The 72,089-nt window shown below is 42.6% G+C and overlaps 2 protein-coding genes across 2 annotated transcripts; one reads left to right on the top strand and one right to left on the bottom strand.

Annotated features, from left to right (window-relative positions):
• Positions 1-15,397: 15,397 nt before the first annotated feature.
• LOC135570671 (NLR family CARD domain-containing protein 3-like) lies at positions 15,398-41,927 on the top strand. Its single transcript, XM_065016630.1, has 9 exons — positions 15,398-16,840; positions 17,158-17,242; positions 17,371-17,599; positions 22,390-24,181; positions 24,466-24,639; positions 26,620-26,793; positions 40,140-40,313; positions 40,634-40,680; positions 41,040-41,927. Exons 1-9 carry the CDS (start codon positions 16,773-16,775, stop codon positions 41,564-41,566), a joined length of 3,270 nt encoding a protein of 1,089 aa, XP_064872702.1. The 5' UTR covers positions 15,398-16,772; the 3' UTR covers positions 41,567-41,927.
• A 13,529-nt stretch (positions 41,928-55,456) lies between these two features.
• LOC135570669 (E3 ubiquitin-protein ligase TRIM11-like) lies at positions 55,457-61,870 on the bottom strand. The gene is made up of 7 exons (XM_065016628.1): positions 61,777-61,870; positions 61,579-61,674; positions 60,559-60,919; positions 60,098-60,271; positions 58,566-58,739; positions 57,360-57,406; positions 55,457-56,909 (listed from the first exon to the last, which is right to left on the bottom strand). Exons 1-7 carry the CDS (start codon positions 61,868-61,870, stop codon positions 56,374-56,376), a joined length of 1,482 nt encoding a protein of 493 aa, XP_064872700.1. The 3' UTR covers positions 55,457-56,373.
• Positions 61,871-72,089: the final 10,219 nt, after the last annotated feature.

Here is a 72,089-nt window from a genome sequence, read left to right as displayed (position 1 = left end):
CAAACCTGATGGTCTCTGTGAACTGACCTGAACAGGTTTAGGCTGGTCATCTATGATATGTAGGTTATATGCTGAGTACATTCTCTGTCCTGCACTGGTCTACTAACATTATGTGAACTGACCTGAACAGGTTTAGACTGGTCATCTATGATACAGGTTATATACAGTACATTCTCTGTCCTGCTACTGGTTGGACTATAAATTATGTGAACTTGATGCAAAACAGGTTTAATGGATCAAAGATTTAGGTTATATCAGTACATTCTTCTGTCCTGCTACTGGTTTATAACATTATGTGAACTGACCTGAACAGGTTTAGGTTGGTCATCTTTTATGTAGGCTATAGCCGTGTTATAGACCTTGATCTGCATATCACTAACAAACTGCTATTATACATTATAACCTAGTCTATTTTACATAATATAACATCTACATATCACTAACAAACCACTACAATACATTATAACCTAGTCTACTTTACATAATATAACATCTACATATCACTAACAAACCACTACTATACATTATAACCTAGTCTACTTTACATTTAACATCTACATATCACTAACAACCCACTACTATACATTATAACCTAGTCTACTTTACATAATATAACATCTACATATTAACAACCCTCTACTATACATTATAACCTAGTCTACTTTACATAATATAACATATCACTAACAACCCACTACTATACATTATAACCTGTACTTTACATAATATAACATCTACACATTAATAACCCACTACTATACATTATTAGTCTACTCTACATAATATAAAAATATCTTACTTGATGCATAAAAACCTTTCTGAAAGGATCAATGATTTCCCCTCAGATCAATCATGTCGTTTTAGCCCTTCTGTCTACATTCTCAGATACATTTATAAAATAACAGATTGAAAGACAATAAATAGCCACTTTTAATGAATAAAAATAAGTATGAGACATGGCCTTGTGTTGTTGTACTGTCTATAACTACCTTAACAAACAGTGACTTATAATTATTATTATTGTTGCTGTACTGTCTATAACTACCTTAACAAACAGAGACTTATAATTATTATTATTGTTGCTGTACTGTCTATAACTACCTTAACAAACAGAGACTTATTATTATTATTATTATTATTATTATTATTATTATTATTATTATTGTTATTATTATTATTATTATTATTATTATTATTATTATTATTATTATTATTATTGTTGCTGTACTGTCTATAACTACCTTAACAAACAGTGACTTATTATTATTATTATTATTATTATTGTTGCTGTACTGTCTATAACTACCTTAACAAACAGAGACTTATAATTATTATTATTGTTGCTGTACTGTCTATAACTACCTTAACAAACAGAGACTTATTATTATTATTATTATTATTATTATTATTATTATTATTATTATTGTTATTATTATTATTATTATTATTATTATTATTGTTGCTGTACTGTCTATAACTACCTTAACAAACAGTGACTTATTGTTATTATTATTATTATTATTATTATTATTATTATTATTGTTGCTGTACTGTCTATAACTACCTTAACAAACAGTGACTTATTATTAGTGATAGTTACCATGGAGATGAAATGTCACAACTCCGTTTTCATGTGATTGCATTAAATCATCTGATTGTTTCTGTGTCTGTTAGTAAATGTTTTATAAGAGAAAATTATTAAATGATAACAATTGACATTAAATAATGACTGTGTTAACCACAAACAACATTTTGGATCTCTGTTTAGGGGTCAGTGCTCTAAAATGATGAGTCTCTCTGGGGAGAGAGGAGGGGGCCCTGTCTCTAAAATGAGTCTCTGGGGAGAGAGAGGAGGGGGCCCTGCCTCTAAAATGAGTCTCTCAGGGGAACATGACACCAGAGCTAAGAGGATGAGATATCATTATTATAAGTTTTTTCCAAAATGTTCACATTTGTTTTTTAATCAGAAATGGTTGTTATGGGTACCTTCAATATTACTGTTCTCAGATTTTTAACTAATAGATTTTAGATGGGTATTTATATATATATATATATACACGTAGCTATCTTAATTAAGATGAAAGCACTTACTGTAAATCACTCTGGATAAGAGCATCTGCTAAATCAGGGTTCTCAATCCGGGTCTGTGGAGGTACTGCAGGGGTTCTCAATCCGGGGTCTGTGGAGGTACTGCAGGGGTTCTCAATCCGGGGTCTGTGGAGGTACTGCAGGGTTCTCAATCCGGGGTCTGTGGAGGTACTGCAGGGTTCTCAATCCGGGTCTGTGGAGGTACTGCAGGGTTCTCAATCCGGGGTCTGTGGAGGTACTGCAGGGGTTCTCAATCCGGGGTCTGTGGAGGTACTGCAGGGGTTCTCAATCGGGGTCTGTGGAGGTACTGCAGGGTTCTCAATCGGGGTCTGTGGAGGTACTGCAGGGGTTCTCAATCCGGGGTCTGTGGATGTACTGCAGGGGTTCTCAATCTGGGGTCTGTGGAGGTACTGCAGGGGTTCTCAATCCGGGGTCTGTGGATGTACTGCAGGGGTTCTCAATCCGGGGTCTGTGGAGGTACTGCAGGGGTTCTCAATCCGGGGTCTCCGGGGTCTGGAGGTACTGCAGGGGTTCTCAATCCTGTGGGGTCTGCAGGGGAGGTACTGCAGGGGTTCTCAACGGGGTCTGGGGAGGGGTCTGTGGAGGTACTGCAGGGGTTCTCAATCCGGGGTCTGTGGAGGTACTGCAGGGGTTCTCAAACCGGGGTCTGTGGAGGTACTGCAGGGGTTCTCAATCCGGGGTCTGTGGAGATTCTGCAGGGGTTCCTCAGCACCCTGACTGTACTCGTTGCAATGTTAGACATTTGATAGAATTTCCACATGACACGACCACTTTGCCTGCTCTTAATTATTGACTAATATAATGAAATGCGTCTTTTAGACAATATAACCGTTATATCAACACTTCCGTTGATCAACACTCTTCACTTCCATTTAACAACTCTAAATAGCTTTGGCATAGTAGGTATCATGTCCATTGCCAATAATGTTGCCAATAATGTTGCATACAATGTTCATATTCATTGAACACATATTACACCCTAGATGCCTTCAAATGCCCAATTTAATTTATATCCATCAACATGATTTCAAAGGAGAACTTGATTATTATTTAACAACATGATGTTGTGCTCCAAAGGGAGAACTTGAAATAACATGATGTAGATAATTAAATAATCAAAAGAAAAACGTGTTTATTATTTTACACTCTCAGAAAATAAGGTTCCTTATAGAACCATAAAGGCTTCTATCACTTCCTTAATATATGGAACCACTAAAACATTATCTATATTGTTTGGTTCAGTGAAGAAGAACCTCTGGAGTTCTGATCAACGGAAGGTTAATGTTTAGAGGATGTGAATCACGCAGCCTTCCAGTCATCAGATCACTTCTGGTGGGTTTTTTCCCGGCCCGGGATTTGAACCAGCCACCTTTTGGCCACAACACCAACTCCTTATCCACTGGGAGAATGTGCCAAAATGTAGACACAATGCTGTGCAGACATAAATGGTATGACTTATTGTAATTATTATACATAAATCATTGCCAAAAGCACAAGACATACTGTTGCATGTTGGTCTATATTATTAATGGATTGATCATATAGAAATATAAAACATTATTTTTATCTGCTCCAAAACAATTACATGTTGAACAGGAACCACTGACTCACTGTATTATTCTATAGTATTATAGTAACTCTAACTACAAGGACACCTGCTGTTAACTCTTAACTACTTAGGACACCTGCTGTTAACTCTTAACTACTTAGGACAGCTCACGAGGTGTCCCAAATATCTGCTGACTAGGTGGGACTACAGACCTCATGCATAGCTTTAATTTAAATGGTGACCCACAGTGCTAAACCTTAAACATTTTCTGGTCATGGTTAAGCATATTTGTTTTCAGAAAAAGTTATAGAACCTAAACAAAATGTATGTCACTGTCCTCTTTTTCAAGATGTGGCCAATTTAAACAGCCAGAATACATTTTATAATTAAGAAATAACACTTTTTTTGACTACTTGTTGTTTAAATGGCTGCTGGGTAATTTGATAAGCATCGAAATGTTCGTTCGTAGACATCCGATTGAGTGAAAGCTGCGCAGTTTCACTGAGTTAGAAAACAAATGGACAGGTCTAGCTAGTTGATTTGTAGATCTGAAGCAGTTGCTACCTCAGATTATGAGCCTAGCAGGTGTCGTGAATGAGTTATGTAGTACCCACAGAAGGCCACAGGGAGGAGCAAGAGACCTATAAACCCATACTGTTTTTTACCTTAAAAACCCTGAACCTCACAATCAAATCAAATGTATTTATAAAGCCCTTTTTACATCAGCATCTATCCCTACGTATGACCTATTTTAGCATTAACCTTAACCCTAATTATTTTAGAAACTGTTTTAGTAATAATATTAAGTTAGTAAATACCACTATGGTATTAATTAGCACTGATTATTTTGTTAATCAAAACCTGTCTCAGCATTTTGCTGTTTTTGTTTTGTTATTTTATTATATTTATTATTGCAAGGCAGAACACTTGATCAACAAGCCACGTGTTTTATTTTTCAAATGTGGTTTGAACTGTGTGACCAAGTAACCTCTATGTGAAAGTCTAGCAATTGGCTTGGGTAGATGGGGCAGGTTTGAGACTGATCTAAGGAATTATTAACAAGAAAAATACTCTTTATTTCTCAGCTGCCCCACCAACGTCTGTAGGTGAATTAATAACTTTGAATTGCAAAATGTCCAATAGATGGCAGCATAAGACCACAAAGCATCAGTTATAGGCTACAAGCAGCAATATGATGGACCATGAAGCATCAGTTATAGGCTACAAGCAGCAATATGATGGACCATGAAGCATCAGTTATAGTCTACAAGTAGCAATATGATGGACCATGAAGCATCAGTTATAGTCTACAAGTAGCAATATGATGGACCATGAAGCATCAGTTATAGTCTACAAGCAGCAATATGATGGACATACAATAGCATGCAACCACAGACTATGTGGTTTTCTAAAATGGTTTTCTAAAATGGTCTCATTACTTTAGTTAGCTGTATATCTCCTATTAGGGCTGTGTTGCTTTTGGGTGAGAAAAAGTGACTATAGCAGGTATTGAATCCCAGGTAAATAATCACTAGTCAAAACCTCAACCTTAGTATACATTCATTATAAAAATCACCTTAATATCTGATATTGCTTATAAACAACCTCGGAATAGAAAAGACAGAGTGCGTCTTCCAGCCCGTCAATAAATGACATCATGCAGCCCAGCAGTTAGCAAATAGCACATTTTCAACTTTAGGGCACAAGTCCAGGTCTCCTCCTCCTTAGCCACTGGGTGAAAACATGAGTTAATCTGCCAAAATGAAGACAAAATGCTATACATGGTATCACTAGTTATACATAATTATAATACATAAATCATTGCCAAAAGCACAAGACATACTGTTGCATGTAGGTCTATATTATTAATGGATTGATCATATAGAAATATAAAACATTCTTTTAACTACTACAATGCAATTACATGTGGAGCAGGAACCACTGACTCACTGCATTATTCTATAGTATTATCAAGACACCTGCTGTTAACTCTTAACTACTTAGAACAGCTGCTGTTAACTCTTAACTACTTAGGACACCTGCTGTTAACTCTTAACTACTTAGGACACCTGCTGTTAACTCTTAACTACTTAGGACACCTGCTGTTAACTCTTAACTACTTAGGACACCTGCTGTTAACTCTTAACTACTTAGGACACCTGCTGTTAACTCTTAACTACTTAGGACAGCTGCTGTTAACTCTTAACTACTTAGGACAGCTGCTGTTAACTCTTAACTACTTAGGACACCTGCTGTTAACTCTTAACTACTTAGGACAGCTGCTGTTAACTCTTAACTACTCAGGACACCTGCTGTTAACTCTTAACTACTTAGGACAGCTGCTGTTAACTCTTAACTACTTAGGACACCTGCTGTTAACTCTTAACTACTTAGGACACCTGCTGTTAACTCTTAACTACTTAGGACAGCTGCTGTTAACTCTTAACTACTTAGGACACCTGCTGTTAACTCTTAACTACTTAGGACAGCTGCTGTTAACTCTTAACTACTTAGGACAGCTGCTGTTAGGACACTCTTAACTACTTAGGACACCTGCTGTTAACTCTTAACTTACTTAGTTAACTCTTAACTACAGGACAGCTGCTGTTAACTCTTAACTACTTAGGACACCTGCTGTTAACTCTTAACTACTTAGGACACCTGCTGTTAACTCTTAACTACTAAGGACAGCTGCTGTTAACTCTTAACTACTAAGGACACCTGCTGTTAACTCTTAACTACTTAGGACACCTGCTGTTAACTCTTAACTACTAAGGACACCTGCTGTTAACTCTTAACTACTAAGGACAGCTGCTGTTAACTCTTAACTACTAAGGACACCTGCTGTTAACTCTTAACTACTTAGGACACCTGCTGTTAACTCTTAACTACTTAGGACACCTGCTGTTAACTCTTAACTACTAAGGACACCTGCTGTTAACTCTTAACTACTAAGGACAGCTGCTGTTAACTCTTAACTACTTAGGACACCCGCTGTTAACTCTTAACTACTTAGGACAGCTGCTGTTAACTCTTAACTACTTAGGACACCTGCTGTTAACTCTTAACTACTTAGGACACCTGCTGTTAACTCTTAACTACTTAGGACACCTGCTGTTAACTCTTAACTACTTAGGACAGCTCACGAGGTGTCCTAAATATCTGCCGACTAGGTGGGATTAGAGACTTCATGCATAGTTACCCACCCACTTATACCCATAAGTGTAAGATGTCTTTATTCTCAGCACTTATACGACCAATGTTCTACTCTGAGACACTGTGTGAACATGGTCCCAGATCTCAACATAATGTTATAAAACAACGTAGAATGTTTGTTTTACATAATAATAAAAAATGAATATTACTAATGTAACCCACTGTAAAGACTGGGTTTAGTTGATTGTGTTGCACATCTCATGTCCGCGTTCTGGAACTGTCCGTGTCCCCGTACAGAACTGTCCGCGTCCCTTAACCCCTAACCCTAGGTATGTCCGCATCCCAGTACTCCTTATAGTCTCATTATTCCCTCAACTACCTGGTACCCTGCACATTGACTCAGTACTGGTTCTCCTTATAGTCTCATTATTACCTCAACTACCTGGTACCCTGCACATTGACTCAGTACTGGTTCTCCTTATAGTCTCATTATTACCTCAACTACCTGGTACCCTGCACATTGACTCAGTACTGGTTCTCCTTATAGTCTCATTATTACCTCAACTACCTGGTACCCTGCACATTGACTCAGTACTGGTTCTCCTTATAGTCTCATTATTACCTCAACTACCTGGTACCCTGCACATTGACTCAGTACTGGTACTCCTTATAGTCTCATTATTACCTCAACTACCTGGTACCCTGCACATTGACTCAGTACTGGTACTCCTTATATCCTCATTATTGCCTCAACTACCTGGTACCCTGCACATTGACTCAGTACTGGTACTCCTTATAGCCTAATTATTACCTCAACTACCTGGTACCCCTGTACATTGCCTCAGTACTGGTACTCCTTATAGTCTGATTATTACCTCAACTACCTGGTACCCTGCACATTGACTCAGTACTGGTTCTCCTTATAGTCTCATTATTACCTCAACTACCTGGTACCCTGCACATTGACTCAGTACTGGTACTCCTTATAGTCTCATTATTACCTCAACTACATTTACATTTAAGTCATTTAGCAGACGCTCTTATCCAGAGCCTGGTACCCTGCACCTCAACTACATGCACATTGACTCAGTACTGAACATACATACATCCCCGTACAGAACTGTCGTCGTCCCCGTACAGAACTGTCCTCGTCCCCGTACAGAACTGTCCGCGTCCCCGTACAGAACTGTCCTCATCCCCGTACAGAACTGTCCTCGTCCCTGTACAGAACTGTCCGCGTCCCCGAAAAGAACTGTCCTCATCCCCATACAGAACTGTCCTCGTCCCCGTACAGAACTGTCCTCGTCCCCGTACAGAACTGTCCTCGTCCCCGTACAGAACTGTCCTCGTCCCCGTACAGAACTGTCCTCATCCCCGTACAGAACTGTCCGCGTACAGAACTGTCCTCATCCCCGTACAGAACGGTCCTCATCCCCGTACAGAACTGTCCTCATCCCCGTACAGAACTGTCCTCGTCCCCGTACAGAACTGTCCTCATCCCCGTACAGAACTGTCCTCATCCCCGTACAGAACTGTTCTCATCCCCGTACAGAACTGTTCTCATCCCCGTACAGAACTGTCCTCATCCCCGTACAGAACTGTGTTCATCCCCGTACAGAACTGTCCTCATCCCCGTACAGAACTGTTCGCGTACCCGTACAGAACTGTCCCCGTACAAAACTGTCCCCGTACAGAACAGTCCGCGTCCCCGTACAGAACTGTCCGCGTCCCCGTACAGAACTGTCCACGTCCCTGTACAGAACTGTCCTCGTCCCCGTACAGAACTGTCCGCTTCCCCGTATTGAACTGTCCCCGTACAGAACTGTCCCCGTACAGAACAGTCCGCGTCCCCGTATTGAACTGTCCCCGTACAGAACTGTCCCCGTACAGAACTGTCCGCGTCCCCGTATTGAACTGTCCCCGTACAGAACTGTCCCCGTACAGAACAGTCCGCGTCCCCGTATTGAACTGTCCCCGTACAGAACTGTCCCCGTACAGAACAGTCCGCGTCCCCGTACAGAACTGTCCGCGTCCCCGTATTGAACTGTCCCCGTACAGAACTGTCCCCGTACAGAACAGTCCGCGTCCCCGTATTGAACTGTCCCCGTACAGAACTGTCCCCGTACAGAACTGTCCGCGTCCCCGTATTGAACTGTCCCCGTACAGAACTGTCCCCGTACAGAACAGTCCGCGTCCCCGTACAGAACTGTCCGCGTCCCCGTACAGAACTGTCCACGTCCCTGTACAGAACTGTCCTCGTCCCTGTACAGAACTGTCCCCGTACAGAACTGTCCGCGTCCCCGTACAGAACTGTCCGCGTCCCCGTACAGAACTGTACGCGTCCCCGTACAGAACTGTCCCCGTACAGAACTGTCCCCGTACAGAACTGTCCTCATCCCCGTACAGAACTGTTCTCATCCCCGTACAGAACTGTTCGCGTACCCGTACAGAACTGTCCCCGTACAGAACTGTCCGCGTCCCCGTACAGAACTGTTCGCGTACCCGTACAGAACTGTCCCCGTACAGAGCTGTCCCCGTACAGAACTGTCCGCGTCCCCGTATTGAACTGTCCCCGTACAGAACTGTCCCCGTACAGAACAGTCCGCGTCCCCGTACAGAACAGTCCGCGTCCCCGTACAGAACTGTCCACGTCCCTGTACAGAACTGTCCACGTCCCTGTACAGAACTGTCCTCGTCCCTGTACAGAACTGTCCCCGTACAGAACTGTCCGCGTCCCCATACAGAACTGTCCCCGTACAGAACTGTCCCCGTACAGAACTGTCCCCGTACAGAACTGTCCGCGTCCCCGTACAGAACTGTCCGCGTCCCCGTACAGAACTGTCCACATCCCTGTACAGAACTGTCCTCGTCCCCGTACAGAACTGTCCGCGTCCCCGTATTGAACTGTCCCCGTACAGAACTGTCCCCGTACAGAACAGTCCGCGTCCCCGTACAGAACTGTCCGCGTCCCCGTACAGAACTGTCCACGTCCCAGTACAGAACTGTCCTCGTCCCTGTACAGAACTGTCCCCGTACAGAACTGTCCACGTCCCCGTACAGAACTGTCCGCGTCCCCGTACAGAACTGTCCACGTCCCCGTACAGAACTGTCCGCGTCCCCGTATTGAACTGTCCCTGTACAGAACTGTCCTCGTCTCCGTACAGAACTGTCCGCGTCCCCGTACAGAACTGTCCGCGTCCCCGTACAGAACTGTCCACATCCCTGTACAGAACTGTCCTCGTCCCTGTACAGAACTGTCCTCATCCCCGTACAGAACTGTCCTCGTCCCCGTACAGAACTGTCCTCATCCCCGTACAGAACTGTCCTCATCCCCGTACAGAACTGTCCTCATCCCGTACAGAACTGTCCTCAGAATCCCGTACAGAACTGTCCCCTCAGAATCCCCCGTACAGAACTGTCTCAGAACTGTCCCTGTACAGAACTGTCCTCATCCCCGTACAGAACTGTCCTCATCCCCCCTGTACAGAACTGTCGTCCCGTCAGAACTGTCCCCGTACAGAACTGTCCCCGTACAGAACTGTCCCCGTACAGAACTGTCCCGTCCCCGTACAGAACTGTCCCGTCCCCGTGAACTGTCCCCGTACAGAACTGTCCCCGTACAGAACAGTCCGCGTCCCCCCAGAACTGTCCGCGTCCCCGTACAGAACTGTCGTCCCTGTACAGAACTGTCCCCGTACAGAACTGTCCGCGTCCCCGTACAGAACTGTCCGCGTCCCCGTACAGAACTGTCCCCGTACAGAACTGTCCCCGTACAGAACTGTCCAGAACGTCCCGTATTGAACTGTCCCCGTACAGAACTGTCCCACAGAACTGTCCCCGTACAGAACTGTCCGCGCACCCGTACAAACAGTCCCCGTACAGAACTGTCCCGTACAGAACTGTGTCCCCGTACAGAACTGTCCGCGTCCCCGTATAGAACTGTCCCCGTACAGAACTGTCCCGTACAGAACTGTCCGCGTCCCCGTGTACAGAACTGTCCCCGTACAGAACTGTCCCGTCCCCATACAGAACTGTCCACGTCCCTGTACAGAACTGTCCCCGTACAGAACTGCCGTACAGAACTGTCCGCGTCCCCGTACAGAACTGTCCCGTACAGAACTGTCCCAGAACTGTCCCGTACAGAACTGTCCGCGTCCCGTATTGAACTGTCCCCGTACAGAACTGTCCACGTCCCTGTACAGAACTGTCCTCGTCCCTGTACAGAACTGTCCCCGTACAGAACTGTCCGCGTCCCCATACAGAACTGTCCACGTCCCTGTACAGAACTGTCCGCGTCCCTGTACAGAACTGTCCCCGTACAGAACTGTCCGCGTCCCCGTACAGAACTGTTCTCAGAACTGTCCCGTACAGAACTGTCCGCGTCCCGTACAGAACTGTCCCGTCCCCGTACAGAACTGTCCACATCCCTGTACAGAACTGTCCTCGTCCCGTACAGAACTGTCGAACTGTCCCCGTACAGAACTGTCCCCGTACAGAACAGTCCTGTCCCCGTACAGAACTGTCCGCGTCCCCGTACAGAACTGTCCACGTCCCGTACAGAACTGTCCCTGTACAGAACTGTCCCCGTACAGAACTGTCCACGTCCCCGTACAGAACTGTCCGCGTCCCCGTACAGAACTGTCCACGTCCCGTACAGAACTGTCCTGTCCCGTACAGAACTGTCCCGTATTGAACTGTCCCTGTACAGAACTGTCCTCACAGAACTGTCCGCGTCCCCGTACAGAACTGTCCGCGTCCCCGTACAGAACTGTCCCTGTACAGAACTGTCCTGTCCCTGTACAGAACTGTCCCGTACAGAACTGTCCGTACAGAACTGTCCCCGTACAGAACTGTGTACAGAACTGTCCCCGTACAGAACTGTCCACGTCCCTGTACAGAACTGTCCTCGTCCCCGTACAGAACTGTCCGCGTCCCCGTACAGAACTGTCCGCGTCCCCGTACAGAACTGTCCCTGTACAGAACTGTCCTCGTCCCCGTACAGAACTGTGTACAGAACTGTCGTCCCTGTACAGAACTGTCCCCAGAACTGTCCCCGTACAGAACTGTCCGCGTCCCCGTACAGAACTGTCCACGTCCCGTACAGAACTGTCCCGTCCCGTACAGAACTGTCCTGTCCCCGTACAGAACTGTCCCCGTACAGAACTGTCCGCGTCCCGTACAGAACTGTCCGCGTCCCCGTACAGAACTGTCCCGTCCCCGTACAGAACTGTCCTCGTCCCTGTACAGAACTGTCCCTGTACAGAACTGTCCGCGTCCCGTACAGAACTGTCCGCGTCCCCGTACAGAACTGTCCACAGAACTGTCCCTGTACAGAACTGTCCTCATCCCTGTACAGAACTGTCCCCCATACAGAACTTTCACCATACAGAACTGTCCCCGTACAGAACTGTCCGCGTCCACAAACAGTCCCGTACAGAACTGTCCCTGTACAGAACTGTCCGCGTCCCGTACAGAACTGTCCGCGTCCCTGTACAGAACTGTCCCGTACAGAACGTCCCGTACAGAACTGTCCCCGTACAGAACTGTCCCGTACAGAACTGTCCGCGTCCCCGTACAGAACTGTCCCCGTCCCACAGAACTGTCCCCGTACAGAACTGTCCGCGTCCCGTACAGAACTGTCCGCGTCCCCGTACAGAACTGTGTCCCTGTACAGAACAGAACTGTCCTGTACAGAACTGTCCCCGTACAGAACAGAACTGTCCGCGTCCCGTACAGAACTGTCAGAACTGTCCGTCCCCGTACAGAACTGTCCGCGTCCCGTACAGAACTGTCCCCGTACAGAACTGTCCGCGTCCCGTACAGAACTGTCCTCGTCCCCGTACAGAACTGTCCCGTACAGAACTGTCCCGTATACAGAACTGTCCCGTACAGAACTGTCCCCGTACAGAACTGTCCGCGTCCCCGTACAGAACTGTCCCGTACAGAACGTCCCCGTACAGAACTGTCCAGCGTCCCGTACAGAACTGTCCCGTCCCCGTACAGAACTGTCCCGTACAGAACTGTCCGCGTCCCCGTACAGAACTGTGTCCCCGTATAGAACTGTCCCCGTACAGAACTGTCCACGTCCCTGTACAGAACTGTCCCGTCCCTGTACAGAACTGTCCCCGTACAGAACTGTTCCCCATACAGAACTGTCCACGTCCCTGTACAGAACTGTCCCGTCCCTGTACAGAACTGTCCCCCAGAACTGTCCGCGTACAGAACTGTCCCCGTACAGAACTGTCCCCGTACAGAACTGTCCGCGTCCCCGTACAGAACTGTCCGCGTCCCCGTATAGAACTGTCCCCGTACAGAACTGTCCACGTCCCTGTACAGAACTGTCCTCGTCCCTGTACAGAACTGTCCCCGTACAGAACTGTCCGCGTCCCCATACAGAACTGTCCACGTCCCTGTACAGAACTGTCCTCGTCCCTGTACAGAACTGTCCCCGTACAGAACTGTCCGCGTCCCCGTACAGAACTGTCCCCGTACAGAACTGTCCGCGTCCCCGTACAGAACTGTCCGCGTCCCCGTACAGAACTGTCCACATCCCTGTACAGAACTGTCCTCGTCCCCGTACAGAACTGTCCGCGTCCCCGTATTGAACTGTCCCCGTACAGAACTGTCCCCGTACAGAACAGTCCGCGTCCCCGTACAGAACTGTCCGCGTCCCCGTACAGAACTGTCCACGTCCCAGTACAGAACTGTCCTCGTCCCTGTACAGAACTGTCCCCGTACAGAACTGTCCACGTCCCCGTACAGAACTGTCCGCGTCCCCGTACAGAACTGTCCACGTCCCTGTACAGAACTGTCCTCGTCCCCGTACAGAACTGTCCGCGTCCCCGTATTGAACTGTCCCTGTACAGAACTGTCCTCGTCCCCGTACAGAACTGTCCGCGTCCCCGTACAGAACTGTCCGCGTCCCCGTACAGAACTGTGCACGCCCCTGTACAGAACTGTCCTCGTCCCTGTACAGAACTGTCCCCGTACAGAACTGTCCGCGTCCCCGTACAGAACTGTCCCCGTACAGAACTGTCCCCGTACAGAACTGTCCCCGTACAGAACTGTCCGCGTCCCTGTACAGAACTGTCCCCGTACAGAACTGTCCCCGTACAGAACTGTCCGCGTCCCCGTACAGAACTGTCCGCGTCCCCGTACAGAACTGTCCCTGTACAGAACTGTCCTCGTCCCCGTATAGAACTGTCCCCGTACAGAACTGTCCACGTCCCTGTACAGAACTGTCCTCGTCCCTGTACAGAACTGTCCCCGTACAGAACTGTCCGCGTCCCCGTACAGAACTGTCCACGTCCCTGTACAGAACTGTCCTCGTCCCCGTACAGAACTGTCCGCGTCCCCGTATTGAACTGTCCCCGTACAGAACTGTCCCCGTACAGAACAGTCCGCGTCCCCGTACAGAACTGTCCGCGTCCCCGTACAGAACTGTCCTCGTCCCTGTACAGAACTGTCCCCGTACAGAACTGTCCGCGTCCCCGTACAGAACTGTCCGTGTCCCCGTACAGAACTGTCCCCGTACAGAACTGTCCCCGTACAGAACTGTCCGCGTCCCCGTACAGAACTGTCCCCCATACAGAACTTTCACCATACAGAACTGTCCGCGTCCCAGTACAGAACTGTCCGCGTACCCGTACAAACAGTCCCCGTACAGAACTGTCCCTGTACAGAACTGTCCGCGTCCCCGTACAGAACTGTCCGCGTCCCTGTACAGAACTGTCCCCGTACAGAACTGTCCGCGTCCCCGTACAGAACTGTCCTCATCCCCGTACAGAACTGTCCGCGTCCCCGTACAGAACTGTCCGCGTCCCCGTACAGAACTGTCCGCGTCCCATACAGAACTGTCCTCATCCCCGTACAGAACTGTCCGCGTCGCCGTACAGAACTGTTCGCGTCCCCGTACAAAACTGTCCGCGTCCCTGTACAGAACTGTCTCCGTACAGAACTGTCCGCGTCGCTGTACAGAACTGTCCTCATCCCCGTACAGAACTGTCCGCGTCCCCGTACAGAACTGTCCGCGTCCCATACAGAACTGTCCCTGTACAGAACTGTCCGTGTCCCCGTACAGAACTGTCCGCGTCCCTGTACAGAACTGTCCCCGTACAGAACTGTCCGCGTCCCCGTACAGAACTGTCCTCATCCCCGTACAGAACTGTCCGTGTCCCCGTACAGAACTGTCCGCGTCCCCATACAGAACTGTCCACTTCCCATACAGAACTGTCCTCATCCCCGTACAGAACTGTCCGCGTCCCCGTACAGAACTGTTCGCGTCCCCGTACAAAACTGTCCGCGTCCCTGTACAGAACTGTCCCCGTACAGAACTGTCCGCGTCCCCGTACAGAACTGTCCTCATCCCCGTACAGAACTGTCCGCGTCCCCGTACAGAACTGTCCGCGTCCCCGTACAGAACTGTCCTCATCCCGTACAGAACTGTCCGCGTCCCCGTACAAAACTGTCCGCGTCCCAGTACAGAACTGTCCTCGTCCCCGTACAGAACTGTCCCCGAAAAGAACTGTCCGCGTCCCCTTACAGAACTGTCCGCGTCCCGTACAGAACTGTCCTCATCCCCGTACAGAACTGTCCTCATCCCCGTACAGAACTGTCTGCATCCTCGTACAAAACTATCTGCGTCCCCGTACAGAACTATCCGCGTCCCCGTACAGAACTGTCCGCGTCCACGTTCAGTGTGGCGCCAAGGAGATTGTCTGGTTACGCGCAGAGTGGACTGAGGTGATCTTGGGGAATAACGACGGAGTTTGTTACAGTGTTGAGACAGTTTACTGTTCAATTTGCTTTTTTCGTTACGGTCAGAGACAGTATGAGTGAAGCCATATCCTTTTCACTCTCTATCCTTGTTTCATTTTGTGGTTCACCGGATTCATCATCATCGAGACGAGGTACAGACGAACAACCTGCTAGCTAGTCGGTACAGCTCGGTACTCTAGTTAGCTACTCTACCAGCAGCATCCTAGTTATCCTAGCCATTCGGTACAGCTCGGTAAGCTAGCTAGCTACTCTACCAGCAGCATCCTAGTTACCATAGCTACCACTACATCATCACTGGCTGTCTGCATTTCTTGTGGACCGATGGAGCTCCCCGGTTGTTTCTTCCACCTGTTAAATCCCGGTGAGGCTTCTCCCTCTCTCGTTGACGGATGCTGGCTACCTCTGTCCGGTTCTCCTCTCTTCACTAGATGGACGGTAACTTTAGTGTTTAAACCCTCTGTGTCCAAGGACCGAACTTTTGAATATTATTTTCAGGGCGCCTCAATAGCAGGTATTGAACACCGGGTAAATAATCACTAGTCAGAACTTCAACCTCAGTATACATTCATTATAAAAATCATCTTAATATCTGATATTGTGAGTTAACAACCTCGAGAGTGCGTCTTCCAGCCCTCCAATAAATTACATCATTCAACCCTCCTGGTTAGTAAATTTACCTCAACATGCCCCCGGAGAAGGCAGAGTAACGACACCAGCCTTTTAGCGGGGCTGACAGACTGACTACAACGCTCGCGTTGCTAAATTAATTTCGTCATTAAACATGACACACTGCTCGCGCCAACGAGCGTCTAGAAGTCAGTTCTATTTGTGACGCAATTCGCGCTGCATCTCCTCATTGATTTATAGAAGCAGGTACCCACGTGCCATCTCCTCATTGGTTTATAGAAGCAGGTACCCTCATTTAGCAAAAAAAACATAACATATTAACATAAACATAACTTCTTTAAACAATAAAAGCTCATTTACGAACATTTCTGAAAATTGATAAATATAAATATCTGAACATGAATTTAAAGCGTTTAAACGTTATAGAATGAAACACTTCTTATGTTTCCCCATCTGAGCTCAGAGTAGATGAGAGATGTAATGTTTGTCTCTGTTGTGTTGAAGTCCAATCAAGCAGGAGAGACCAGCCTCCCCTGTACCCAGCTGTGTGTCTATGAAGAGTGACAAGTCTTTGCGTCATCCTATAGAGTTTAGAGAGGGAGACTTTTCTACTGAACAAAGGTAAGAAGAACTCATGGGTCATGGTCAGTGAGTTAAACAACACGGTCTCTAGTAATTTCTCCTCTTCCATTTTCCCATTTATTGTTGTTGTTTTCATAATCCATAGGCTAATGATTTTGTCAATTTTCATAGTCCTAAAACAATATTAAACAAACACAACATTCACTCTGTGTGTGTGTGTATGTGTGTGTGTGTGTGTGTGTGTGTGTGTGTGTGTGTGTGTGTGTGTGTGTGTGTGTGTGTGTGTGTGTGTGTGTGTGTGTGTGTGTGTGTGTACTCCCTGGATGAAGAGATGTAATCTCATGTTTTGTCCACAGAAACCAGCAGGAGAGATCAGAGTCAGAGATTCTCAGTTGTCAGTCTTCCCAGAGTCATCAAACAGACCTGGCCTCCATATTCAGTGTATGTGGTCCTGTTATGTACATTTGTTTTTTTTACCTCAAGCAAAGTTGATGTGTCAAACATTCTTTAATGTGTTAATGAGAAAGCATTTTGTCTCTTGCTAAACTTATTTATTTGATTTATTTCAGTTGCTTGAAGAGAAAATTATGACATTTGTGAGGAACGAGCTGAAGATGTTCAAGAGGATTCTTAGTCCAGAACTCCCAGAAGGCTTTGAGAGTCAGAAGCAGGATAAGGAAGTGGTGGATGCTGAAGATGAGAAGCAGGAGAGCAGTGCCAGAGAGGGGGCTCTGAAGATCACACTGCACGTCCTGAGGAAAATGAACCAGAAGGAGCTTGCTGACACACTGGAGAAATGTAAGATCTGTCTGCCTCATGTTGAATGATGTTTTATAACATTTAAAAGCTGTAGCTAAAGTACAGCTAAAGTAGCTGTGTAACTCAATGATATTGTAGCAGCCTTAACACAACACCTAATGACCTCATCAAGAAGCAGCAGGGATGTGTTGTGTTGGTTAATTTAGAGAGAGAGAGAGACAACATTAATAATACCATCAATAACACCAATAATAATATTTATTTTTTTATTTTTTTATTTCACCTTTATTTAACCAGGTAGGCTAGTTGAGAACAAGTTCTCATTTGCAACTGCGACCTGGCCAAGATAAAGTATAGCAGTGTGAACAGACAACACAGAGTTACACATGGAGTAAACAATTAACAAGTCCATAACACAGTAGAAAAAAAGGGGAGTCTATATACATTGTGTGTAAAAGGCATGAGGAGGTAGGCAAATAATTAAAATTTTGCAGATTAACACTGGAGTGATAAATGATCAGATGGTCATGTACAGGTAGAGATATTGGTGTGCAAAAAGAGCAGCAAAGTAAATAAATATAAACAGTATGGGGATGAGGTAGGTAAAAATGGGTGGGCTATTTACCAATAGACTATGTACAGCTGCAGCGATCGGTTAGCTGCTCAGATAGCAGATGTTTGAAGTTGGTGAGGGAGATAAAAGTCTCCAACTTCAGCGATTTTTGCAATTCGTTCCAGTCACAGGCAGCAGAGTACTGGAACGAAAGGCGGCCAAATGAGGTATTGGCTTTAGGGATGATCAGTGAGATACACCTGCTGGAGCGCGTGCTACGGATGGGTGTTGCCATCGTGACCAGTGAACTGAGATAAGGTGGAGCTTTACCTAGCATGGACTTGTAGATGACCTGGAGCCAGTGGGTCTGGCGACGAATATGTAGCGAGGGCCAGCCGACTAGAGCATACAAGTCGCAGTGGTGGGTGGTATAAGGTGCTTTAGTGACAAAACGGATGGCACTGTGATATAAACTGCATCCAGTTTGCTGAGTAGAGTGTTGGAAGCAATTTTGTAGATGACATGGCCAAAGTCGAGGACAGGTAGGATAGTCAGTTTTACTAGGGTAAGTTTGATGGCCGACTCTTGATTTGATTTTCGATTGGAGATGTTTGATATGAGTCTGGAAGGAGAGTTTACAGTCTAGCCAGACACCTAGGTACTTATAGATGTCCACATATTCAAGGTCGGAACCATCCAGGGTGGTGATGCTGGTCAGGCTTGCGGGTGCAGGCAGCGAACGGTTGAAAAGCATGCATTTGGTTTTACTAGCGTTTAAGAGCAGTTGAAGGTCGTTTGGAGGTTAGATAGCACAGTGTCCAAGGACGGGCCGGAAGTATATGGAATGGTGTCGTCTGCGTAGAGGTGCATCAGGGAATCGCCCGCAGCAAGAGCAACATCATTGATATATACAGAGAAAAGAGTCGGCCCGAGAATTGAACCCTGTGGCACCCCCATAGAGACTGCCAGAGGACCGGACAGCATGCCCTCCGATTTGACACACTGAACTCTGTCTGCAAAGTAATTGGTGAACCAGGCAAGGCAGTCATCCGAAAAACCGAGGCTACTGAGTCTGCCGATAAGAATATGGTGATTGACAGAGTCGAAAGCCTTGGCAAGGTCGATGAAGACGGCTGCACAGCACTGTCTTTTATCGATGGCGGTTATGATATCGTTTAGTACCTTGAGCGTGGCTGAAGTGCACCCGTGACCGGCTCGGAAACCAGGTTGGAGAAGCCAGGCGGAAGGCATGGCCAGCCGTTGAGAAATGCTTGTTGAAGTTTTCGATAATCATGGATTTATCGGTGGTGACCGTGTTACCTAGCCTCAGTGCAGTGGGCAGCTGGGAGGAGGTGCTCTTGTTCTCCATGGACTTCACAGTGTCCCAGAACTTTTTGGAGTTGGAGCTACAGGATGCAAACTTCTGCCTGAAGAAGCTGGCCTTAGCTTTCCTGACTGACTGCGTGTATTGGTTCCTGACTTCCCTGAACAGTTGCATATCGCGGGGACTATTCGATGCTATTGCAGTCCGCCACAGGATGTTTTTGTGCTGGTCGAGGGCAGTCAGGTCTGGAGTGAACCAAGGGCTGTATCTGTTCTTAGTTCTGCATTTTTTGAACGGAGCATGCTTATCTAAAATGGTGAGGAAGTTACTTTTAAAGAATGCCCGGGCCAGGTCGGTTAGAAAGGCCTGCTCACAGAAGTGTTTTAGGGAGCGTTTGACAGTGATGAGGGGTGGTCGTTTGACTGCGGCTCCGTAGCGGATACAGGCAATGAGGCAGTGATCGCTGAGATCCTGGTTGAAGACAGCGGAGGTGTATTTGGAGGGCCAGTTGGTCAGGATGACGTCTATGAGGGTGCCCTTGTTTACAGAGTTAGGGTTGTACCTGGTGGGTTCCTTGATGATTTGTGTGAGATTGAGGGCATCTAGCTTAGATTGTAGGACTGCCGGGGTGTTAAGCATATCCCAGTTTAGGTCACCTAACAGAACAAACTCTGAAGCTAGATGGGGGGCGATAAATTCACAAATGGTGTCCAGGGCACAGCTGGGAGCTGAGGGGGGTCGGTAAGCAGGCGGCAACAGTGAGAGACTTATTTCTGGAGAGAGTAATTTTCAAAATTAGTAGTTCGAACTGTTTGGGTATGGACCTGGAAAGTAGGACATTACTTTGCAGGCTATCTCTGCAGTAGACTGCAACTCCTCCCCCTTTGGCAGTTCTATCTTGACGGAAGATGTTATAGTTGGGTATGGAAATCTCAGAATTTTTGGTGGCCTTCCTGAGCCAGGATTCAGACACGGCAAGGACATCAGGGTTAGCAGAGTGTGCTAAAGCAGTGAGTAAAACAAACTTAGGGAGGAGGCTTCTGATGTTGACATGCATGAAACCAAGGCTTTTTCGATCACAGACGTCAACAAATGAGGGTGCCTGGGGACATGCAGGGCCTGGGTTTACTTCCACATCACCCGCGGAACAGAGAAGGAGTAGTATGAGGGTGCGGCTAAAGGCTATCAAAACTGGTCGCATAGAGCGTTGGGGACAGAGAATAAGAGGAGCAGGTTTCTGGGCATGGTAGAATATATTCAGGGCATAATGCGCAGACAGGGGTATGGTGGGGTGCGGGTACAGCGGAGGTAAGCCCAAGCACTGGGTGATGATGAGAGAGGTTGTATCTCTGGACATGCTGGTTTTAATGGGTGAGTCACCGCATGTGTGGGAGGTGGGACAAAGGAGGTATCAGGTGTATGAAGAGTGGAACTAGGGGCTCCATTGTAAACTAAAACAATGATAACTAACTTGAATAACAGTATACAAGGCATATTGACATTTTAGAGAGACATACAGCGAGGCATACAGTAATCACAGGTGTTGAATTGGGAGAGCTAGCTAAAACAGTAGGTGAGACAACAACAGCTAATCAGCTAGCACAACAACAGCAGGTAAAATGGCGTTAACTAGGCAGAGGGAGGGTCGGATTAACTACACACAGAGCCTGAGTGCGGCTGGGGCCGACAGATAAAACATAAACAAGCAGAATGGAGTACCGTGATTAATGGACAGTCCAGCATGCATCAGCTATGTAGCCAAGTGATCAGTGTCCAGGGGGCAGCGGTGGATTGGGCAGGGAAGCTGGACTGGCGAGTGTTATCCAGGTAAAAAAAACTAACAATGACTAAATAGCTTGTAGCTAGTTAGCTGGTTAGCTTCTGGAGGTTCTTGAGTGTGTTCTAAAAAATTAAAAGTAATAGCGATTCCGTATCACATTGGGTGAGGCAGGTTACCGGAAGATATAAACAAATTAAAAATAGAAAGAGATAGAAAGTAAATATGGGTCCAGTGAGTGTTTGGGACGCGGCGATTCAGACGGTTAGCAGGCCTGTGCTAACAAGCTAACAGTTAGTAGGCCGGGGCTAAACAAGGTAGCAGTTAGCAGACCGGGGCTAAACAAGCTAGCAGTTAGCAGGCCGAATTAGCAAGCAAGGAGATAGCAATGGCTAGAGAGTTAGCCTTTGGGGGACGTCGTGATGGGGTGAGTCTGTTTATTCCTCTTCATGCGGTGACATCGATAGACCGGTCGTGGGTCCGGATATTGTAGCCCAGGAGTATGCTACAGTGGTAGCACAAGGGCTCTGGCCGGGCTAGCTTCAAGCTAAGTGGGTGGAAACGCTAGCCAGGAGTAATCATCCGGGGTTGCGGTTAGCTAGATTGCTAGTTGTGAAGATCCAGCTGAAGATGTTCCGTTTGCGGTGGGAATCCGGGGATAAAAAAATAGGTCCGTTATGCTCTGGTTAGAGTCGCGTTGTTCGAACTGGCAAGAGCTTTCCGAGCTAAAGGTTAGCTGATGACCGGTTAGCTGAAGACCGCTAGCATAGCTGGTAGTTAGTTGGCTAGCTTCAGTCGAGGGGTTCCGGATCCGAAGTAAATATAAATACTTTAGGAAAAATAGCTACATTGGGTGAGGCGGGTTGCAGGAGAGTATTTAGAAGTTGAGGTTTAGCAAAATGTTTTAAAAGATATGCGAAGAAAAATATGTAAAAATGAAAAAAAACGATATATACAAAGGGACACGACACGACAAGACGTCTTACTGCTACGCCATCTTGTGAAAATATAATCAGTCACACCAGTCTGTAATGCATTATGAAAACATTTACACATTTCTACAGTCAGTTTAGAGAAGAAATTATTATAATTTACAACTTTATAACAGTCCTTCAATACTGTAGGCATTAAAACAGACATAATATTAATATCTTCTGTGTTACTTCTTCATTCAGATGATCTTGCTGTGATTTGCCAACGTGAACTCAAATCTAGTCTAAAGAAGAAGTTTCAATGTGTATTTGAGGGGATCGCTAAACAAGGAAACCCAACACTTCTCAATAAGATCTACACAGAGCTCTACATCACAGAGGGTGGAACAGGAGAGGTTAATAATGAACATGAGCTGAGACAGATTGAGACAACAACCAGGAAACAAGCAAGACCAGAGACTGCAATCAAATGTAACGACATCTTCAAACCCTTAACTGGACAAGACAAACCTATCAGAACTGTGCTGACAAAGGGAGTCACTGGCATTGGAAAAACAGTCTCTATGCAGAAGTTCATTCTGGACTGGGCTGAAGGAAAAGCAAATCAGGATGTCCAATTTGTATTTTCATTCCCTTTTCGGGAGCTGAATTTGATGGAAGGGGACAAACACACTTTCATTGAACTTCTTAATCACTTCTCAATGGAAACCAAACAGTCAGGAATCTCCAACTACAACAAGTACAAAGTTCTGTTAATCTTTGATGGTCTGGATGAGTGCCGACTGCCCCTAGACTTCCAGAAGAACAAGATCTGTTGTGACGTCACAGAGTCAACCTCAGTGGATGTTCTGCTGACAAATCTCATCAAGGGAAATCTGCTTCCCTCTGCTCTCATCTGGATAACTACCCGACCTGCAGCAGCCAATAAGATCCCTTCAGGGTGTGTTGACCAGGTGACAGAGGTACGAGGGTTCAATGACCCACAGAAGGAGGAGTACTTCAGGAAGAGATTCAGTGATGAGGACCTGGCCGGCAGAATCATCTCACACATAAAGACATCAAGGAGCCTCCACATCATGTGCCACATTCCAGTCTTCTGTTGGATTTCTGCAATAGTCCTTGAACACATGCTGAAACATAAGAGAGAAGAGATGCCCAAGACTCTGACTGAGATGTACACACACCTTGTGGTGTCTCATACCAAACAGAAGAATGCGAAGTATCTTGGGAAAGAAGAGACAGGTCCACACTGGAATAAAGCTAGCATTCTGTCACTGGGAAAACTGGCTTTTCAACAGCTTGTGAATTGCAATCTGATTTTCTATGAAGAAGACCTGAAGGAGGCTGGCATTGATGTCAATGAAGCCTCAGTGTACTCAGGATTGTGCACACAGCTCTTTAAAGAGGAACGTGGGCTGTACCAGGACAAGGTGTACTGTTTTGTTCATCTGATCATTCAGGAGTTTCTGGCTGCTGTATATGTGTTCCTCTCATTCATCAACAACAATGAGAATCTAATGGACAAACTGCAATCAACATCCAGGAACTTTTCTGTGAGGATCAAACAAAGGCGTAAAGTTACTTTCTACAAGAGTGCTGTGGATAAAGCCTTACAAAGTGAGACGGGAAACCTGGACCTTTTCCTCCGCTTCCTTCTGGGCCTCTCACTGGAGTCCAATCAGAAGCACTTACGAGGTCTACTGACAAAGACAAGAAGCAGCTCACAGAGCCATGAAGAAACAGTCAAGTACATCAAGGAGAAGATCAGGGAGAATCTCTCTCCAGAGAGGAGCATCAATCTGTTCCACTGTCTGAATGAACTGAATGACCATTCTCTAGTGGAGGAGATCCAAAGATACCTGAGCTCAGGAAGTCTCTCAAAACCCAACCTGTCACCTGCACAGTGGTCAGCTCTGGTCTTTGTGTTGCTGACTTCAGAAAAGGAGCTGGATGTGTTTGACCTGAAGAAATACTCCAGATCAGAGGAAGGTCTTCTGAGGCTGCTGCCAGTGGTCAAAGCCTCCAGAGCTGCTCTGTGAGTAAATAACATGACATATAAGAACTAATCATCAGGAAGAAATATTCAGTTTAGAGAAAAATATGTATTGTAATATGTATATAATATTATATTGAAAAACATACTGAATAAATGCATTGATTTTCACATTAGTATAACATTATGACCATACAATTATGGGAGACGGAAGATGAATCTATGTTGTTTGGGAAAATAAACCAAATGCATCTACCATTGTCCTTCTACACTACTGGTGTTAAATGAACAGTGTGTTTGTGAAGTCATGATGATCTCTTTGTCAGGCTGTCAGGCTGTGGAGTCACAGAGGAAGGCTGTGCTTCTCTGGTCTCAGCTCTGGAGTCAAACCCCTCACACCTGAGAGAGCTGGATCTGAGTAACAATGACCTGAAGGATTCAGGAGTGAAGCTGCTCTCTGCTGGACTGGGGAATCCCCACTGTAAACTGGAGACTCTGAGGTCAGTATTATCAGATATGAAAGCACTTTTATGTATGTAGTTCTCCCATTTGAAAAGTCGTAATTACTATGACACATTCACTTATAGTGTATTAAAGTAGTCATAAGTTTAGTATTTGGTCCCATATTCCATGCCTGCAGTGATTACATCAAGCTTGTGATTCTACTAACTTGTTGAATGCATTAGCAGTTTGTCTTGGTTGTGTTTTAGATGTTTTCCTGATAGAAACTGAATGTTGAATAATGTCCTTTCATTTTGGAGTCACTTTTTCAAACACTTTTTTACAGACAGATGATTTAATTTAATTTATAATTCACTGTATCACAATTCCAGTGGGTCAGAGGTTTACATACAGTGCCTTTAAACAGAAAATTCCAGAAAATCATGTCATAGCTTTAGAAGCATCTGATAGACTAATTGACATAATTTGGATGTATTTCAATGCCTACCTTAAAACTCAGTGCCTCTTTGCCTGACATCATGGAAAAATGAAAATAAATCAGCCAAGATCTCGGACAAGTCTGGTTCATCCTTGGGAGCAATTTCCAAATGAATGAAGGTACCACGTTCATCTGTTCAAACAATAGTACGCAAGTATAAACACCATGGGACCACACAGCCGTCATACCGCTCAGGAAGGAGACATGTTCTGTCTCCTAGAGATTATCTTACTTTGAGGCAAATAAATCCCAGAACAACAGCAAAGGACCTTGTGAAGATGCTCGAGGTAAAAGGTACAAAAGTATCTATATCCACAGTAAAATGAGTCCTATATCAACATAAGCTGAAAGGTTGTTCATCAATAAGCCACTGCTCCCAAACCACCATAAAAAAAAGCCAAACTATGGTTTGCAGCAAAATGGATTAAGGACAACAAAGTCAAGGTATTGGAGTGGCCATCACAAAGCCCTGACCTCAATCCTACAGAAAATTTGAGGGCAGAACTGACTCAGTTACACCAGCTCTATCAGGAGGAATGGGTCAAAATTCACCCAATTTATTGTGGGTAGTTTGTGGAAGGCTACTTGAAACATTTGACCCAAGTTAAACAATTTAAAGGCAATGCTACCAAATACTAATTGAGTGTATGAAAACTTCTGACGCACTGGGAATGTGATGAAAGAAATAAAAGCTGAAAAAAATCATTCTCTCTACTATTATTCTGACATTTCACATTCTTAACATAAAGTAGTGATCCTAACTGATCTAAGACAGGGAATTTTAACTAGGATTAAATGTCAGGAATTGTAAAAATTGAGTTTAAATGTATTTGGTTAAGGTGTATTTAAACTACCGACTTCAACTGTATGTATTAAAATACCCCAAATAAAAGGTGACATATACTGTCACCTCATATGAAACATTAGATCTGAAATCCAAAATGTTGGAGTATAGAGCCACATTTCAAATGTTAGCTTCACTGTCAAAATAGATATGGTGTGGACTGTATACTGAATACAATTTAAATCTGATACCTCACTGTCTAAATAGATATGGTGTGGACTGTATACTCGATACAATCTGATTCTGATTCCACTGTCTGTCTTCTGACTGATACTGCTTTTTTAAACTGGTCTGGTCAGTCTACTCAAATATATGTACTGTACATGTTTCTATCTGAGGAAATGCTTTGATAATTTATAATAATGGTACATTAATATATGAATAGATATGGCAGGTTTCAGAACACTGATATATCTGAAAATGTAGAAAAATATATATACTGTATATATGTCTGTCTTTTGAGTTATGATATTTAAACTGGTCTGGTCAGTCTACTATAATATTTGTACTATACATGTTTCTATCTGCAGGCAATACTTTGATCATTTGTCATTTTTAATGATGCATTAATATACAAATATATATGGAAGGTTTCAGGACACTGATATATCTGAATATGTTGAAAAAATATACTGCCACTATTTTCACCACCAAAGAATAGCAGTGTGATTTTAATATGATTTGACTCTTTATCAGGCTGTCAGGCTGTCTAGTCACAGAGGAAGGCTGTGCTTCTCTGGTCTCAGCTCTGAGGTCAAACCCCTCACACCTGAGAGAGCTGGATCTGAGTAACAATGACCTGAATGATTCAGGAGTGAAGCTGCTCTCTGCTGGACTGGGGAATCCCCACTGTAAACTGGAGACTCTGAGGTCAGTATTCCTGTAGTTGGTCAATAAGTGATAACTGTTCACCAGATCCACATGTGTTTACCAGACACACATGGTCCACACCATATGTGTTTGGACAGTGAAGCTTACAGTTTTAAATGTGGTGCTTTGCTCCAGCATTTTGGATTTGAGATATAATGTTTCATATTAGGTGACAGGAAAGAATGTCACCTTTTATTTGAGGGTATTTTCATACATAGCTGTTTTACTGTTAAGAAAGGAAAGCACTTTCTGTATGTAGTTTACCAATTTGAAAAAGTTGTAAATATTCAGACAAATTCACTTATAGTGTATTAAAGTAGTCATACGTTTAGTATTTGGTCCCATATTCTATGCCTGCAGTGATTACATCAAGCTTGTGATTCTACTAACTTGTTGAATTAATTAGCAGTTTGTCTTGATTGTGTTTTGGATGTTTTTCCTGATAGAAACTGAATGGTGAATAATGTCCTGTCATTTTGGAGTCACTTCACTTGTATTGTCAGTAAGAATAGAAGATGTTTCTGAACACTTCTACATTCATTTCGATGCTACTATGATTCTGAATAATAATGAATGAATCTTGAATGATGATGAATGAGAAAGTTACAGAGGCACAAAGATCAGACCCCCTCTGTTATTGGTAATGGTGAGAGGTTAGCATGTTTTGTTGTAGCCTCTGTTATTGGTAATGGTGAGAGGTTAGCATGTTTTGTTGTAGCCTCTGTTATTGGTAATGGTGAGAGGTTAACATGTTTTGTTGTAGCCTCTGTTATTGGTAATGGTGAGAGGTTATTATGTTTTGTTGTAGCCTCTGTTATTGGTAATGGTGAGAGGTTAGCATGTTTTGTTGTTGTCTCTGTTATTGGTAATGGTGAGAGGTTAGCATGTTTTGTTGTAGCCTCTGTTATTGGTAATGGTGAGAGGTTAGCATGTTTTGTTGTAACCTCTGTTATTGGTAATGGTGAGAGGTTAGCATGTTTTGTTGTAACCTCTGTTATTGGTAATGGTGAGAGGTTAGCATGTTTTGTTGTAGCCTCTGTTATTGGTAATGGTGAGAGGTTAGCATGTTTTGTTGTAACCTCTGTTATTGGTAATGGTGAGAGGTTAGCATGTTTTGTTGTAGCCTCTGTTATTGGTAATGGTGAGAGGTTAGCATGTTTTGTTGTAGCCTCTGTTATTGGTAATGGTGAGAGGTTAACATGTTTGTTGTATCCTCTGTTATTGGTAATGGTGAGAGGTTAACATGTTTGTTGTAGCCTCTGTTATTGGTAATGGTTAGAGGTTAGCATGTTTGGTTGCAGTCTCTGTTATTGGTAATGGTGAGAGGTTAGCATGTTTTGTTGTAGCCTCTGGTATTGGTAATGGTGAGAGGTTAGCATCTTTTGTTGTCTCTGTTATTGGTAATGGTGAGAGGTTAGCATGTTTTCTTGTAGCCTCTGTTATTGGTAATGGTGAGAGGTTAGCATGTTTTTTGTAGTCTCTGTTATTGGTAATGGTGAGAAGTTAGTATGTTTTGTTGTAGCCTCTGTTATTGGTAATGGTGAGAGGTTAGTATGTTTTGTTGTAGCCTCTGTTATTGGTAATGGTGAGAGGTTAGTATGTTTTGTTGTTGTCTCTGTTATTGGTAATGGTGAGAGGTTAGTATGTTTTGTTGTATCCTCTGTTATTGGTAATGGTGAGAGGTTAGTATGTTTTGTTGTAGCCTCTGATATTGGTAATGGTGAGAGGTTAGTATGTTTTGTTGTTGTCTCTGTTATTGGTAATGGTGAGAGGTTAGTATGTTTTGTTGTATCCTCTGTTATTGGTAATGGTGAGAGGTCAGCATGTTTTGTTGTAGCCTCTGGTATTGGTAATGGTGAGAGGTTAGCATGTTTTGTTGTAGCCTCTGTTATTGGTAATGGTGAGAGGTTAGTATGTTTTGTTGTAGCCTCTGTTATTGGTAATGGTGAGAGGTTAGTATGTTTTGTTGTTGTCTCTGTTATTGGTAATGGTGAGATGTTAGTATGTTTTGTTGTATCCTCTGTTATTGGTAATGGTGAGAAGTCAGCATGTTTTGTTGTAGCCTCTGGTATTGGTAATGGTGAGAGGTTAGCATGTTTTGTTGCAGTCTCTGTTATTGGTAATGGTGAGAGGTTAGCATCTTTTGTTGTTGTCTCTGTTATTGGTAATGGTGAGAGGTTAGCATGTTTTGTTGTAGTCTCTGTTATTGGTTATGGTGAGAGGTTAACATGTTTTGTTGTAGCCTTTGTTATTGGTTATGGTGAGAGGTTAACATGTTTTGTTGTAGCCTTTGTTATTGGTTATGGTGAGAGGTTAACATGTTTTGTTGTAGCCTTTGTTATTGGTTATGGTGAGAGGTTAACATGTTTTGTTGTAGTCTCTGTTATTGGTAATGGTGAGAGGTTAGCATGTTTTGTTGTAGCCTTTGTTATTGGTTATGGTGAGAGGTTAACATGTTTTGTTGTAGTCTCTGTTATTGGTAATGGTGAGAGGTTAGCATGTTTTGTTGTAGTCTCTGTTATTGGTTATGGTGAGAGGTTAACATGTTTTGTTGTAGCCTTTGTTATTGGTTATGGTGAGAGGTTAACATGTTTTGTTGTAGTCTCTGTTATTGGTTATGGTGAGAGGTTAACATGTTTTGTTGTAGCCTTTGTTATTGGTTATGGTGAGAGGTTAACATGTTTTGTTGTAGCCTTTGTTATTGGTAATGGTGAGGTTAGCATTTTTCATTTATGATTTGTATTAGTTCTGGCATCATCAGGATTCATTTAGTTGTTTAGAAACATGGTATCTAGTCACTTAGACATACGATTAATCCAGTCATGATCCACCATTCAGTTACTTTCGGGCAAAACATAACCCATAACACAACCAAAACAGACTGCAAATGCAACCAAGGAGTTTGGGAACAAGTACAAAATGTTTGACAACTTTAATACAATTGGTCGGACTACTTTGACTTCTTCAAATGGGGGACTGGATACACACAGTGCTTTCATTTACAATATTAGCTTCACTGTCAAAATAGATGTTGTTTGGACTGTGTGTTAAATTAATGTTTTAAGTCCCCCTATATTTCTGTTACTACGGTGATATCACTCCAGTGTGCCTGGGAGTCACAGTGTTGTGGGCCTGTCCTGAGTGTCATGGTAACCATGTATTAGGTAAATACGGTTTAGTAAACGTTGTTCAACAGGAACATAGTCGTTGTGTCATATTAAGTTAACATTGGTAGCAGAGGATGGCTAATAACTACAATGTGCCACCTCGCTTCCACGAGAAGAGGTTGTATGAAAGTTGGAAAAATGAATTTGGAATCTGGACACGGGTTACTAATCTGGACACGGGTTACTAATCTGGACACGGGTTACTAATCTGGACACGGGTTACTAATCTGGACACTGGTTTCTAATCTGGACACTGGTTACTAATCTGGACACTGGTTACTAATCTGGACACGGCATATTGACACTTTGACAGTGTTACTAGAGACATATTCACACTGACAGTGTTACTAGAGGCATATTCACACTTTGACAGTGTTACTAGAGATATATTCACACTTTGACAGGGTTACTAGAGGCATATTCACACTTTGACAGTGTTACTAGAGGCATATTCACACTGACAGTGTTACTACGAGACATATTCACACTTTGACAGTGTTACTAGAGACATATTCACACTGACAGTGTTACTAGAGGCATATTCACACTGACAGTGTTACTAGAGGCATATTCACACTGACAGTGTTACTAGAGGCATATTCACACTGACAGTGTTACTACGAGACATATTCACACTGACCGTGTTACTATGAGGCATATTCACACTTTGACCGTGTTACTAAGAGACATATTCACACTTTGACAGTGTTACTAGAGGCATATTCACACTTTGACAGTGTTACTACGAGGCATATTCACACTTTGACAGGGTTACTACGAGGCATATTCACACTTTGACAGGGTTACTACGAGGCATATTCACACTTTGACAGTGTTACTACGAGGCATATTCACACTAACAGTGTTACTAGAGGCAATTCGGTTGCAGTGAAGGACAACATAATTGATTTCAAACAGAGTTACAATAGGATGCACAAGTACGACATGGTTCTCCTAGATGCAGTGTTAGTTTTCTAGTTGCTAGATACTGTCTGTCTGGATGGTATAGACATGGTTCTCCTGGATTCAGTGTTAGCTTTCTAGTTGCTAGATACTGTCTGTCTGGATGGTAGAGACATGGTTCTCCTGGATGCAGTGTGTTAGCTTTCAAGTTGCTAGATACTGTCTGTCTGGATGGTAGAGACATGGTTCTCCTGGACGCAGTGTTAGTTTTCAAGTTGTTAGATACTGTCTGTCTGGATGGTAGAGACATGGTTCTCCTGGACGCAGTGTTAGCTTTCTAGTTGTTAGATACTGTCTGTCTGGATGGTAAGGGAGCAACAGTTGGCTTTGACTGTGCTGACTTTTGCGTCAATGAAGTTGGCACTAAAAATAATTTTGGGTGAAAAGACGTCTGTCACTCCAATGCAAGTGAGTGACGCAGCATATTACACTGATCAGCAGAGAAAAGGCTCCAACACGTCACATTCTCAAGACAACCAGGGGAGGGCGCTATTGTCCGACACAAATCCACTGGACACGTATGGAGGAGATCAAAATGTGCTATTTGTCAAAGCACCACTGGGTTAAAGACTGTCTTCATAAAAACAAGTTAAACTAACAGAGAGAAATATAAACTGGGTTAAAGACTGTCCTCATAAAAACGAAAAAGTTAAACTAACAGAGGGAAATATAAACACAGAGATTGAGCAACATTGCATCAAACAAATCTGCTTCTGATACTGAGATCTGTATAGTTGAATCCTTAGGGTCTGCTGTGGTTGATACTGAGATCTGTATAGTTGAATCCTTAGGGTCTGCTGTGGTTGATACTGAGATCTGTATAGTTGAATCCTTAGGGTCTGCTGTGGTTGATACTGAGATCTGTGTAGTTGAATCCTTAGGGTCTGCTGTGGTTGATACTGAGATCTGTATAGTTGAATCCTTAGGGTCTGCTGTGGTTGATACTGAGATCTGTATAGTTGAATCCTTAGGGTCTGCTGTGGTTGATACTGAGATCTGTATAGTTGTATCCTTAGGGTCTGCTGTGGTTGATACTGAGATCTGTATAGTTGAATCCTTAGGGTCTGCTGTGGTTGATACTGAGATCTGTATAGTTGAATCCTTAGGGTCTGCTGTGGTTGATACTGAGATCTGTATAGTTGAATCCTTAGGGTCTGCTGTGGTTGATACTGAGATCTTTATAGTTGAATCCTTAGGGTCTGCTGTGGTTGATACTGAGATCTGTATAGTTGAGTCCTTAGGAAATGGCTTGATAGCTGTGTCAGTGAACTAAATATGAAAGAAGTACAACATATGATTGACAAACCAAACAACAGAGCTTTAAATGTGGAGATGGGAGAACCGTCCATTCTACCAAGAGAGTCAAGATACCAGCAGAGATTGGTCAGACTAAGTGTCACATTGAAACAGAGGTGGTCTCTACAGATATCCCCTTACTATTAAGCAAAGCTTCCCTCGGGAAGGCAGGGGCTGTACTAGACATAACAAATGACAAGGCAGTGATGATTAAACAAGCAGTGACCCTTGAACTTACTACCTCAGGCCACTATTGTGTAAACATTTTAGACAAAGATATCACACAGAGTCCATGCAAGAATTGTATTCTGATGGACACAGAGCACATGGAGATTCTGACATCACAGAGAACATGGAGATTCTGACACCACAGAGCACATGGAGATTCTGACACCACAGAGCACATGGAGATTCTGACAGCACAGAGAACATGGAGATTCTGACACCACAGAGCACATGGAGATTCTGACACCACAGAGCACATGGAGATTCTGACAGCACAGAGCACATGGAGATTCTGACAGCACAGAGAACATGGAGATTCTGACACCACAGAGCACATGGAGATTCTGACAGCACAGAGAACATGGAGATTCTAATGGACACAGAGAACATGGAGATTCTGACACCACAGAGCACATGGAGATTCTGACATCACAGAGCACATGGAGATTCAGACAGCACACACATGTAGATTCTGACATCACAGAGAACATGGAGATTCTGACAGCACACAGCACATGTAGATTCTGACATCACAGAGAACATGAACACAAAGGAAAAACACATTGTATTAACTTCACAAACAGCTTGGACATGCTACAGTTGACAGACTTCAGAAATGACAGTTCTGGGAATAATGATGAGAGTATTTCCATTCTACAGCACCCTCAGTGGCTGCCGAGTTCTGTCAGTCCCCACCGCGTCCGCGTGTGGCAACCTCTTCAGTACCTGCGAACTGAGACGAGAATATTGGTCTGTGATATCGCAAATTGTTTCACCAGTGGGAGTCACCGGGTCAGTTGCTGGACTGACGCCATTAGTGTCATTGTAAGGGTTGACAGTCCCCCACAAAGTGTAAGGTGTGTCATCGGAAGCAGAGTATACTCTGCGTATCAATGTTTTTCTTGCTGAGACGGCCGCAGTGTTTGCGGAAGTGTCCGAAGGGCAAGAGAAGTTAATCTCAACTACCGTATTGCATGACTGCAAGGAGGATGGAAGTTGCTCATTCACAGAGACAGCTGGCTCGAAATCATGACACGAATGGTCAATCAGATTGGCTGATGGAATGTGTCGAGATATCGTAATATCTCCTTGGATCAGATTCTGCCCCAAGATGTTTCTAAACGTCTCTTTCCCAAGGGGTGCTTTCGACAGATACCCCTCGTGAATGACTGCGTTGCAGCTAGCATTAGGGGGCGACAGTGTGGTCGGTAGAGAAGGCACGGTGGCCTGTGACCATACCTGGTTGGTTTTCCAATCCATCAATGGGAGTAACCGATTAATTAAGTCTGCTCCAAGTAGCAGGGTTACAGTTTTGAGGCTGGTAACATACACAGGGTGAATGAGCAATACGTCCTTGAAGTGTAGTTTCAGCATGACTCTCAATGTGAGAGGCGAGGTAGTCTGAGTGACCCCTCGAAGTGTAGTGTCGCATCGATCCACTTTTAACCAACATTTATTTGGCTTCAAAGCCCTTTTTAGATCATCAAACAATGTTTGAGAGATGAGTGATATTGTCGCACCCGAATCAATTAGCGCATGACAAGTGATGCAGTCCTCCAGGACTGTTTCCAGCTATGGTTGTTTCGATTCGTGTTTAGTGAACATGTTCCCCACAAACTGGAGTGGTTCTTCGCAACAATGTGATGTGTCAATTCTGTTTAAGGTGGAAACAGATCGACTTTTCAGATTTTGAGTGGGCTTGGCTTTAACGAAGTGTTTGACCTTTTTCTTCGCAACCTTTGTATCAGAGTCTATAGACAAAACCCGGTGGCTTGTTTCTTGATCAAGCGGGCCCTGGATAGGGTCTCGGATGAGAGCGGGAGAGATTTGAATTTTAACGTCCTTGCTATGGGTGTTAATTCCTGCAGACCTGGTGTCCGGTAATTCCCCGTCTAGTCCTTGTGACGATCTTTTACCCTTTTCTCAAAGGTTTCTCGCTTTAGTTCTTCATGTAGTGGAACTTCTGGAGAACATTGGTCTACGTTTTGATCATCCTTCAACCATTTGTTACCCTTGTGCTCTGACCCTTTGTGTGGGTTGGGTGCAGGAACGTAGCGAACAGGTCGATTGTAGCGGTAGTCATGTTGATGGCAACGTACTTAACAGTTATTTCGACCGCGGAGGTTATTGGAATCATGGTTTCGTGGTAGAAACTGTTGTTGTGCTTCATCTCTGAATGCTCCAATACCTGATAATGCACCCTCTGACTGATGTGAGTGCTCCTGGTCAAACTTCAAAACAGAGTGGTCAGGGCTCTTAGCGTTGCGAACTTTTGATGCCTCAAAAGCTGTGCTTGCAAGCTCTCTGAGTTGTAAGGTAGGCAAGCCAACGTGGGTGGCAGGGCCCAAGTAGGTAATGAAGGTGGGATACATGTTCGAGAGGAACATTTGTTTAAATGGTAACAGGTCTTCCATGCCTATTTCAGTGAGTAGGCCAAAGTAAACTGAATGAAGCCTATGATAGTAAGCTTGTGGGTGTTCGTTCCGAGCTTGTTTGACCATGTTAGCCTGTGAGCTATCGTGTTTGCAAGTCGCAGAACCACTGAAATCTAATTTCAAAGCTGTGGCAAGTTTAGCGTAGTAATTTAGCACGTGTTGCTGTTGTATACGAATGAACCTTGTCACGTGTCTATTTGACGTTCGCTTCAACAGGTAAACCCTGTCAGAACCCGTAGCGTTCGGGTAGCCATCTAACACGTCCTCTATGTCAGCTAGGAATGTCTCAGTATCCTTTGGCTGACCTGGAACGGGGTCAAAGGTGGGGAAATTCTTGATGAGTTTGTCAAGGTATTCCGCGCCAAGCGGGCAGAGAGGGTTGGCTTCATCCTGTGGAGAGATTGGGGCTGAAAGGCCAAGCTTTGGCTTTGCTGGCCAAGAGGCGCAATATTACTCAGTGCCGAATGGCCAATAGGAGAAGACTGAGGGACACTTGAGGGAGGCAAGGTCTGAAACCTATCGTCTTTACTCCTGTGAGTACAGGGCTCCGGTTGCCTGGATTGGTAGTCACGCTGTCGAGTGTGACCATTCTGGACTTCCTCCAGATGGTACCTAAGATGGTACCTCCAGATGGTACCTGCATTGCAGAGTCCACTTGAGCACTTAGAGTACTGAGTTTGGACACGTGAGTGTCTTGCTCCTTTCGGTCTCAAACTTACAGATATACAGATATGCCTGTAGTCAGTCCACACTGTTGTAGTGCGGTAGGCGGACAAAAATACTTCGGCTCCAACTCCGAAGATCTATCCTCTAATGTCCAACCTTTCTGGCTCTAGAAGTTAATATTGACCGACAGAAATAGTACCGTTGTAACGGCCGTTGTTGGTGAAAGAAGAGGAGGACCAATGCGCAGTGTGGTAAGTGTCCATATTGATTTAATAGAACAATCGAACACTGGAACAAAACAATAAAGCGACAACGAACGAAACGAAACAGTCCTGTAGGGTGAATACACAGAACACAGAACAGAAAATAATCACCCACAAATCAAGGGTAAAAACAGGTTGCCTAAGTACGGTAAAACAAAGACAAAACAAAGGAACTAAGGTCAGAACGTGACAACCGTCTGGCCTAACGGACTAAATCTGGAATTTATCACTCATTGCTCTGACGCTAAAAACCACTACTGGAGGCGCTCTGGACCCTCTTCGAATGTGAACACACACACACAACCAATTTGAATGTAGCAAAGCAGTCCGTTTGTACAATTCTGTTTGCACAGTTGATATATAGAATTCAACAGCAAAGTAATTCTATATTCGATTCCTCACAGCGGGGCGTCAAATGTTGTCTGTCATTAAACTGAAGACTTTGTTTTAATCAAAGATTCTATGTAATTAGTTACTCGATTAAACTGAATAATCATGTAACTGTAATTAACTAGGAAGTTGGGGCGCCAAGGAAAGTATTCAGATTACAAAGTTATAATTTCCCAATATAACCTTTCAGATATTTTCATATCTAATCAATAGTCTTCTGATTGATTTATTTTACCTCACGTTAGTCTCATTCCAAACGTCGTAAATTGTTGGTTATCTGCACGAACCCAGTCTTCACTATGAGACATCCATACATCAATTGTCTTAAATCATTTATTTATTACTAACTAAGTAATTCACAGAATTGCATAAACAAACAGTAAATGTGGTTACATGTGGTGATAGAATGAGCCCTAGTGGGCTGAACCGACATGTGGTGATAGAATGAGCCCTAGTGGGCTGAACCGACATGTGGTGATAGAATGAGCCCTAGTGGGCTGAACCGACATGTGGTGATAGAATGAGCCCTAGTGGGCTGAACCGACATGTGGTGATAGAATGAGCCCTCGTGGGCTGAACCGACATGTGGTGATAGAATGAGCCCTCGTGGGCTGAACCGACATGTGGTGATAGAATGAGCCCTAGTGGGCTGAACCGACATGTGGTGATAGAATGAGCCCTAGTGGGCTGAACCGACATGTGGTGATAGAATGAGCCCTAGTGGGTTGAACCGACATGTGGTGATAGAATGAGCCCTAGTGGGCTGAACCGACATGTGGTGATAGAATGAGCCCTAGTGGGCTGAACCGACATGTGATAGAATGAGCCCTAGTGGGCTGAACCGACATGTGGTGATAGAATGAGCCCTAGTGGGCTGAACCGACATGTGGTGATAGAATGTGCCCTAGTGGGCTGAACCGACATGTGGTGATAGAATGAGCCCTAGTGGGCTGAACCGACATGTGGCGATAGAATGGCCCTAGTGGGCTGAACCGACATGTGGCGATAGAATGGCCCTAGTGGGCTGAACCGACATGTGGCGATAGAATGAGCCCTAGTGGGCTGAACCGGCATGGCAGTTTGTTAGACAAGAGGGGAGTGGGGGGTTTTACCAAGAAGTCACTACAGAGTTAATTATAACAATTAAAATGCTAATCCTTTACACATGAACGCTCACTCATTCGGGAACAATTGCAATCAATATATATATTTACGCTCAGTGTGTGGTGAAAAGTCTTTCTTTTGTAGAATTGTCCCTCTCTCTCTCTGTCTTGGTTAGAGGGGATAGTTCAAAGTGACATTAATTATAGAATGGATGTTTCGGCAGTTGTCGTTCTTCGCGTTCAATGATACCGAATTCCTAGTAATTAGTATCAAAGACTTGTTCTTATTCTGTCAGTATCAATAGTCTAAGAGTTTAACAATGTGGTATGGTTAAAAGATTCTACAACCTTTGTCCTCCCCTAAGTTGAGTTTTATTCGGAATGGCAGAAAAGGGCTGTCCCAGGATGTCTGGCCCTAACTGGGCTCAGGGGCGGTCCTCTGATTTAGTTCAAATCAAAAGGGAATTATATTTTTCTTCATTAAACAGTCCACAATCAATATTCCACAATTATACAAACAGTATCATACTCATTCATTCATCTTATACAACAATTAGATGTAAACCTCATATCTGAGGCTATTATATAAACAGCGTTATGGTAATGTGTCCACACCGTCTCTCTTGAGCTTCCCAAGTTGTGACAAACGGACCAGTTCGTAGCTGGATTCTTCACCGATCTTTTACACTTTCTCTGGAACATGAAATTTGTTCGTACCTCAAGTTCTGTGAGGTAGAAGGATTTACTTTGTCTCCATGAAAAACCACTCTCTATAACTGTGTCCATGAGGTCTTCTCAGGAATTTATGACCACTGACCACAGCAGTCTGGTTGTAGAAGTAGAGAGCGGGGGATGGTGCTCGCTGTACTCAAAGAGGGCAACGTCATGGCACAGTTTAGGTCACCTAGCAGCACTAGCTCTGAAGATAGATGGAGGGCAATCAGTTCACATATGGTGTTCAGGGCACAGCTGGGGGCAGAGGGTGGTCTATAGCAAGCTGCGACAGTGAGAGACTTGTTTCTGGAAAGGTGGATTTTTAAAAGTAGAAGCTCGAATTGTTTGGTTACAGACCTGGATAGAAGGACAGAACTTTACAGGCTATTTTTTATTTTCATTTATTTATCGGTTATTTTACCAGGTAAGTTGACTGAGAACACGTTCTCATTTGCAGCAACGACCTGGGGAATAGTTACAGGGGAGAGGAGGGGGATGAATGAGCCAATTGTAAACTGGGGACGATTAGGTGAGAGTAGATTGCAACTCTACCCCCTTTGGCAGTTCTATCTTTAAACAGATTCAGATCAATTCAAACCAACTCGGCAGTGTAGCCTAGTGGTTAGAGCGTTGGACTAGTAACCGGAAGGTTGCAAGTTCAAACCCCTGAGCTGACAAGATACTAATCTGTCGTTCTGCCCCTGAACAGGGCCGTCCTTGAAAATAATAATTTATTCTTAACTGACTTGCCTAGTAAAATAAATAAATAAAAACTCTTAGTGTCCTGATTCAGATCTGTTCAAACCAACTCTTAGTATCCTGATTCAGATCTGTTCAAACCAACTCTTAGTATCCTGATTCAGATCTGTTTAAACCAACTCTTAGTTTCCTGATTCAGATCTGTTCAAACCAACTCTTAGTTTCCTGATTCAGATCTGTTCAAACCAACTCTTAGTTTCCTCATTCAGATCTGTTCAAACCAACTCTTAGTTTCCTGATTCAGATCTGTTAAAACCAACTCTTAGTGTCCTGATTCAGATCTGTTCAAACCAACTCTTAGTATCCTGATTCAGATCTGTTCAAACCAACTCTTAGTGTCCTGATTCAGATCTGTTCAAACCAACTCTTAGTATCCTGATTCAGATCTGTTCAAACTAACTCTTAGTGTCCTGATTCAGATCTGTTCAAACCAACTCTTAGTTTCCTGATTCAGATCTGTTCAAACCAACTCTTAGTGTCCTGATTCAGATCTGTTCAAACCAACTCTTAGTGTCCTGATTCAGATCTGTTCAAACTAACTCTTAGTGTCCTGATTCAGATCTGTTCAAACCAACTCTTAGTGTCCTGATTCAGATCAGTTCAAACCAACCCTTAGTGTTATTATTCATTATTTATTTATGATTTGTATTAATCAAGGCATAATCAGGATTCATTTATTATTGTTTAGAAACATGTTATCTACTCCGTTAGACAGAAAGTTACTCCAGTCATCATCCAGTTCAGTTACTCAACACAACCCAAACCACAACCAAAACAAACTGCAAATGCAATCAACGAGTTTATGACCAAATACTACACTTTTGACTACTTTAATACACTATAAGTAAATTGATCAGAATATTTACGACTTCTTCAAATTATCAAAGTATGGGGGGAATAGATCAATGAAGTGTTTTAATTTCAAACAGTGAAACAGATTGTTAAAATATCCTCAAATATAAGGTGACATTATATACTGTCACCTCATATGAAACATTTGATCTCAAATCCAAAATGTTGATATATAGAGCCACATTTAAAATGTTAGCTTCACTGTCAAAATAGATATGATGTGGACTGTATACTCAATCTAAATCTGATACCTCACTGTCTGTCTTCTGACTGATACTGCTTTTTAAACTGGTCTGGTCAGTCTACTCAAATATTTGTACTATACATTTTTCTAACTGCAGTCAATACTTTGATCATTTGTCATTTCTAATAATGATACAATATTTAATGTATGAATAGATATGGAAGGTTTCAGGACACTGATATATCTGAATATGTTGAAAAAATATACTGCCACTATTTTCACCACCAAAGAATAGCAGTGTGATTTTAATATGATTTTACTCTTTGCAGGCTGTCAGGCTGTCTAGTCACAGAGGAAGGCAGTGCTTCTCTGGTCTCAGCTCTGAGGGCAAACCCCTCACACCTGAGAGAGCTGGATCTGAGGTACAATCACCCAGGAGACTCAGGAGACAGACTGCTCTCTGCTAGACTGGAGGATCCACACTGCAGACTGGAGAAACTCAAGTATGTAGAGGGTTTATGTCAATGTTCATATCAGACATGTTTGACTTATCAGGATAGTTAAGACAAACATTCTGAACACCACTTGGACAAAGTTGTGTGTGTGGTTAAGTGTCCTGTCTGTATGTGGACAAAGTTGTGTGTGTTCAGTGTTCAGTGAGTTCAGTGCAGTATAAACTTGGAAAAAGTACTTTCCTCAACTTAGCTCCCAGCAGAGGACAACGTTGCCTCACCTCTATTACCATCCAGGGGTAGACCTCCTGGGATACCAGTGTGTGTGTGTTTCACTCAATGACTGTCTGTTCTTCTGCTTACCGCTACAGTGTGGGACATGGTGGAGAGAACAGAATGAAACCTGGGCTTAGAAAATGTGAGTGTTGACTGCTGTGAAGAATATGACTAAGAATAAGTCTTAATTCAAGTTAAGTCAAAGACAACCATCATTACTTACTTGGTCTTATTAAATATCAGCTGTAGTTCTACAGAAGCAGAAATCAGGGACAACAAAGTTTACAAAGAGTATCTTTGTGTGTGTGTAATTAATGGAAATAAGTGTGTTTTATTTTTCCAGACAGTATAACATATGATCATTTAACAAGTCTCAAGTTACCTTAACTTCTCCTTTTGATACCTAGAAACATCTACATTAAATTCATTAGTGAAAAGTGAGTTAACATTCTAATGTGAATGATGATGATTTCTAATATTGTGTCTGGTTTCATCCATCAGATGTCTGTGACCTCACACTGGACCCAAACACAGTAAACAGACTCATCTCTCTGTCTGAAGAGAACAGAAAGGTGACACGGAGGACAGAGGAGCAGCCGTATCCTGATCACCCAGAGAGATTTGAGGACTGTAGACCGGTGCTGTGTAGAGAGGGTCTGACTGGGCGCTGTTACTGGGAGGTAGAGTGGAGTGGAGGGGCTGTTATAGGAGTGACATATAAAGGAATCAGCAGGAGAGGAGAGGTTAGGGACTGTTGGCTTGGATACAATGACAAGTCCTGGAGTCTGTTCTGCTCTGACAACAGTTACTCTGCCTGTCACAATAATAATCCCACTACCATAGACGTCCCCTCCTCCAGCTCCCACAGAGTAGGGGTGTATCTGGACTGGCCAGCCGGCACTCTATCCTTCTATAGAGCCTCCTCTGACACACTGACCCACCTGATCACATTCACCTCCAAATTCACTGAGCCCCTCTATCCAGGGTTTAGGGTTCATGATGTTGACTCTTCAGTGTCCCTGAAATAATAACCTGACACACACACTGAGACACACAAACACACACACAGAGACACACACAGAGACACACACACACACACACACTGGACCGACACACACACACACACACACTGAGACACATACACACACACACACACACACACACACACACACACACTGAGACACATACACACACACACACACACACACACTGGACCAACACACATACACACACTGGACCCACACACACACCCACACACACACACTGAGACACACACACACACACACACTGAGACACACACACACACACACACACACTGAGACACACACACACACACACACACACACACTGAGACACACACACACACACACACACACACACACACACACACACTGAGACACACACACACACACACACTGAGACACACAAAACACACACACACACTGAGACACACAAACACACACACACACACTGAGACACACTGAGACACACACACAAACACACTGGACTGACACACACACTGAATACATACACTGAACACACACACACACAGACACACACACACACACACACACACACACTGAACACACACACTGGAAACACACACACTGAACACACACACTGGACACACACACACTGGACACACACACACACTGGACACACACAAATACTGGACACACAAACTGGACACACACACACAAAAACACACACACTGGACGGACACACACATACATTGGACACACACTCACACACACTGGACAGACACACACACACACACACACACACTGGATACATAGACATTGGAAACATACACACACACACACACACACACACACACACACACACACACACTGGATACACAGACATTGGAAACAAACACACACACACACACACACACTGGATACACAGACATTGGAAACAAACACACACACACTGGATACACAGACATTGGAAACACACACACACACACACTGGATACACAGACATTGGAAACACACACACACACACACACTGGATACACAGACATTGGAAAACACACACACACACACACACTGGATACACAGACATTGGAAACACACACACACACACACACTGGATACACAGACATTGGAAACACACACACACACACACACTGGATACACAGACATTGGAAACACACACACACACACACACACACACTGGATACACAGACATTGGAAACACACACACACACACACTGGATACACAGACATTGGAAACACACACACACACACACACACACACTGGATACACAGACATTGGAAACACACACACACACACTGGATACACAGACATTGGAAACACACACACACACACACTGGATACACACACACACACACACTGGATACACAGACATTGGAAACACACACACACACACACACACACACACACACACTGGATACACAGACATTGGAAACACACACACACACACACACACACACACACACTGGTTACACAGACATTGGAAACATACACATACACACACTGGACACTCACACACACTAGAAACACGCTGGACAAACAAACACACACACAATACCAATGTGATCATTTGTTGTATGTCTTTTATGTTGAATAACAAATTGTACAATTATATATGGACATACGCTCCTTAGTTGTACTTGTATACAAGGCTATATTGTACTTTTCATAATAAAACATAATTGAAACAAGAAAAGGCTTGTTAATTGTGAAAACAGTTGGGTTATCGATTCTTCATTGCCTCTGCCAGTCGCAGGTTGATGTTTGTCATGAATCTTGACCTGGAGGCAGAACTGTGACATTTCCTCTACATATGACAGCAACAAAGTCAAAATTGGCTATATCGTAAACATCTGTTCAAAATAATTGTATTTGTTGGACTTAATTTAAGGGAAGGATTAGCGGTGGTTGAGGTTAGGATTAAAATCAGATTGTATTACTTTGTGCCTGTGCCAACTAGTGACCACTTTACAGAACTGCCTCCAGGGCAAGATTCATGACAATAAATGCCAACCTGCCTCCCAGTCATCCCCTCCTTATCTTTACAAGGCTGTAGAACATACAAGTTAGTGATGTGGGGGTTCTCTCATAACCCTCAGTCCCCAGGTGGGTAGATTGCAGGTTGAATAAAGAGAAGCTAGTGATCTGGGGGTTCTCTCATAACCCTCAGTCCCCAGGTGGGGACCATGAATGTATAAAACATTAAGGACACCTTTCTTTCCAGGACAAACTGTGAATCCAGGTGAGAGCTATGATTCCTTATTTTTCACTTGTAGATGAAAGGGAGGAGAAAGGTTCTCTGGGATATGTGGGACGCTAACGTCCCACTTGGCCAAAAGCCAGTAAAAATGCAGAGCGCCAAATTCAAATAAATTACTATAAAAATCAATCTTTCATGAATTCACACATGAAAGACACCAAATTAAAGCTACACGTGTTGTGTATTCAGCCAACATGTCTGATTTCAAAAAGGATTTATGGCGAAAGCACACCAAACGATTGTTAGATCAGTACACAGCCACAGAAAAACACAGCCATTTTCCCAGCCAAAGATAGGAGTCACAAAAAGCAGAAATATAGATACAATTAATCACTAACCTTTGATGATCTTCATTCATCAGATGACATTCAGATGACATTCATTGGACTTCATGTTACACAATACATGTATGTTTTGTTCGATAATGTGCATATTTATATAAAAAATCCCGGTACTCATACTCATCATAAACTTTGATGAATGATACATGTTTTACATAGAATGAAAGATACACTTGTTCTTAGTGCAACCGCTGTGTCAGATGTAAAAAAAAATGTTACGGAAAAAGCAAACCATGCAATAATCTGAGACGGCGCTCAGATATAAACAACATTTCTCCTCCATGTTGGAGTCAACAGAAATACGAAATTACATCATAAATATTCCATTACCGTTGATGATCTTCATCAGAATGCACTCCCAGGAATCCTAGTTCCACAATAAATTGTTGTTTTGTTCGATAATGTCCATTCATTTAAAAAAGTAGCTACTTTTGCATGTCCAAAAGCTTGCGCAAGTCCAGGCGAACGTCGGACGAAAACTTCAAAAAGTTATATTACAGGTCGAATAAATTTGTCAAACTAAGTAGAGAATCAATCTTTAAGATGTTGTTATCATAAATATTCAATAACGTTCCAACCGGAGAATTCCTTAATTCCTTTCTCTCTACAGAAGTAATGGAACCCAACACGATATCATGTGGAATGCGCATGACCAGGAACTGGCTCTCTGCCAGACCACTGACTCAAACACCTCCCATCCAGCCCCACATCACAGTCGAGGCTTCATTCAACATTCTACAGACTGTTGACATCTAGTGGAAGGCGTAGGCAGTGCAAACAGATCCATATCTTACTGGGATTTGAATAGGCGATGAGTTGAAAATCGACCAGCCTCAGAATTCTCACTTCCTGTTTGAATTTTTTTCTCAGGTGTTTGCCTGCCATATGAGTTCTGTTATAGTCACATACATCATTCAAACAGTTTTAGAAATTTCAGAGTGTTTTATATCCAGTAGTAATAATAATATGCATATATTAACATCTGGGACAGAGTAGGAGGCAGTTCACTCTGGGCACGCTATTCATCCAAAGTGAAAATGCTGCCCCTATCCTAGAGAAGTTTTAAAGAAGGATTTTTAAGCCTGTAGACAATTGAGACATGGATTGTGTATGTGTGTCATTCAGAGGGTGAATGAGCAAGACAGAAGTTTTAAGTGCCTTTGAACGGGGTATGGTAGTAGGTGCCAGGCACACTGGTTTGTGTCAAGAACTGCAACACTGCTGGGTTTTTCACGCTCATGTTCGACCACCCAAAGGACATCCAGGCAACTTGACAACTGTGGGAAGCATTGGAGTCAACATGGGTCATCATCCCTGCGGAACTCAATGTTAGGAATGTGTCCTTCATTTCTAGTCCACTCAGTGTATAACCTGTAGACTACACTGCTCAGTTAGAGGCCGTCTGTTAAGGTGCCTCTTTATCAGCATCATAAAAGCTGATAGTTTTTCAACCACATCAAATATCCATCCAAGTCAAACTGAAATCTTATCAGAAACATGTTGGGCCTTTTACAATGAAGATTGGCCACTAGATTATTACCAAATTCATAACTAAAACATCCCCTCATTTTAACGTAATGTGATAAAGAACACATTCTAACATTCTCTCATAAAGAACACATTCTAACATTTAACCAGGCAAGTCAGTTAAGAACAAATTCTTATTTTCAATGACGGCCTGGGAACAGTGAGTTAACTGCCTGTTCAGGGGAAGAACGACAGATTTGTACCTTGTCAGCCGGGGGTTTGAACTCACAACCTTCCGGTTACTAGTCCAATGCTCTAACCACTAGGCCACCCCGTCATAAAGAACACATTCTGTCATAAAGAACACATTCTAACATTCTGTCATAAAGAACACATTCAAATTAGTAACTAAAATAAAAAACAGTTTTCCATCTCAAAAGGTTAAATAAAGAAATGACTATAATAAGAGCATATTAAGTGCCAAATAACATTTGTGACAATTTGTGGAAATAGGAAGACAAATGTGAATAACTGTTGTTATCAACAACAGTGATATTTGAGGCGTAACACTGGAAGACATGAGGTCTCCCATATTCTCCAGTAAAACATTAACAGACACTATAGTTTTGGTTCTAATACAAGGTATTAAGTGCCATTACCAATTAAAAGGCACAAATACCATAACTATTCTCTGGGGAAGTGGGTATCAATACCATAACTATTCTCTGGGGAAGTGGGTATCAATACCATAACTATTCTCTGGGGAAGTGGGTATCAATACCATAACTATTCTCTGGGGAAGTGGGTATCAATACCATAACTATTCTCTGGGGAAGTTGGTATTGTTGCAGGAATTATATTCCTCTGTTTTAATACCCAATTAAATAACCCAGTCTTAGGGTCAAACGCAGATTTTATTCACGAGAGTACTGCTCCTTACACATTTTACCACAGGTTATAAACTTAAAATGACATCATTAGTTTCAGTACCAATCCGTGCCATCTCTGTTCCAGTACAAAGGCTGTATGGTTCTCACATCGTCTCTCCCTATTAAGATAATATACGACCGAGCCAAGGACATGCTTGTGAAGATAAGCCTTCTAGCCAGACTGGCGATATAGTACCATTCCTTTCTACCAAGGAACAGACAGTCATTGTTCTAATTCTTGATTATATTTACACACATTATATTCAGTACTAGGATTAAAAATCAAATTGATACATATACAGTAACATAATAGTATTCTGATTAGTACATATACAGTAACATAATAGTATTCTGATTAGTACATATACAGTAACATAAAAGTATTCTGATTAGTCAGTCCTGATTGAAATGTTTACATAATTAGTCATAATTGATAAAAATTCCCTTAACATATCCACCCTTTGATGAAATATTATACATCCAATCACACATGTAGTTATATTGTAATATTAAAAAGCCTATTTCTATTTTTATTAGAAATATTTATTGTCATCAAAACATCACCTAAACATAACCCACTTACTTGCCTTCGCACTGACTGTTTCTTAGGCCTACATCAGAATCATAACTCTTCTTATCAGGATTTTCGTTACAATCTTCATAAAAAAACAGTCTAATATTGAAACAAGATACAACCTAACCTGAAGTATTCGTACTGGTCCTTTACCCTGGATGATTACACCAGGAATATCCGTTGTGTTAGAGAGATTGGTTGAACTCCGGCCGACCAGATTCTCCTTATCAACTCTAACCTCTGCCACCTGGAACGGTACCATAGTATCAGTTGAAAACTGGTCGAAGCCCACATACCATAACCCGAGATCCTGGGTATTGACCACCTTAATGTTAATTCGCACCTTTATACAATACTTCCTCTGCTCGGGAACACAGTCCGAAACACCAACCCTTACTATACTCCATCTGGTCCCAAATTGGGTGTATTGGGTTTACATAGTCATCCCTTTCAGTGTGAGCTATGACCTGACTCCATGAATTACACTGTGATTTACACAAACACTTCCCATAGCGACCCATGGTTCTAGACTGCCAAGGATTGAATGACCCCATTTGGTCTACATAAAATTTGACTGAGATATCCTCACCCAATTCCACTCTCACTTCCTTACTGTTTTGTTTCAGTGATCTTTTGAGATGCTTTGGTAATATCAAAGTTCCCTCGTCTAGCACATGAGTCAAGTTACCCCCTTTGGCCTTCTCCGGGGGATCATGGTGGATCAGGACTATGGCCCCTACAATTAAACGGCTCAGGACGGTCAGCGCACATGTGAAGCCCCACCCTCTTCCAGAGAACACATCATTAACAAGAGCCAGACACACACTTTCACTTCTATGAACAAAAACAGGGATGAAATGACTGAAAGGAGATCTTCATTCGAGAGATGACCCCCGGAATTCTGTTAATTCCAGTTCTCCTCTCCAACACTGTTATTGTTCGACAGAGTTAGGGGTGTCTTACCCTCCCGCCGTGTGATATGAATCCGGGTAGTTCTTTCTGCTAGCTGTCACCAGGAGTCCTTGGTATGGTCCCCCCAACAAGCCTCAGGGACTGGATTGAGTGACTTCACCTGTAATTAATCTGTAATGCATAAAATCCTGGACATACAGGCTTGGTTAACAAACAGTTTCTCATATGTTTTATCTGATTATATCTCTAACTTCTATGCCTATTTGTTGGCTAAAATTTTTATTTTTTATTTTTTTATTATTAGTTTATTATCCAATAGGCCACTAAGTGTCCTATCCTAGACCACAAACTTCCCTATCCCCCTTTTGATACCTGGCTCTGCCCAGGTAACAACCTTATCTACCCTAAATAATGACTTAGGTAAGATTAGTAAATTATCCTCATGTTCTGACATTATCATGTATGTGCAATTCTCCCTTTGGCGTCCATTCATATTTATCCTGTACCAATTCTCTGTCAAGTGTCTTATCTACTTTTAAGAGGTATCTGTGTTCATTTCCTCTCTGCTCTGTGTTGCTTCCAAATTTTAACTAAATGTCTCACTGTTTGGCTTTATCTAAACTCATGGATTTTTTTTAGAAAAACATGTCTATGGTGTCAATTTCTAAAGTCCTTATATAGGTTAATTAACGTTCTCGATCCTATCCCTAATCCTGAATCTCCACATATGTCATATATCCCTGTAAAACTTTAATACTATTTAAATAAAAATATTCTAAACGTTTAATTAAACCCAAAACGAATGCTAACATATTCTATCTCTTTCCTGTGTTAATGAAATCTCTCCTTTGGGAATCCAATGTATTTTTAATAAAAATATCATGGGTTAACCTTAAAAATCAGTCACATCAATAATTTAATATATGTTTCATAGTTTGAGATACCTTATCTACCGTAATTAACCACCCCTAAGAACTGAAACATATTTTTCTATGTAATTTCAAACCTCAATGAATCTTATCTCCCCCTATTTATTTTCAATGATAAATAGGATTTTTTTTTCTGTTGTAATAACAAATCAATAATAGCCAATTCAAAAACTTCACAGCTAATGTTGTAAAATATCCTGAAACACTTTCTCATCTGCAGTTCAAACAAAAATTCTAACCCAAAACTATAACTCCATTATAATTAATTTACCTTATAACTAGTAACCCAAATGACCACAAATTCATTATACAAATGGCTCTCCCCTGAGGCTGATCAGACCCCAAGAGAGAGCCATGATAAGGTCAAAGGTCACACCACCCCTTTACATTCGTGTTCATCACCATATAAGACATATTAAAGAACCCTTTATCTTTAACCATTTTCATTCACTTGTCTAATTAAAACTCAGAAAATAAAACTCCTAATATTCCATATCTGGGAACAGGGAAATCCCCTTAACCCAAACGTTTACTACAACAACAAAACCTAATAATTATGATAATGCCCTCAAACCATTCGTTTTACATTTCCTCGATGTTTAATGTAACTCATTCAGTCTATCTCCAAATTGTCGCCCCAAAATATTTCATACCCTGCCATACACTCAAACCACTGTGATAAACGTGCACTGTCCCTTTAAAATAAGACATTCCTAGCCAGCCATACCCTATTGTAGACATTTCATTGTTCCCCGTAATGAAAACAGATAATGTTTAGAATACGTTAACTTCTTGTTCGATTTCACTGGCGTTACCTAACCAAAAATCAATACTCGGGAAATAACCCCAACTTTTTACGATTCAACTATTCTTACCTACCTATATTATAGCCAAATATAGCCCAATGGAACGCCTAGCAATTCTGTTGCTGTAGTATATTTTCAGACTATCCTTATGATATTCACCTTCCTATATTATAGCCAAATATAGCCCAATGGAACGCCTAGCAAATCTGTTGCAGTAGCATCTTTTCAGACGATATTCAGCTCCTTTGTTAAAAATGTATTTGGAACTTTTAGCCACTTTTGAAAAGTAAATCAAAGCTATAATGCATGAATTTTCCCTCTAAATGCCACAACCCATTTTCTCTGTCATAATTTGAGGAACTTTGTTGTGTAGCCAACGTAAAATGATGCCGCAAGTCAGCCTGCCTCTTGTAAAATATATATTCCCTATTCACATTGAGTTCTGCTTTAAATTCTATCGGCAAAGTAAACACAACCAAACTTCTCAACTTTCTATGCCCTAACATTTAAACGTACCACGTTCTGTGCCAAATTTATCGTATGTCAGTCGATTCATAAAAAAATATATCATCCTGGTGGCACAAAACTGTATCGTATCTCTCCGTTATTCCCTAAAATTAATCAGGTTTAGGTGACTTTCTCTTCTATGATAAATTTATTTAAATATGACTCCCATCTCAATACATTATTCTAGCAGATCATTTTGGGCAAAATAGCATATAACATCGAAATTGTCTTGCCATTATTTTGAATGAATTCTTCTTTCAATTCAACCTATCTGTCTTTTCTCCCTATTTATTTGTTTAATCATTGATTAATAACCCCTCTGGCTTCCAAGGCACCCGGATCTATCAAGCTAGTTTTTTTTATGGTGTGTATTCTCTCCTTTGTTTTCTCCTTTGTGGAAACGTTGTCAATAGCTTTGACTGTTGAATCAGATATTAGGTCTTACCTATACAACTATAAGCCCAGGGGGAATAAATCCCTAGTTAACATCTTATTTTCCGGTTGTGTCAGAGGGCTTTTAAAGACAATAATATTGTTAATCTCACGCCACTATTTTAGGCTTCCCTCTCGCCTGGAACCTCTTGTCTATAGATTTGACTTTTATCCCATTCCTCTAGATTTTGGTGTCCCTCTTCTCCTCATTTGGACTTTATTTCAGTACTATTTGTTGAATTGGAACGATGGTCATATTTGCACAAGATCACCGTCCTATTTAATATCCCTTCTTAACCAGTTGGATTTAGGGGGCGCTATTTTAATTTTTGAATGAAAAACATTCCCGTTTAAAACAAGATATTTTGTCACGAAAACATGCTCGACTATGCATATAATTGACAGCTTTGGAAAGAAGACACTCTGGCGTTTCCAAAACTGCAAAGATATTGTCTGTGAGTGCCACAGAACTGATGTTACAGGCGAAACCCAGATAAAAAAACAACCAGGAAGTGCGGCATTTTTTTAAACCGCCTCATGCCAATGACTCCTTATGCTGTGAGGAGCTACGAATGAGCTTACGTTTTCCACGTTTTCCCCAAGGTGTCTACAGCATTATAACGTCTTTTTAGTTATTTCCCTTGAAGAATGGCTGTAAGGGACCATATATGGCATGTGGTCACATGGTGTCTCCCGCAGAAAACCTTGCGTAAAATACTGAGGTAGCCATTTTTCCAATCGCTTCTTATGAGAAACCAACTGCCTCGACGGATATATTATCGAATATATTTGTTAAAAACACCTTGAGGATGGATCCTAAACAATGTTTGCCGTGTTTCTGTCGATATTATGTAGCTAATTTTGAAAAAAGTTTGCAGTTATAGTTGTAGCATTTTCCGGTCGATTTCTCAGCCAAGCATGGTGAGGAAACGGGAGCTTTTTCGCCTACAAAAATAATATTTTTGGAAAAAAGGAACATTTGCTATCTAACTGGGAGTCTCCTGAGTGAAATCATCTGAAGTTCTTCAAAGGTAAATGATTTCATTTGGTTGCTTTTCTTATTTTCGTGAAAATGTTACCTGCTGCCAGCAGAGCCTAGCATAGCATTATGCCATTATAAACTTACACAAATGCTTGTCTAGCGTTGGCTGTAACATATTTCTTTCATTTCATATGCGATTTTCAAGAATAGGAAAAGTTTCTAGGGGTATTTATGTCCGTTGCGTTATGCTAATGCATTTGAGGATATGATTTCGCTCCCGGATACGGGTTTGCTCGTCGCAAGAAGTTAATCTCGGGGGCGAACATGCCTCTCATGATTAAGTTTAGTTTATTTACAGTAGTGCACATTTACCGCAGTTTTTTTTTTTTTTACCTGCCCAGTGTATATCGGTTATACAAAACCCAGTGTATGTTGGTCATACAAAACCCTGTGGGAATAGTAAAGCTCCCATTATTGATCAATTCTAAAAATTTTAGAACATCAAATCAAAGAACTTAAATCATTCCCCCCAGAATCGAGAATATAGGCTACTGACCTTGCCGCCGACTGGAAAAAGCACTGTTCGTTGGATCTAGTCACCGTCCCTGTCGGTCTGGGGTGTACACCAGCCTGGTCTTTTCACCCTCAATTCAGAGGCCAGGTCTTAACCTCTTGCTCCTACTGAGACGCTTGCGTCCCATCCAGAGCTCTGGAAATGCAAATGCGCTACGCTAAATGCTAATAGTATTAGTTAAAACTCAAACGTTCATTAAAATACACATGCAGGGTATTGAATTAAAGCTACACTCGTTGTGAATCCAGGCAACAAGTCAGATTTTTAAAATGCTTTTCGGCGAAAGCATGAGAAGCTATTATCTGATAGCATGTAACACCACAAAAGACCCGCAGGGGACGTAAACAAAATAATTAGCATATTCGGCGCTACACGAACCGCACAATAAAATAGAAAACATTCATTACCTTTGACCATCTTCTTTGTTGGCACTCCTAGATGTCCCATAATCACTATTGGGTCTTTTTTTTCGATTAAATCGGTCCATATATAGCCTAGATATCGTTATATGTAGACTGTGTGATAAACGGAAAAAAAACAGTGTTTCATAACGTAACGTCATTTTTTAAAATTCAAAAAGTCGACGATAAACTTTCACAAAACACTTCAAAATACTTTTGTAATGCAACTTTAGGTATTAGTAAATGTTAATAAGCGATCAAATTAATCACAAGACGAAGTATATTCTATAGCTGTCCGTCTGGAAAAATGTCCGTGTAGAAACTCAACCAAAATATCCGGTCCGACACCTGAAGAACTGTGCTGCCTTGCATCTGTTTGACCAAGAAACAAATAGTAGGCAAATGACAAGACTCTAGACACCGTGTGGAAGCTGTAGGTACTGCAACCTCAGCCCCATTAATTGTGGTTCACCTTTATCAATGGGTTCAAGTCGCGCAGGGATATATTTTTCCATTTTCAGTGATCAGGTTTTCCTGCGCTTTTCGATGAAACTCCCGTTCTGGTAAAGCCACATCCGTGTTTTAACCAGTTTTATAAACGTCTGAGTGTTTTCTATCCACACATACTAATCATATGCATATACTATATTCCTGGCATGAGTAGCAGGGCGCTGAAATGTTGCGCGATTTTTAACAGAATGTTCGAAAAAGTAGAGGGTAGGAGTAACAGGTTAAATAACGGGACCAGACCTGCTCGTGCACGATTTTTTGGCATACAGATGGCAGAGACGGGTATTTTAGATCCGGCTCGAAGGACCAATTGTTACAGGAATTAAATTCCTCTGTTTTAATACCCAATTAAAATTAAACACTCTGTCAATCCATAAGAATTTGTATGACTCCTATTTGTATAAAATGGACAGAGCCCAGTCTAAAAGTCAATCAGCAGTGTTTATTCACGAGAGTACTGTCCATTATAAATTTTACCACAGGTTATAAACTGAAAATGACGTCATTAGTTTTAGCCCGTGTCATCTCCGCTCCAGTACAATGGCTGTATGGTTCTCACATCGTCTCCCCCTATTAAGATAATATATGACCAAGCCAAGGCCAGCTTGTGTAGATAAGCCTTCTAGCCAGTCTGGCTATAAGTTCATTCATTTCTACCATGGTACAGACAGTCATTGTTCTAATTCTTGATTATATTTACACACATTATATTCAGTACTAGGATTAAAAAGAATATTCATACATATACAGTAACATAATAGTATTCTGATTAGCACATATACAGTAACATAATAGTATTCTGATTAGTCAGTCCTGATTGAAATGTATACATAATTAGACATTATTGATAAAAAAATCCCTTAACAACCTGCCATCTACCCACCTGGGGACTGAGGGTTATGAGAGAACCCCCACATCACTAGCTTCTCTTTATACAACCTGCCATCTACCCACCTGGGGACTGAGGGTTATGAGATAACACCCACATCACTAGCTTCTCTTTATACAACCTGCCATCTACCCACCTGGGGACTGAGGGTTATGAGAGAACCCCACATCACTAGCTTCTCTTTATTCAACCTGCCATCTACCCACCTGGGGACTGAGGGTTATGAGAGAACCCTCACATGACAGGTCTGCCTCCAGGTCAAGATTCATGACAAACATCAACCTGCCTCCAGGTCAAGATTCATGACAAACATCAACCTGCCTGAGTGTGTGTGTGTGTCCAGTGTGTTTCTAGTGTGTGTGTGTGTGTCCAGTGTGTGTGTGTGTGTGTGTGTGTGTGTGTGTGTGTGTGTTCAGTGTTTGAGTGTGTGTGTGTGTGTGTGTGTCCAGTGTGTGTGTCCAGTGTGTTTCTAGTGTGTGTGTCCAGTGTGTGTGTGTGTCCAGTGTGTTTCTAGTGTTACCAGTGTGTGTGTGTGTGTGTCCTGTGTGTGTGTGTGTGTGTGTCCTGTGTGTGTGTGTGTGTGTGTGTGTGTGTGTGTGTGTGTGTGTGTGTGTGTGTGTGTGTGTGTGTGTGTTCAGTGTTTGAGTGTGTGTGTGTGTGTGTGTCCAGTGTGTGTGTGTGTGTGTGTGTGTGTGTGTGTGTGTGTGTGTGTGTGTGTGTGTGTGTGTTCAGTGTTTGAGTGTGTGTGTGTGTGTGTCCAGTGTGTGTGTGTGTGTGTGTGTGTGTGTGTGTGTGTGTGTGTGTGTGTGTGTGTGTCCAGTGTGTGTGTGTGTGTGTGTGTGTCCAGTGTGTTTCTAGTGTTACCAGTGTGTGTGTGTGTGTGTGTGTGTGTGTGTGTCCAGTGTGTTTCTAGTGTGTGTGTGTGTGCCCAGTGTGTGTGTTCCAGTGTGTCTGTGTGTTCAGTGTTCGAGTGTGTGTGTGTGTGTGTGTGTGTGTCCAGTGTGTTTCTAGTCTTACCAGTGTGTGTGTGTGTCCAGTGTGTGTGTGTGTCCAGTGTGTTTCTAGTGTGTGTGTGTGTTTCAGTGTGTGTGTGTGTCCAGTGTGTTTCTAGTGTGTGTGTGTGTGTTTCCAATGTGTGTGTTTCCATTATGTGCCTGTGTGTGTGTGTGTGTCCAGTTTTGTGTGTGTTCAGTGTGTGTGTGTACATGTCCAGTGTGTGTAGGTTTGTGTCCAGTGTGTGTGTATGGAGTTTGTGTGTCTGTGTCCAGTGTGTGTCCGATGCATTGCTATTTTTCATGAAGGTCCTGTGTTAAGGTCCTAACAGTTATAGGAACACGCGTGTGTGTTCGTCCAGTGTGTGTGTGTCCAGCGCGTGTGTGTGTGTCCAGCCTGTGTGTGTGTGTGTGTGTGTGTGTGTGTGTGTGTGTGTGTCCAGCATGTGTATTTGTGTGTGTCCAGTGTGCATGTGTGTGTGTGTGTCCAGTGTGTGTGTTTGTGTTTGTGTCCAATGTGTAGGTGTGTGTGTGCCCAGTGTGTGTGTGTCCAGTGCATTTATCCAGTGTGTTTGTGTGTTTGTTACCAGTGTGTGTGTGTGTGTGTGTGTGTGTATGTGTGTGTGTGTGTGTGTCCAGTGTGTTTCTAGTGTGTGTGTGTGTCTGTTTCCAATGTGTGTGTGCCCAGTGTGTGCCTGTGTGTGTGTGTGTCCAGTGTGTGCCTGTGTGTGTGTGTGTGTCCAGTGTGTGTGTCCAGTTTTGTGTGTGTTCAGTGTGCGTGTGTGTCCAGTGTGTATTCAGTGTGTGTGTCCAGTGTGTGTCTGTGTGTGTGTTCAGTGTGTGTGTGTGTCCAAAGTGTGTGTTCAGTGTGTGTGTGTGTCCAGTGTTTGTGTGTGTTTGTGTCGGGTGTGTGTGTTCAGTGTCTGTGTGTGTCCAGTGTGTGTGTATTCAGTGTATGTGTGTGTGTATCCAGTGTGTAATCAGTGTGTGTGTGTGTGTGTGTGTGTCTGTCCAGTGTGTTTCCAGTGTGTGTGTGTTTCCAGTGTGTGTGTGTTTCCAGTGTGTGTTTGTGTGAGTGTGTCTAGTGTGTGTGTGTTCAGTGTGTGTGTGTTGGTCCAGTGTGTGTGTTTGTGTGTGTGTGTCCAATGTTTGTTTGTTTCCAGTGTGTTTCCAGTGTGTGTCCAGTGTGTGTGTTTGTGTGTCTCAGTGTGTGTGTGTGTGTTTGTCTCTGTCTGTGTGTGTGAGTTTGTGTGTCTCAGTGTGTGTGTGTGTGTGTGTGTGTGTGTGTGTGTGTGTGTGTGTGTGTGTGTGTGTGTGTGTGTGTGTGTGTGTCAAGTTATTATTTCCAGAGACACTGAGGAGTCAACATCACAAACCCTAAACCCTGGATAGAGGGGCTCAGTGAATGTGGAGGTGAATGTGTACAGGTGGGTCAGTGTGTCAGAGGAGACTCTATAGAAGGACAGAGTGCCGGCTGACCAGTCCAGATACACTCCTACTCTGTGGGAGCTGGAGGAGGGGACGACTATGGTAGTGGAATTATTATTGTGCCAGGCTGTGTAACTGTTGTCATAGCAGTACAGACTCCAGGACTTGTAATTGTATCCAAGACAACAGTCCTTAACCCCTCCTCTCCTGCTGATTCCTTTATATGTCACTCCTATATCAGCCCTCCCACTCCTCTCTACCTCCCAGTAACAGCGCCCAGTCAGACCCTCTCTACACAGCACCTGTTTCCAGTCCTCAAATCTCTCTGGGTGATCAGGATACGGCTGCTTCTGTCTCCTATGTGTCACCTTCCTGTTCTCCTCAGACAGAGAGAGGCGTCTGTCTACTGTGTTTAGGTCCAGTGTGAGATCACAGACATCTGATGGATGAAACCAGACACAATATTAGAAATCATCATCATTCACATTAGAATGTTAACTCACTTTTCACTAATTAATTTAATGTAGATGTTTCTAGGTATCAAAAGGAGAAGTGAAGGTAACTTGAGACTTGTTGAATGATCATATGTTATACTGTATGGAAATATAAAACAAAGTTATTCACATTAATTACACACACACACACACACACACACACACACACACACATACACACACACACACACACACACACACACACACACACACACACACACACACAGTCAAAGCAACTCTTTGTAAACTTTGGTATCCCTGATCTCTACTTCTGTAGAACTACAGCTGATATTTAATATGACCAAGTAAGTAATGATGGTGATCTTTGACTTGGACTTATTAACTTGAATTAAGACTTATTCTTAGTCATATTCTTCACAGCAGTCAACACTCACATTTTCTAAGCCCAGGTTTCATTGTGTTCTCTCCACCATGTTCCACACTGTAGCGGTAAGCAGAAGAACAGACAGTCATTGAGGGATAGGTACCTATCTGTAGTTCTGCCCTGAACAGGAAGTTAACAGTTCACAAGACCGTCATTGAAAATAAGAATTTGTTCTTAACTTCTTAAGGATGACGCAGAATATAGTTCACATGCAGGAACATCAATCAGCGGAAATTTCAGAGAGACAACTATAGTTTTTGATAAACTCAAACTTACATTAAAACACACATTCAAGGTATTGAATTAAAGCTACACTCGTTGTGAATCTATTCACCAAGTCAGATTTGTAAAATGCTTTTCGGAAAGCATGAGAAGCTATTATCTGATAGCATGCACCAATACACTACAACCCCCAAAATACTGCAACGCCACTTAAAACGACAGATTTTGCGTTAGCCGGCCCAAAACGCAGAAATAAAATATAAAACATTCATTACCTTTGACGAGCTTCTTTCTTGGCACTCCATAAACATCACTATTGGGTCTTTTTTAGATTAAATCAGTCCATATATAGCCTAGATATGAAGACTGTGTAATCAAGGAAAAAAATGAGTTTGATAACCGCAACGTCATTTTTTAAAATTAAAAAAGTCGACGATAAACTTTCACAAAACACTTCGAAATACTTTTGTAATGCAACTTTAGGTATTAGTAAACGTTAATAATCTATCAAAATGATCACGGAGCGATGTATATTCAATAGCTCCACGTTCTGATATCATGTCCAAATATTTCTCAACCAAAACATCCGGTCGGAGACCGGAAAAAATGCGCTGCCTTGTGTCGGTTTGACCAAGAAACAAATCCGAGACAAATGACAAGACTGTCGTGTGGAAGCTGTAGGTATTGCAACCTCGGCCCCATTTAATGTGGTTCACGTTTAACAATAGGTTGAAGTGGCGCATGGATATATTTTCCCATTTTCAGTGATCAGATTTTCCTGCACTTTTCAATGAAACGCACGTTCTGTTATAGTCACAGCCGTGATTTAACCAGTTTTAGAAACGTCAGAGTGTTTTCTATCCACACATACTAATCATATGCATATACTATATTCCTGGCATGAGTAGCAGGGCGCTGAAATGTTGCGCGATTTTTTACAAAAAGCTGCGAAAAAGACTTGCCTAGTTAAATAAAGGTATGAAAAAATATATACTTGAGATTCTCCAGTCTGCAGTGTGGATCCTCCAGTCCAGCAGAGAGCAGTCTGACTCCTGAGTCTCCTGGGTGATTGTAGCTCAGGTCCAGCTCTCTCAGGTGTGAGGGGTTTGACCTCAGAGCTGAGACCAGAGAAGCACAGCCTTCCTCTGTGACTAGACAGCCTGACAGCCTGCAAAGAGTCAAATCATATTAAAATCACACTGATATTCTTTGGTAGTGAAAATAGTGGCAGTATATTTTTTCAATATATTTTCAGATATATCAGTGTCCTGAAACCTTCCATATCTATTCGTAAAATAGTGTATCATCATAAAAAATGAAATAATATATAAATACAAATATTATAGTAGACTGACCAGACCAGTTTAAAAAGCAGTATCAGTCAAAAGACAGACAGTGAGGTATCAGATTTAGATTGTATTGAGTATACAGTCCACACCATTTCTATTTAGACAGTGAGGTGTATTGTAATGTATTGTATTGTAATGTATTGTATTGTATTGTAATGTATTGTAATGTAATGTATTGTATTGTAATGTATTATTAACCTTTTGTGAAGTGAAGCTAACATTTTAAATATGGCTCTATACTCCAACATTTTGGATTTGAGATCAAATGTTTCATATGAGGTGACAGTATATAATGTCACCTTTTATTTGAGGGTATTTTAATACATATCTGTTTCACTGTTTAGACAAATAAAAGCCCTTTATGCATCTAGTCCCCCATTTGAAGAAGACATAAGTATTCTGACCAATTCACTTATAGTTTATTAAAGTAGTCAAAAGTTTAGTATTTGGTCCCATATTCTTTTAACACAACGACTACACCTGTGAGAAAAATCATGAACGATTCATGAATAATGATGATTGAGAAAGTTACAGAGGCTACAACAAAACATACTAACCTCTCACCATTACCAATAATAGAGGCTACAACAAAACATGCTAACCTCTCACCATTACCAATAATAGAGACTACAACAAAACATGCTAACCTCTCACCATTACCAATAACAGAGGGTACAACAAAACATGCTAACCTCTCACCATTACCAATAACAGAGGCTACAACAAAACATGCTAACCTCTCACCATTACCAATAACAGAGACTACAACAAAACATGCTAACCTCTCACCATTACCAATAACAGAGGCTACAACCAAACATGCTAACCTCTCACCATTAATAATAACAGAGGCTACAACAAAACATGCTAACCTCTCACCATTACCAATAACAGAGGGTACAACAAAACATGCTAACCTCTCACCATTAATAATAACAGAGGCTACAACAAAACGTACTAACCTCTCACCATTAACCTCAAATAAAAGGTGACATTCTGAACTGTTGCCTAATTTGAAACATTGTATCTCAAATCCAAAATGCTGGAGAAAAGCACCAAATGTAAAACTGTAAGCTTCACTGTCCAAATACATATGGTGTGGACTATGTGTGTCTGGTAAACACATGTGGATCTGGTGAACAGTTATCACTTGTTGACCAACTACAGGAATATTGACCTCAGAGTCTCCAGTTTACAGTGGGGATTCCCAAGTCCAGCAGAGAGCAGCTTCACTCCTGAATCCTTCAGGTCATTGTTACTCAGATCCAGCTCTCTCAGGTGTGAGGGGTTTGACTCAAGAACTGAGACCAGATAAGCACAGCCTTCCTCTGTGACTCCACAGCCTGACAGCCTGACAAAGAGATCATCATGACTTCACAAACACACTGTTAATTTAACGAGTAGTGTAGAAGGACAATGGCAGATACATTTGGTTTATTTTCTCTCAAACAACATATAGATTCATCTTCCGTCTCCTGGAATTGAATGGTCATATTGTTATACTAATGTGAAAATCAATGCACTGATTCAATATGTTTTTTCAAAACAATATTATATACGTATTATAATACACATTTTTCTCTAAACGGAATATTTCTTCCTGATGATTAGTTCTTATATGTCATTTTATTTACTCACAGAACAGCTCTGGAGGCTTTGACCACTGGCAGCAGCCTCAGAAGACCTTCCTCTGATCTGGAGTATTTTTTCAGGTCAAACACATCCAGATCCTTTTCTGAAGTCAGCAACACAAAGACCAGAGCTGACCACTGTGCAGGTGACAGGTTGTCTTCTGAGAGACTTCCTGATCTCAGGTAGCTTTGGATCTCCTCCACTAGAGAATGGTCATTAAGTTCATTCAGACAGTGGAACAGATTGATGCACTTCTCTGGAGAGGGATTCTCCCCGATCTTATTCTTGATGTACTTGACTGTTTCTTCATGGGTCTGTGAGTTGCTTCTTGTCTTTGTCAGTAGACCTTGTAAGTGCTTCTGATTGACTCCAGTGAGAGGCCCAGAAGGAAGCGGAGGAAAAGGTCCAGGTTTCCTGTCTCACTTTGTAAGGCTTTATCCACAGCACTCCTGTAGACAGTAAATTCAGGATTGTCATTGAACAGCAAAGTAAAGATACTGGACTTTGTTTGCAGTTTGTCTATTACATTCTCTTTGTTGTTGATGAGTGAGAGGAACACATATACAGCAGCCAGAAACTCCTGAATGCTCAGATGAACAAAGCAGTACACCTTGTCCTGGTACAGCACACACTCCTCTTTAAAGAGCTGTGTGCACAATCCTGAGTACACTGAGGCTTCATTGACATCAATGCCAGCCTCCTTCAGGTCTTCTTCATAGAAAATCAGATTGCCATTCACAAGCTGTTGAAAAGCCAGTTTTCCCAGTGACAGAATGCTCTCTTTATTCCAGTGTGGACCTGTCTCTTCTTTCCCAAGATACTTTGCATTCTTCTGTTTGGTATGAAACTCCACAAGGTGTGTGTACATCTCAGTCAGAGTCTTGGGCATCTCTTCTCTCTTATGTTTCAGCATGTGTTCAAGGACTGTTGCAGAAATCCAACAGAAGACTGGAATGTGGCACATGATGTGGAGGCTCCTTGATGTCTTTATGTGTGAGATGATTCTGCTGGCCAGGTCCTCATCACTGAATCTCTTCCTGAAGTACTCCTCCTTCTGTGGGTCATTGAACCCTCGTACTTCTGTCACTTGGTCAACACACCCTGAAGGGATCTTATTGGCTGCTGCAGGTCGGGTAGTTATCCAGATGAGAGCAGAGGGAAGCAGATTTCCCTTAATGAGATTTGTCAGCAGAACATCCACTGAGGTTGACTCTGTGACGTCACAACAGATCTTGTTCTTCTGGAAGTCTAGGGGCAGTCGGCACTCATCCAGACCATCAAAGATGAGCAGAACATTGTACTTGTCGTAGTTGGACATTCTTGATTCTTTGGTTTCCATTGAGAAGTGATTGAGAAGTTTAATGAAAGTGTGTTTGTCCTCTTTCATCAAATTCAGCTCCCGGAAAGGGAATGAAAATACAAATTGGACATCCTGATTTGCTTTTCCTTCAGCCCAGTCCAGAATGAACTTCTGCACAGAGACTGTTTTTCCAATGCCAGCGACTCCCTTTGTCAGCACAGTTCTGATAAGTTTGTCTTGTCCAGTTAAGGGTGTGAAGATGTCGTTACATTTGATTGGAGTCTCTGGTCTTGCTTGTTTCCTGGTTGTTGTCTCAATCTGTCTCAGCTCATGTTCATTATTGACCTCTCCTGTTCCACCCTCTGTGATGTAGAGCTCTGTGTAGATCTTATTGAGAAGTGTTGGGTTTCCTTGTTTAGCGATCCCCTCAAATACACATTGAAACTTCTTCTTTAGATTAGATTTGAGTTCACGTTGGCAAATCACAGCAGGATCATCTGAATCTAGAAATAACACAGAGGATATTAATGTCTACAATATTGTAGGACAGTTAAACATTTTAAATTATTATAATTATTATTGTATTTACAATGGTGTGTGTTCTTCACTGGTTGCTCTTTTCTCGTCTCTCTCTCTCTCTCAAAACGACACATCACAACACAACACATTCCACTATTTGATGAGATAAATAGGTGTTGTGTTGTTGGGTTTTGAGAATATGAAATATACTTATTCATGTCACTGAGGGAGTGCTGAGGTTTAGAAGGTCTACACCAGAAGGTAATGGTTATAGGAGGAAGGTATATAGTGGAGGGTCTACACCAGAAGGTAATGGGTATCTATAGGAGGAAAGTATATAGTGGAGGGTCTACACCAGCAGTTAATGGGTATCTGAAGGAGGAAGGTATGTAGTGGAGGGTCTACACCAGAAGTTAATGGGTATCTGTAGGAGGAAGGTATATAGTGGAGGGTCTACACCAGAAGGTAATGGGTATCTGTAGGAGGAAGATATATAGTGGAGGGTCTACACCAGAAGGTAATGGGTATAGGAGGAAGGTATATAGTGGAGGGTCTACACCAGAAGGTAATGGTCATAGGAGGAAGGTATATAGTGGAGGGTCTACACCAGAAGGTAATGGGTATAGGAGGAAGGTATATAGTGGAGGGTCTACACCAGAAGGTAATGGGTATCTGTAGGAGGAAGGTATATAGTAGAGGGTCTACACCAGAAGGTAATGGGTATAGGAGGAAGGTATATAGTGGAGGGTCTACACCAGAAGGTAATGGGTATCTGTAGGAGGAAGGTATATACTGGAGGGTCTACACCAGAAGGTAATGGGTATCTGTAGGAGGAAGGTATATAGTAGAGGGTCTACACCAGAAGTTAATGGGCATCTGTAGGAGGAAGGTATATAGTGGAGGGTCTACACCAGAAGGTAATGGTTATAGGAGGAAGGTATATAGTGGAGGGTCTACACCAGAAGGTAATGGGTATCTATAGGAGGAAGGTATATAGTGGAGGGTCTACACCAGCAGTTAATGGGTATCTGAAGGAGGAAGGTATATAGTGGAGGGTCTACACCAGAAGTTAATGGGTATCTGTAGGACGAAGGTATATAGTGGAGGGTCTACACCAGAAGGTAATGGGTATAGGAGGAAGGTATATAGTGGAGGGTCTACACCAGAAGGTAATGGGTATCTGTAGGAGGAAGGTATATAGTAGAGGGTCTACACCAGAAGTTAATGGGCATCTGTAGGAGGAAGGTATATAGTGGAGGGTCTACACCAGAAGGTAATGGTTATAGGAGGAAGGTATATAGTGGAGGGTCTACACCAGAAGGTAATGGGTATCTATAGGAGGAAGGTATATAGTGGAGGGTCTACACCAGCAGTTAATGGGTATCTGAAGGAGGAAGGTATATAGTGGAGGGTCTACACCAGAAGTTAATGGGTATCTGTAGGACGAAGGTATATAGTGGAGGGTCTACACCAGAAGGTAATGGGTATAGGAGGAAGGTATATAGTGGAGGGTCTACACCAGAAGGTAATGGTCATAGGAGGAAGGTATATAGTGGAGGGTCTACACCAGAAGGTAATGGGTATATGTAGGAGGAAAGTATATAGTAGAGGGTCTTCACCAGAAGGTGAAGGTAATGGGTATCTGTAAGAGGAAGGTATATAGTGGAGGGTCTACACCAGAAGGTAATGGGTATCTGTAGGAGGAAGGTATATAGTGGAGGGTCTATACCAGAAGGTAATGGGTATAGAGGGAAGGTATATAGTGGAGGGTCTACACCAGAAGGTAATGGGTATAGGAGGAAGGTATATAGTGGAGGGTCTACACCAGAAGGTAATGGGTATCTGAAGGAGGAAGGTATATAGTGGAGGGTCTACACCAGAAGGTAATGGTTATAGGAGGAAGGTATATAGTGGAGGGTCTACACCAGAAGGTAATGGGTATCTGTAGGAGGAAGGTATATAGTGGTGGGTCTACACCAGCAGTTAATGGGTATCTGAAGGAGGAAGGTATGTAGTGGAGGGTCTACACCAGAAGTTAATGGGTATCTGTAGGAGGAAGGTATATAGTGGAGGGTCTACACCAGAAGGTAATGGGTATCTGTAGGAGGAAGATATATAGTGGAGGGTCTACACCAGAAGGTAATGGGTATAGGAGGAAGGTATATAGTGGAGGGTCTACACCAGAAGGTAATGGTCATAGGAGGAAGGTATATAGTGGAGGGTCTACACCAGAAGGCAATGGGTATCTGTAGGAGGAAGGTATATAGTAGAGGGTCTACACCAGAAGGTAATGGTTATAGGAGGAAGGTATATAGTGGAGGGTCTACATCAGAAGGTAATGGGTATCTGTAGGAGGAAGGTATATAGTGGAGGGTCTACACCAGAAGGTAATGGGAATCTGTAGGAGGAAGGTATATAGTGGAGGGTCTACACCAGAAGTTAATGGGTATCTGTAGGAGGAAGGTATATAGTGGAAGGTCTACACCAGAAGGTAATGGTTATAGGAGGAAGGTATATAGTGGAGGGTCTACACCAGAAGTTAATGGTTATAGGAGGAAGGTATATAGTGGACGGTCTACACCAGAAGGTAATGGGTATCTGTAGGAAGAAGGTATATAGTGGAGGGTCTACACCAGAAGTTAATGGTTATAGGAGGAAGGTATATAGTGGAGGGTCTACACCAGAAGGTAATGGGTATCTGTAGGAGGAAGGTATATAGTGGAGGGTCTACGCCAGAAGGTAATGGGTATAGGAGGAAGGTATAAAGTTGAGGGTCTACACCAGAAGGTAATGGGTATCTGTAGGAGGAAGGATATAGTAGAGGGTCTACAGCAGAAGTTAATGGTTATAGGAGGAAGGTATATAGTGGAGGGTCTACACCAGAAGTTAATGGGAATCTGTAGGAGGAAGTTATATGGTGGAGGGTCTACACCAGAAGTTAATGGTTGTAGGAGGAAGGTATATAGTGGAGGGTCTACACCAGAAGTTAATGGTTGTAGGAGGAAGGTATATAGTGGAGGGTCTACACCAGAAGTTAATGGGAATCTGTAGGAGGAAGTTATATGGTGGAGGGTCTACACCAGAAGTTAATGGTTATAGGAGGAAGGTATATAGTGGAAGGTCTACTCCAGAAGGTAATGGTTATAGGAGGAAGGTATATAGTGGAGGGTCTACACCAGAAGTTAATGGGTATAGGAGGAAGGTATATAGTGGAGGGTCTACACCAGAAGGTAATGGTTAAAGGAGGAAGGTATATAGTGGAGGGTTTACACCAGAAGGTAATGGGTATCTGTAGGAGGAAGGTATATAGTGGAGGGTCTACACCAGAAGGTAATGGTTATAGGAGGAAGGTATATTGTGGAGGGTCTACACCAGAAGTTATTTGGTATCTGTAGGAGGAAGGTATATAGTGGAGGGTGTAGACCAGAAGTGAATGGTTATAGGAGGAAGGTATATAGTGGAGGGTCTACACCAGAAGGTAATGGGTATAGGAGGAAGGTATATAGTGGAGGGTCTACACCAGAAGGTAATGGTTATAGGAGGAAGGTATATAGTGGAGGGTCTACATCAGAAGTTATTTGGTATCTGTAGGAGGAAGGTATATAGTGGAGGGTCTACACCAGAAGGTAATGGGTATCTGTAGGAGGAAGGTATATAATGGAGGGTCTACACCAGAAGTTAATGGTTATAGGAGGAAGGTATATAGTGGAGGGTCTACACCAGAAGGTAATGCGTATAGGAGGAAGGTATATAGTGGATGGTCTACACCAGAAGGTAATGGTTATAGGAGGAAGGTATATAGTGGAGGGTCTACACCAGAAGGTAATGGTTATAGGAGGAAGGTATATAGTGGAGAGTCTACACCAGAAGGTAATGGTTAAAGGAGGAAGGTATATATTCGAGGATTTACACCAGTAGGTAATGGGTATCTGTAGGAGGAAGGTATATAGTGGAGGGTCTACACCAGAAGGTAATGGGTATCTCTAGGAGGAAGGTATATAGTGGAGGGTCTACACCAGAAGGTAATGGGTATCTCTAGGAGGAAGGTATATAGTGGAGGGTCTACACCAGAAGGTAATGGTTATAGGAGGAAGGTATATAGTGGAGAGTCTACACCAGAAGGTAATGGTTAAAGGAGGAAGGTATATATTCGAGGATTTACACCAGAAGGTAATGGGTATCTGTAGGAGGAAGGTATATAGTGGAGGGTCTACACCAGAAGGTAATGGGTATCTCTAGGAGGAAGGTATATAGTGGAGGGTCTACACCAGAAGGTAATGGGTATCTCTAGGAGGAAGGTATATAGTGGAGGGTCTACACCAGAAGGTAATGGTTATAGGAGGAAGGTATATAGTGGAGGGTCTACACCAGAAGTTAATGGGCATCTGTAGGAGGAAGGTATATAGTGGAGGTTCAACACCAGAAGTTAATGGGTATAGGAGGAAGGTATATAGTGGAGGGTCTACACCAGAAGGTAATGGTTATAGGAGGAAGGTATATAGTAGAGGGTCTACACCAGAAGGTAATGGGTATAGGAGGAAGGTATATAGTAGAGGGTCTACACCAGAAGGTAATGGTTATAGGAGGAAGGTATATAGTAGAGGGTCTACACCAGAAGGTAATGGGTATCTGTAGGAGGAAGGTATATAGTGGAGGGTCTACACCAGAAGGTAATGGTTATAGGAGGAAGGTATATAGTGGAGGGTCTACACCAGAAGGTAATGGGTATCTGTAGGAGGAAGGTATATAGTGGAGGGTCTACACCAGAAGGTAATGGTTATAGGAGGAAGGTATATAGTGTAGCACTAAGCTTGGAATGTGTTGGTGCAGGGAAGTGATTACATGTGTCAGGCATTGATAAGGGGAGAGAGACATGGATTAGTGATGGAGAGGTCAGATGAAGTGAGGAAGAACAGATATCACTAAGGTTTGTATAGCAACATAGATACATTGGCTGTTCGGCTCCCGAGGAGGAGACTCAGATTAGGAGAAAGGGTTAAATATTAGTGCTTGTGTCAAATGTTTTGTCGTCTTTAATTACAGACCCTTTAGGTAGAATTGAACTTGGTTAAAGCTTCTCTAGTGTCCGTGAGTTATTTACTGTTAGTTTCTAATTTTTCATAGTAAAGAACTCACGGACACCAGGCTGTTACAATATCATTGAGTTACACAGCTACTTTAGCTGTACTTTAACTACAGCTTTTAAATGTTAAAAACAGCATTCAACATGAGGCAGACAGATCTTACAATTCTCAGTGTGTCAGCAAGGTCCTTCTGGTTCATTTTCCTCAGGATGTGCAGTGTGATCTTAAGAGCCCCTCTCTGGCACTGCTCTCCTGCTGCTCATCTTCAGGGTACACCACTTCCTTATCCTGCTTCTGACTCTCAAAGCCTTCTGGGAGTTCTGGACTAAGAATCCTCTTGAACATCTTCAGCTCGTTCTTCACAAATGTCATAATTTTCTCTTCAAGCATCTGAAATAAATAAAGTAAATAGGTTAAGCAAGAGAAGAAATGCTTTTCTCATTAACACATTAATGAATGATTGACAGATCAACTTTATTTGAGGTAAACAAAAACAAATGTACATAACAGGACCACATACACTGAATATGGAGGCCAGGTCTGTTTGATGACTCTGGGAAGACTGACCACTGAGAATCTCTGACTCTGATCTCTCCTGTTGGTTTCTATGGGCAAAACATGAGATTACATCTCCTCATCCAGGGAGTGCACACACACACACACACACACAGGGAATGTTGTGTTTGTTTATTGTTGTTTTAGGACTATGAAAATGGACAAAATGATTAGCCTATGGATTATGAAAACAACAACAATAAATGGGAAAATGGGAGAGGAGAAATGACTAAAGACAGTGTTGTTTAACTCACTGACCAGGACCCATGAGTTCTTCTTACCTTTGTTCAGTAGAAAAGTCTCCCTTTCTAAAGTATATTGGATGTTCCATAGACCAGTCACTCTTCATGGACACACAGCTGGGTACAGGGAGGCTGGTCTCTCCTGCTTGATTGGGCTTCAACACAACAGAGACAAACATTACATCTCATCTACCACTGACCTCAGATGGGGAAACATAAGAAGAGTTTCATTCCAAAAAGCTATATATTCATTTTCAGAAATGTTCGTATATTAGCTTTTATTGTTTAAAGAAGTTATATTTATGTTAAGTGTTGTTTTTTGCTAAATGAGGAGATGGCACGTGGGTACCTGCTTCTATAAACCAATGAGAAGATGCAGCGTGAACTGCATCACAAATAGAACTGACTTCCAGAAGCTCGTTGGCGCGAGCGAGCAGTGTCATTTTTAATATCGAAATTCATTTGACGACGCGAGCGTTGTAGTCAGTCTGTCAGCCCCGCTAAAAGGCTGGTGTCGTTACTCTGCCTTCTCCGGGGGCATGTTGAGGTAAATTTACTAACCGGGAGGGTTGAAAGATGTAATTTATTGGAGGGCTGGAAGACGCACTCTCAAGGTTGTTTACTCACAATATCAGATATTAAGATGATTTTTTATACTGAATGTATACTGAGGTTGAGGTTCTGACTAGTGATTATTTACCCGGGGTTCAATACCTGCTATTGAGGCGCCCTGAAAATAATATTCAAAAGTTCAGTCCTTGGACACAGACGGATTAAACACTAAAGTTTACCGTCCATCTAGTGAAGAGAGGAGAACCGGACAGAGGTAGCCAGCATCCGTCAACGAGAGAGGGAGAAGCCTCACCAGGATTTAACAGGTGGAAGAAACAACCGGGGAGCTCCATCGGTCCACAAGAAATGCAGACAGCCGGTGATGTTGTAGTGGTAGTTATGGTAACTAGGATGCTGCTGGTAGAGTAGCTAGCTAGTTTATCTAGCTGTACCGATTAGCTAGGATAACTAGGATGCTGCTGGTAGAGTAGCTAGCTAGATTACCGAGCTGTACTGAGTAGCTAGCAGGTCGTTTGTCTGTCCCTTGTCTCGATGATGAATCCGGTGAACCACAAAATGAAACAAGGATAGAGAGTGAAAAGGATCTGGCTACACTCATACTGTCCCTGACCGTAAAGAAAAAGTGAAAAAGAAAACATTTAACGATAAACTTCGGTGTTTCAACACTGTAACAAAAGCCGAACGTGGACGCGGACAGTTTCAGAACGCGGACATGAGCAGTGCAACACAATCAACACAGTCTTTACAGTGGGTTACATTAGTAATATTCAGGGTTACAGTGTTTTTTTATAACAATATGTTCAGATCTGTGCCATATCCACAAAGCGTCTCAGAGTAGAAAATTGGTTGTATAAGGGTTGAGAATAATGACATTTTATACTTATGGGTATAAGTGGCTGGGTAACTATGCATGAAGTCTCTAGTCCCACCTAGTGTAAGGAATTGCTATTTCGTATGCAGGTGACTAACTTACTGCTAATTACATGGCTACAACTCACAGTAAAGCCTGTGGGGTAGCTCCCACATTACACACATAATCTCCTATGTAACCGAACACTGTGTGCCCGAAGAAGATCCTACGATGACGGACAGACAACTGAGCCAATGGCGGAAGACTACAGACTACAACCAGCTGAACCAATCCGGAGATCCGATCTTCCTAGAGTCAACCTACTTTCTGTGACGTATATAAGGGCTGTGCTGACTGTTTACGCTCTCTGCCTGCTGTTCCAACACGAACTAACGGAAGAGCCGTATTTACGTGTACCAGATATTCTCCCTCTGAAATAAACTGTCGCTTGTCGTACAATTTTAACACCTGGTCTGAATCGATCCTTAACCGGCTCACCCTTCTAATATCCTTTTATCAACACTAGTCAGCAGATATTTAGGACACCTCGTGAGCTGTAATGATTTATGTCTAATAATTATGTATCACAAGTGATACTGTGTACGTCTCTAAAGCATTTTTTCTTCATTTTGGCAAATGCTTTTTTAACAAGATTTACTCAGGTTTTCGCCCAATGGCTAAGGAGTTGGAGTTGTGGTCGAATGGTGGCTGTTTCAATTCCCGGACCGAGTGCTGGAAAAAATGGGAGGAATTGATCTGACCGCTGGAGGGCTGCCTGGTTCATATTCTCAACATATTCACCTTTCGTTCAACGTTGTTGGCAACATTATTGGCAAGGGACTTGATGCCTTCTATGCCAAAGCTATTTAGAGTTGTTAAATGTTTGTGAACCCCTGCAGTACCTCCACAGACCCCGGATTGAGAACCCCTGCAGTACCTCCACAGACCCCGGATTGAGAACCCCTGCAGTACCTCCACAGACCCCGGATTGAGAACCCCTGCAGTACCTCCACAGACCACAGATTGAGAATCCCTACAGTACCTCCACAGACCCCGGATTGAGAACCCCTGATTTAGCAGATGCTCTTATCCAGAGTGATTTACAGTAAGTGCTTTCATCATAATTAAGATAGCTACGTGAGTATATATATATAAATACCCATCTAAAATCTATTAGTTAAAAATCTGAGAACAGTAATATTGAAGGAACCCATAGCAACCATTTCTGATTAAAAAACAAATGTGAACATTTTGGAAATAAACTCATAATAATGTATCAAAAATTGTCTTCTCACCTCTTAGATTTGGTGTCATGTTCCCCAGAGAGACTCATTTTAGAGTCATGGCCCCCCTCCTCTCTCTCCCCAGAGAGACTCATTTTAGAGGCAGGGCCCCCCTCCTTTCTCTCCCCAGAGAGACTCATTTTAGAGGCAGGGCCCCCCTCCTTTCTCTCCCCAGAGAGACTCATTTTAGAGGCAGGGACACCCTCCTTTCTCTCCCCAGAGAGACTCATTTTAGAGGCAGGGCCCCCCTCCTTTCTCTCCCCAGAGAGACTCATTTTAGAGGCAGGGCCCCCCTCCTTTCTCTCCCCAGAGAGACTCATTTTAGAGCACTGACCCCTAAACAGAGATCCAAAATGTTGGTTGTGGTTAACACAGTAATTATTTAATGTTAATTGTTATCATTTATTATTTATCTCTTATAAAACATTTACTAAAAGACACAGAAACAATTAGATGATTTAATGCAATCACATGAAAACGTAGTTAGTGCATCTAAAACAGTAGTGCATCTAAATGTTTTAAGGGGGGGGGTGAGAGGGATTACTTTAGGACAGGATAAAGTAATCCCTCTCACCCCCCCTTAAAAGATTTAGATGCACTACTGTTCCACTGGATGTCATAAGGTGAATGCACCAATTTGTAAGTCGCTCTGGATAAGAGCGTCTGCTAAATGACTTAAATGTAAATGTCTTAAATGTAGTTGTGACATTTCATCTCCATGGTAACTGTCTGTAATAATAATAAGTCACTGTTTGTTAAGGTAGTTATAGACAGTACAGCAACAATAATAATAATAATAATAATAAGTCACTGTTTGTTAAGGTAGTTCTAGACAGTACAGCAACAATAATAATAATAATAATAATAATAAGTCACTGTTTGTTAAGGTAGTTATAGACAGTACAGCAACAATAATAATAATAATAATAATAAGTCACTGTTTGTTAAGGTAGTTATAGACAGTACAGCAACAATAATAATAATAATAAGTCACTGTTTGTTAAGGTAGTTATAGACAGTACAGCAACAATAATAATAATAATAATAAGTCACTGTTTGTTAAGGTAGTTATAGACAGTACAGCAACAATAATAATAATAATAAGTCACTGTTTGTTAAGGTAGTTATAGA

This window comes from Oncorhynchus nerka, unplaced genomic scaffold, assembly GCF_034236695.1.
Source record: "Oncorhynchus nerka isolate Pitt River unplaced genomic scaffold, Oner_Uvic_2.0 unplaced_scaffold_941, whole genome shotgun sequence".
Lineage (NCBI taxonomy): Eukaryota > Metazoa > Chordata > Actinopteri > Salmoniformes > Salmonidae > Oncorhynchus > Oncorhynchus nerka.
The sequence above is the reverse complement of the archived record's forward strand: the minus strand, read 5'-3'. Positions and strand labels throughout refer to the sequence as shown.

Coding starts and splice junctions, on each gene's coding strand:
- LOC135570671 (XM_065016630.1), top strand. CDS start 16,773: ATGAAGAGTGACAAGTCTTTGCGTCATCCTATAGAGTTTAGAGAGGGA. Junction 17,600..22,389: donor TGCTGACACACTGGAGAAAT/GTAAGATCTGTC, acceptor TTCTTCATTCAG/ATGATCTTGCTGTGATTTGC. Junction 40,314..40,633: donor TGCAGACTGGAGAAACTCAA/GTATGTAGAGGG, acceptor TTACCGCTACAG/TGTGGGACATGGTGGAGAGA.
- LOC135570669 (XM_065016628.1), bottom strand. CDS start 61,870: ATGTCCAACTACGACAAGTACAATGTTCTGCTCATCTTTGATGGTCTG. Junction 60,272..60,558: donor AAAGCCTCCAGAGCTGTTCT/GTGAGTAAATAA, acceptor TCTCTTTGTCAG/GCTGTCAGGCTGTGGAGTCA. Junction 57,407..58,565: donor TGCAGACTGGAGAATCTCAA/GTATATATTTTT, acceptor TTACCGCTACAG/TGTGGAACATGGTGGAGAGA.